This window comes from Sinohyriopsis cumingii, chromosome 12 (assembly GCF_028554795.1).
Source record: "Sinohyriopsis cumingii isolate HCF-2022 chromosome 12, ASM2855479v2, whole genome shotgun sequence".
In the NCBI taxonomy this organism is placed as follows: Eukaryota; Metazoa; Mollusca; class Bivalvia; order Unionida; family Unionidae; genus Sinohyriopsis; species Sinohyriopsis cumingii.
Genome location: NC_142972.1, coordinates 20335408 through 20400291, shown reverse-complemented (window position 1 = coordinate 20400291; position 64884 = coordinate 20335408). Strand labels below are relative to the sequence as shown.

At 35.2% G+C, this 64884-nt stretch overlaps 1 protein-coding gene across 2 annotated transcripts; it reads right to left on the bottom strand.

Moving 5' to 3' along the window:
* Window positions 1-9491: 9491 nt before the first annotated feature.
* Window positions 9492-42149, bottom strand: LOC149786064 (organic cation transporter protein-like). Of its 2 annotated transcripts, none has more exons than XM_089976355.1 (10): window positions 42082-42149; window positions 23367-23607; window positions 20255-20358; window positions 19538-19692; window positions 19158-19326; window positions 16446-16661; window positions 15424-15650; window positions 11130-11311; window positions 10463-10614; window positions 9492-9790 (listed from the first exon to the last, which is right to left on the bottom strand). In XM_089976355.1, the coding sequence occupies exons 2-10, from the start codon at window positions 23544-23546 to the stop codon at window positions 9694-9696; spliced, it is 1482 nt and encodes a 493-aa protein (XP_089832481.1). In that variant the 5' UTR covers window positions 23547-23607; window positions 42082-42149; the 3' UTR covers window positions 9492-9693. The 2 variants fall into 2 exon arrangements, with proteins under 2 accessions (XP_089832481.1, XP_089832480.1); XM_089976354.1 differs by lacking the exon at window positions 42082-42149 and adding an exon at window positions 26074-26727.
* Window positions 42150-64884: the final 22735 nt, after the last annotated feature.

Genomic DNA, 64884 nt, shown 5'->3' with positions numbered 1-64884 from the left:
TGGATTGTGAAGCATTTCCTCGCACAGGATTCTAGCGCTGGTTAGTAGGTTAAGAATATCGTACATTACAATATATACTGAAATCTTGTATATCCGCTGACCAAAGAAGAGTAATTAAATAGTTGTTGTAATGATAATCGTGATTCTGCACTTACTATGGAATTTCATACGGCTAAATAAGCACCACAACGACTAGAGGCAAATAAGATATACCTTCCAGTACGTGATTCTGTCAAATAGGAATTAAAGCAACATCAGGAAGCTCAAATGGAATTTACAGACGGTACAGAACAGTTATTGAAACCAATTGTCGAACCAACCAAAACAATTACTACAAAAACAGAGACAACAAAATAGCTCTTGAAACATTACAAGTTGATATTTTTGGTCATCTTCCCGATCAACTGCCTCAGCCACCACCACCAGTTCAACCACCTCGCAATATCTCTTCAACAACCACCAAAGGTTAGGACCAACATAATATATAAATTTACCGAGGAAGTTATAACCGCTGCAAGGGACAAAGACCAAATAGTTGGTACTGTTGCGTTTGGATATGGTGGTATAGATCAATATGTAAAACCCAGCTATGTTAAAACTTTAAAAGGTGCCAATTAGGTTAAAGATGTATAATGTGCCGCTACAAATACTAAGCAGATCAAACCAGAGCAATTGTAAAACAGAAAAGGGAAGGAATACCATATTTATTTGTGGTGAATTTAGCAGCTCTCCTCTGAATCATCTCTATCTTAGTTATTAGATATTTATCTTGTGGGTCCCACACAGTCGAGCAATACTCAAGACCTGGTCGAGACAGAGTGAAATAAGCTGCACTTTTTACTTCTTCATTGTTGATTTGGAGGTTGCGGCGCAGGAAACCAAGGTTACTGTTCCCTTATTTCACTATCTTGTATATGTGTCTTTTCCAAGAGAGGTCTCTGGACAATTCATTCCTGAGATATTGTTTTTCCTGCTCATTGGCTAACATGTGCCCCTTAAGAGTATATTGGGACAAGATTTGTGATTTCTTCCTGTAAGCTCTACAGATGCTGTATTTTGTTTTGGTTGGAACAACATACTCCACGTCCTTTCCCAGAGGGACAGTTGACTCAAGTTTTCTTGAAGGATCGCATAGTCCTTGAAGGCATATATTTCCCGGTAGACTATACAATCATCTGCAAAAAGTATTGTGTTGGATTTGACACTCGTATGTAGATTATTGATGAACACCAGGAAGAGGATGGGATCCAAAACACTTACTTGAGGTGCCCCACTAATAACTGTTGCTGGGGCTGATGCTGCTTCATCTACTATAACTCTCTGCTATCTGTCTGTCAGGAAATCTCTGATCCATTTATGGGTATTATCCCTGATGCCATAGTGTTCCAGCTTACTAACGAGTCTTTCATGGGGGACACGATCGAAAGCATTAATGGAGTCGAGGAGAGAAAGGTCATACTGCTTCCCTCTGTCTAAGAATTTGGCGAGCTCATTAATTAGGATTATGAGCTGTGTTTCACAGCTTTATTTGGCACGGAAACCATGCTGGCAGTCTGTTAGAATGTTGATGTGATCTAGATATCGCATTATGTTGCTGACTATGACTTGTTCTAACATTTTCAACAGATAAATGTAAGGGAGACAGGCCTATAATTTCCAGCCTTTAAATTACTCCATTTTTGAAGATTGCTGTAACGTTTGCTGTTTTCCATACACCAAGGATATAACCTGTTGAGAGACACTTCTGGTAAATAGAACTCAAATATAGTGCACACTCTTCTGCTAGCTCTGTCAGGATCCTTGCTAGAATGATGTATACATGATGTACACACCTTCTTCAGTAACTTGTATGTCAGGCATTGGTGGGTAACGATCTCCATGTAGGCTTGGTAGATCACTCTTATCCTCTTGTGTGAAGACTGATTGGTATTGACGAATCAGTATGTTAGCCTTGTCGGATGCCTCTGAAAGTGTTCTTTAATATAATGCGGAATCATTATCATAGACCGTACTGATGGTAAACTGTTCAACCTCAGAAGCTTTCAAGAAAAACTAAGGTGACGACCGACATTGTCAGAGACTTACTATTTGATAATGACTGCGCCCTCAACGCTTGCTCTAAAGATAACATGCAACGCAGCTTTGACAAGTTACTTTATACTTCCACAAACGTTGCCTTACTATCATCACAAATAAAACTGAAGAAATGTATCATCCATCCCCAGGGAAACCGTATGTTGAGCCAAACATCACAATCAACGGCCACAAACTCAGCGACATGAGTAGGTTCACCTATGTTGGCAGCACTCTGTATCACAACGTCGTCATCGATGACGAAGTTAATGCCAGGTGTTACGTGTTTAGGTTCAAATAAACAGTAACACAGAAAGAGTGAAAACAAAAAAGTTTTTAAAATTTAACAAATATTTTATTTCCCTGGAAAATTTCTTTAAAAATGAAAAAAGGAGAACTTACGGTTTCAAGAATCAGTCCAAAATTAACCTAAGAATAATCGACGAATCAAATTGTAAAAGTCCTAGTAATAAATGTTCTAATAATTTCAAGCTAGGATCGTGATGGAAAATTGAAAATGGATGACGATGACGTATGATGTAATCAGTACTGTGCTTATCTACAGTTCATTGTGAAAATACAAATAATGGCACTCCGTGTTGGAAATCCAAATTAAATTTGTAAGTAATGTCTTTCCAAAATTTCTGTGAGCACTCCTCAAAATATATCCAGAGAAAAAAAGAATTAATCCTTTTGAAATCCAAATGATCTGAAGAAAATTATAACTCAAAATGTGGCTATACAAAATAACTTGACATCAAAACTGAGAAATCTCTCTCTAAGCATCTCTATTAAAACTAACAGATGCGCAGTAATGGAAAAACCGGAATTGCGAAATCGAAAATGGGGGTCACGTTATCGCATTCATGTCACGTACACCAAAAATGACCCTGACGAAAACCAATTAATCTAAAATAAAATAGAACTTGTGTACGAAGGTTGCTACAAATTCTGAAACAAGGTAAAGATTTAGATCAACACCTGTTGTTTACGAAATAATGATTCTGGTCAGTTAATGTTCTGGAAAAATTTAATCTCCAGTGAATAAATTTACATTATAACATCATATAATAGAATAAAAAAAATTAAAACTGACAATTCAATTAAAATAAATATGAATTAAATCAGATATATGTAACATGATTGCAAAGGTCAATTCAGCCTTCGGCAATGTGTGGAACAGAAGAGGCACTAGTCTACAGACAAAGCTGAAGGTCTACAGAACGATATAAATCTCAAAGCGACCATAAGCTTTCAAAACATGGACATTTTACCAGCGCCACACATAGAAGCTAAACCACGTGCACACAACTTGCCTCAGAGGACACTTCAACATGAAGTTGCAAGACTGGATCCCGGATGCTAGGGTCCTTGCCGAAGTAGGCATGCCCAGTATTCACACCTTCATCGTGGAGTCACAGCTGCGATGAGCAGACCACGTAGCCCACATTTTAGACCGTCAGCTTCCGAGAAGATATTTTGTATGGCGAGCTAGAACAAGGAAAACACTCCAAATGAGGAAAGAGGAAACGCTACAAGGACACCTTGGAGAAGTTGTTGAAGGAATTTGGCATAAGCACTGACACGTGTGAGCCGACTGCTCAGGACAACGGCCTGTGGCGCTCCTCCATCGGAAAAGGCGCTAAAACTTGCGAGGCCAACAGGACAGTCGCAGCAGAACAACGGAGGCAGACCAGGAAAGCCCTAATCAGCGATCCCACGATCTGCATTGTGTCATCTTTTGTCCACGCTGCCATGTAATATTCAGGGCACACATCGACCTCTTACGCTACCTGTGCACCCACAGACGTATCGATCCCCTTCAAACCTTGGCTGACAAAAGTGGTCCTCGTCGTCTCTATTGACGAAGACCATACTTGTCTAGTCCTATGACAAAGGTAGTTCAGTCAACTCAATCTAAGCAACGCTGCTTGTTCTGTAATTATTTCCATGTCAAGGATGCTAATATAAACTTGTTTTTCCACCATTATTGTGATCAGAGATCTACACATCTGAGGATAAAAAGCACGTGCTTGCTAAAACAATTCAGACATTAAATAATAAAAGAAAGAATACATTTATAAGGTTTGCACTAGTAGAATTAAATTCGATGAGAGTGCATGATAAATTATCAGTAGAACCACAGGGATTAAACGTTTTAAGATCAAACGTCTAAGTTGTGATAAAATCTTTCAAAGAAGTGTGCTGTTGTTCTCTGCATTGCTTGTAAAGAATATAAATAATTAACGAGAGAACGAATGAATTAACGAAAATGTCGAGAAAGTAATACTTACGGGCTAAACGGAATTACGAAGAAATAGAAATGAAAAGTAAGAAAGAAAGAAAAATAAAAGAAAGAAAGCGAAATATTCGAGAATTTAACTTAGCAAGAGTTATAAACATTTTATTTTACATTACAAATAATGTGACATGCTTGATCAATGAACAAGGAGACACACTGAACGTATTTACGAAATTTGTGTTGTTTTATTTTGTGAGTGGTACCATGTATACGGTTTAACAGAAAGATGGTATTTTTCAATTAGATAAAGATCAACTTGTAAAATTTGTAAAATGTATATATTAAAGCTGTAACGTGGAGGACGAAATGACCGGTTATCAATATTATTTACTTGATTTGTATGTAAAGGATGCATTGTCAACTTTGGCGTATGTATAACTGGAATTGTATATCATATTTCTCCGGCGACATATTTGAGCTGAAAAATGTATGGTCTCTCAAGACTGTGCAAACTTTGTCCGATATTTGCATTCCATCGTATGAAACTAAACTAATGTAAATATTTTTATATGCAAATAAATTACATGGACCATTCGACTAAAATACTAAAATTCTTATGTGTTAGAATAGTACAAGAAACTGTAAAAGATGTCAAGCATCAATATGTTTGTGATAAAGAATTAGAAACATTTGAAAAATTATATTTATCTAATCTTAAATGGATAATTAATGACCAACCTTTAAAACAAATAATTCTATTTTGAAAATAGAGACACAGCAATTTAATAAACTTATTTTACTAATGAAACGCAATATGCATAATAAAATATATAGCAATGGCAGATACAATTAATTTAGAAGAGAGAAAGTGTCAAAAAGATTTAAGATTGGAAGAAAGAAGAATAAGTTATAAGATATTAGGAATAATATCATGGCTAGAGTAATGGTTAGAGACAGAATTGTGTGGATTGATGAAGGAGGGGTCTTGACCATGAAATTTATTAATTTAGAAAATAGAACTTATATTAAGTAAAATGATGCCGCCTTTTATTGACAGCCAAAGTTGTTTTCTAAAGACAGTCAAAACAATTTGAGATGAAGCAAATTTGTTTTATGTGAATTTAGATAAAAATGCTAAGCTGACCCTATCGGCCTTCAAATGCTACTTACGTACCCTGACGTTCCAATACTGAATGATCTAGATAATGATTCTTAAATTGGCCCTATATTGTATACATAAGATAATAACGTTCTGCATAATTTAAAAAATCCCAGGATCGAATGAATTCATGGTAAAATGTCGAAAGAGAACTTTTGGAAATATATTGGACAGTTCCTAGTAAGGGCTATTCATTTTTGGTATGAACTTAGTGAAGCTGGTAGGATATGTATATAAACCTACGCAGTATATTTCAAACCTTAATAGCCACTTTACTTCTAAATACTTGATACAATCTTGTTCCTGTATGCTTTGCAAGCAGGATTCAAACTGTGCTCCCCACAATTATTCACATAAGGATTAAACAGGGCTTTCTAAACGTATGATATATTGGACAGGACGCAAGAAACATACGTTTCAAATGTTTTACACCCAAATACAATATTCCTGGACTGCTTCTTTTTCACTGTTTTGTGACACAGATTCATTGACATTTGTTAATAAAATTATGCATTGTTAAATATTGAAAATAATATTTTGGTTTACTTTACAAATATAATGATAATTGACAAAATTCGATGTTGATTGTTTCCATTTTTGCTGATCAATGCTAACGATGACGAGACATTAGTTTCACACACACACACACACACACACACACACACACACACACTCTAATAAGTAAACATTCCAGTGTACAGTGTCGAAGTCTGATGTATGCTGATAACCTGTGTTCCGATAATAGACGTTTACTGTATCTTGTTGAGGGTGTATACGTGCATGTAAGTGTGTGTATGTAGATGTATGGATATATCTAATATATTAATGAAATGCTTGTTCGCTCTTGTGACAGATTTGATTTATTGTATGTATCAAAATTACCACCGTCAATTGATATAACAAACATAAATGCAAATGTATATATTTACTGGTGGCCTCTCAGCTGAATATAAATAAAGAACCATAAGATGAATCCAGTTTTGATTTCGAGATTTATTTGCATTTTCCAATGCAAAATTATATAATATTACATATCGTGTTAATCATTTTATAATTGTAACATGACATAAATATAATAGTCATGTCATTTTATTCATTGAGAAAGAACCGTAACCGCTAAATTTGGATAGAAGAATCCCCTTGTTGAAAGCGTTTAACTTGTGTAGCTACCTTAGCCAGTTAACTAATGCTGTACTTCAATGCCGGCCATACTCAGGTAGACATATTGGTGTTACTCCAGTAGACACGAAACATTGAAATAAAACAACATTGTGTATCAAATGTTGTATAGATATTTGGCATTTATCTACGCTTTTCTTGCTAATACCTCTATACCAGATTATTTCTAAATTTCTTTTCCACAATCGACGATATTTTCTATACACATAAGGGTCTAAATATCGCTACCTGTAAAAGCAGCAACCACATGTAACTGTGATGTTTGATTCATTCGGGTAATGCGACAAGACCACAGTTGATTCATGGTAAGTTGACTCTTTGGTAGTAGTTAGAAAATTTAGATTTTAATTGGATATAAATTTGATTTCATATCGAGAGGTGCACGCCCTAGCAGCATCTCGGAGGATCTTGCTACAAAGGTACAAGTGTTGACAGTATCTTGGGTCTTGTTAAAACGCAAACGTTTTAGCAGTAGCACGTAGTATCCTGTTTAAAAGTGCACGTCTCTGCTGAAGCTTGGAATAGCTTAATACAGAGCTAAGTCTTAACAGTATATCGGACACTGTTGATTAGTATACCTGTTCAGAGTATCTCGGAGTATTTTATAAAAAGTCGACGTCTTGGCAGTATCTTGGAGTATATTAATACCCGTACACCTCTTAGCAATGTCTGGGAGTATCTCGATCAATTGTTTAGTTTATATAAATAATTAGTTATCACTATCTTTCCGCTCTGAAAGCGGTAGTTCTTGGAACAGATTACGCAAATCTAACAGCCTTATAAAGTGGTTCCTAGTATGTCTAAATAATATTAATCTTCATTATTTCCTACATATTTTAAGAAAGTTATTCTGAATCTTTTATACATTTTTCAAAATAAACTGAATTGACTAGTTAATTGGTATACCAATGTATCGGCTACAGCCCGAATTCGGACTAGTGATGAGGGTTTCGTAAATCAGACACGCGACCCGAATTTGAAATTAATCGGATATATATTTAAAACTGTAACGTGGAACATAATACAAATTTGGAATATCCTTTGTATTGCGATGTTCATTTAAGGTGTATATGAAAATAAGTTTCTTTTCCAACAACATAAGATTTGCTTGCATTTATAGTTTATACTCTGATTTGATCATTAGATTAGTAAGTATGGTTTGGGGGATATTAATAGATTTCAAAGACTGATCTATAATGGTATTACTAAAATTATGTATTAAATATATTTACCTCTTGGTATGATTAAATTATGTATATTTATCTATATTGTAATGCCTCCTCCCGTATGTCTTCTAAGCTGTTTCCTTGACCTTTCACGTAGTGAGCCTAATGATCTAAGGTGTTAGTGACATACTGAGATTACGTCTCTGTGCCTTTTTAACAGAAATTTCGGAATTATTAATTTTCAGCGCTCTTGAAATATATAACATGATTTTAGCTTCGCCGTCCGGCCATTTTTAATCTTGAGATTCTTCAAGACCCTAGAAGATCAAATTACCCCTCCTTAACTGGTCTTTCTGGGAGTTCTGCTCTACTGTTTGACTTGTTCACATTTTAATCTTTGTCATGTGGGAGTCTGTCACCTTATCGTTCTTTTTAGTCTCTTGTTCTCCCAAACTAATTGTATATTCTGCAATATTAGCTGATTAACAATTTTCGTACAGAGAGAAAATCTAACGTCTAACAATTTAACATGGTTTCTAATGTCAAACATAATCGGAATAATATCAGAGATGGAAGGTTGAGTCGCAAGAACACCCTTTCAGAGATATAACAGTTAGCCAACTGTGTAGTACTTCTCTTGTTGGTTTTAATGTCATCATCATGGTGACCACTACCCTTGTCGAACCGTGATTAAGCTGAATATTTTGCATCAAACACCTGCAGATTGTACATTTGCTTACACTATATTATTCTCTATACCAGTTTTATAAAATGTTTTATCTGCTATGATCAGATAATTTAATTCATGGTGATGTTTAGTATTAGTCATAAAAATACTTGTATTTCAATTTCCCATGTATAATGTACCGAACTGAACTTTTAGTGTATTTGAAAAGACCTTAATAAGTAAAATAAGTAAGCCTATATCCGTGTGGTACAGTAGAATGTTGAACCTCAATACAGCAACAATATATGTTCGAATCTAGGCATAGGGTTATAATCTTGCTTCAAAGACTGTCTCTTAAAACAGAGGTAAAGGTTAAACTAAATGGTTAACGGTTAAACGGGTAAGTCACATTAGTAATCAGCGATGTATAACATTCTTCCATATATCCTAAACATCGATGGTCCTCGGGAAAAGGTAGATAAACAAATCACGTCAAGCTAGGTCAAAGGTTAAACGAAGAATTAAAGATCATTAAAAAGAATCACACAACATAGAATCATCTATATTAGTTAGATGACGTAACTACGTTAAATGAATATTTCATACCTATGTATATTGTGCACACAGTGTAAATTAGTTTTCTGTTTGCTAATTGTAATTGCTGTCATCCACAAAACACGTAATAGAAAATGTACTTCTCCTGAAGAAGTTAAAATAAATGAGAACGTAAAAGGTTTTCACCAAAAATTGTTAATTTGTTACACGAAGCTATACAGCTACAGTGATTGCGATAAACGTTGACTTTTTTAAAATTACTTATTGTTTTAAAACCCTGGATAATAAGAGACTCCTCCTGAACACTTTTAAAAATATTTGCCAAGGTTATCTTCATTTTTGTCTCTTCTTCGATATTTGCTCAGATCTTTGTCTGTAACAACGATTGCGTTGAGCATCACGTGCATTATGTACGAATAATCCGCTGCATTAATTAATAAAGAACGTCAGTTAATTTTGTGACCTGATATTGGCACTTTTATTCACAGTGTTAAGCAGACAATATTTCCTCTGATACATCAAAAACAAAAACACTGTGCTAATTGTTGTAGCGCTCTAGTCATTTACTCCGCATTCCTACTGCTTATAAAACGAGTATTGTTTTTTTTGCAGTATTGCGCAGCGTTAGGAGACGTCTTCTGATTTTTAAACGTTAGAGCTTCGTCATGCTAGCAGAAGCTTCCACCATGTAAGCGTCCTGGTAACCATTGTTGATGTACACTTCTTTGTCGTTATCTCTGCCATTCGATCTAAAGTAAAAAAGAGATGTTTTTCCCTTTTCGACCCACTTCAAAATCAAATATAAAACAACAAAACCATATTTTAAACAAAGTGTATGAATATATAGTTTATATTACATAGCAATGGTATTATATGAAGTTCATTTTCATGTTTGATAAACACGATTAAAGGTAAAATATATACTTTCTGGCCTTAAAGCATGATGAAGAAATATATATCTTGTCACAAGTACTCTCCTTTCGTCAAAACATTAAATAACATTAAATAACTTTAGTATGTAATTATGAAAAATCTATCTCTTTTTTATCACTTAACATTAAAATATATGATTTTTATAAACAAAAATATTAATAAATAAAACATATCTTGTTCATGGCAATAGTCAGATACTTAGAATTAACAATAAATGTAAAGTTTAATTTTAATAAAAGCACAAAATAAAAATTAAAATGCTGTTACAATTTTATGACCCTAATCTAAGAACAGAAAGTAGGAAAACCAGCATGTTTTGTAAAACTTAACAAAGACTTGCATTCTGTAAATTATAAGATTACAAATTAATACGGCCTTATAGTATTATGAAATAAATCAAAATTATAAACATATGATTGTATACGCGTACAAAATGATTGAGTATTCCACGTCGTCAAGACATTACAACTTAACACATCGAATCTTACTTTCCAAAGTGTATAGCGTCCTCTATTGTCTCTGGTAGGTTCCTGTTTAGTGTTTCCGGAAGAAACAGCGAGAGCAGACCCGCTGCTACAGAAGCACCTCCAAAAACCACCAAAGGCAGTCCTCGCCCAAAGTCACCGCCAACAATCCTTCCCTGTAAACAGGAGGATTTGTTTAGAAGCTAAATCACGTTTTTTTTTTCTCAGTCTGCTGTACACATGATGGTTCGTTAGCTCCAATCTCGTTTTGTTATTTACAATCCACATGCGATACACGCGAGAAACATTAAAACTAGCATGTTATTCTCATCAGGAGGCCTAGTTAATCCGGTATACTTGTCCCGGATACCAGGCAACTCATGATTGCAACGGAATAAATTTCAATCGGAACAGTCTCTGTCTTTACCGACAAGTGAAGAAAGAAACATCGGATGTAATTCGTGGTCATCGAGAACTATATTATGAACTACTTCAGTTCTCTTACCTTGTTGCCAAGATTCATTTGCCCTACTTGTATTATGCAAGCGGTGTCATTAAGCATATCACTCTTACAGTAGCCTACGCATAATGAAATGCATCATGGTGGCAAAATACGTTTTTCATGAAATTGTCATGTAGGACAGTTAAAGAGAATTTACTATTTGTTGGTTTGTGACTGATATGGTCTTACCAGATCGGTTATATAAGGAGCCACCATTCCACCTATACGAGCACAGCATGAGCTAGCACCCATGCTTGAGTTTCGTACAACTGTCGGGTAAAGTTCAGCCGAAAATATGTAAATGATCCCAAAAGCTGCAGACGCTCCTACTTTTCCTATCATCGCAAGGGTCACTGTTAAAGGTTGCAATTCTAAAAATAGAAGTGTAAAATACTTCAAAAGCAGTTTGAGTAATAATCTAAAAAGGTTTGATTAAACAAGTAATAATAAAATAAATACTGACCAAATCTTTCGGTGCAAAACGTTCACTTTGCTCAGATTAAGAATAATAGCTGTATACGGATACTTTAATTTGAAGTATTTCTAACTTTTAGTTCAAATGATGTAGCTGCAGTTGGATGTAGTTCACACTGTATTCACAGGAGCTTCTAATTATATATATATATATATATATATATATATATATATATATATATATATATATATATATATATATATATATATATATATATATATATGTGTGTGTGTGTGTGTGTGTGTGTGTGTGTGTGTGTGTGTTTCATATAAAATAGTTCATTCTAAAGTGCGAGCCAACTCTTCCTTTCAGAAGCGTGTGTTTCTGTGCTGACTCATTTCGTGTCATGTAAAGGGGATGTTCCTAGCTCTGCAAAGTAATTCTCACATCGTTATGCGGGGGCCCCGAGTGGCCGAGTGCTCTAAAGCGCTCTTCGTTGCAGATCACTGCCATCTTACCTCTGTCTGCGTGGGTTCGAGTCTCGGATTCAGCCAATGTGGGTATGTGAGAAAGCTTGACAGTAGCTTCTCGTGGGTCGGCGGTTCTTTCCGGTATTTTCCCGGGTTCTTCCTCCACCATTAATACTGGCCGCCATGTATAGCCTATCGTGTGCTGAAAAACGGCGTTAAACCCTACAACAACAACAACAACATCGTTATGCAGAATAATTATTGATAATATCAATGATTTTTCTCTCAAAAGAGCTCAAGTCTTGTGGATGTTGCGAATGATGATAAAATGGCATGACCGATGAAACAGTTTAGAAAAACAACAACGATATGGTCTTAACCTAAGTAACAGGAAAAGAAAACCAACAAGTTTAGTAAAACTCAACAAATAATTTATATCCCTAGAGTACGAATTGAATTAAAAGGAACGTACGGTAGTGTGTATTAAATCTGAATAATCCTAAATATTCTACCACAAGTCCCAATATATAGTGTTCATAATTATGTCCAGTATAGAATGTGCTGACGTGCCAATAGTCTTGGATGAACTGACTTGCCAACAGGCTTGATGTTTCATAATGGCATAGCCCAGGATGTCCTTGAATGAGTGTTACTGTACACTGAGGAATCAAATGAAACAACATAAATCTATTGCTTTATGAAATCATCAACAGTCAGAGTTGTGTAAACAAACGTCATACTTCAACAAGCAAAACTGAAGAGCGAATGGGTGTAAAATGAACATGCTGAGCGAGGTTACTTTGAACATAATGAAAAGATGAATATATGCTTACGACACATTGGTTTAAAACAAAATTATCGATCGAGGGGAGATCTAGATTTTGAACATGGCGGACTTAAACGAATGTTGCTGAAATATTACAAAGTTCATTTTTTTCTAAAAGACATTTGTTCACTAGCTATAATGAGATATAATTAGGCAGAGAGGACCTGGTATAGATCATCCACATGCTTCATTGCAACATATTTCCTTGACGTCAGGCAGTGGCAGTCATTATATACGTGACGCCATAAAATAACGACCGTGATTGCGATACGTTTGGATCTTGGATTATGATCTTGAGTGCGATACGTTGGTCACATACTGACCGTAATTCCTATATGTGTGGTGCTTGGATAATGCCCATGCTTGCGATATGGGTAATGTTTGGATAATCACTGTGATTACGATATATGTCTTGTTTGGACATTGTCCGTGATTGCGATACGTTTGGTGCTTGGATTCATCATACTGTTTTTGAGAACATATATAATCAGATCATTGCCTTACCGCCGACATACTTGCAAGGTTTAAAAGGTTCAACTTAACATGATCAATCACCGTAACGTAAATCTGAATTTAAGTACAGCATAATAACGGTAATGCCTTAAATGTTTTAAAGGTAAAGTCTACATAGAGCACACACTCATGCGTCTTATATAAGACCCTCATATAAGACATGATGATATTCAACACTCCCGGTCTGTAAGTATAAATGAATAAATTCACTGGTTGTATGCACCGTTAATTTAACAATTTCAAGATTTTGGACAGTGTGAATCGACTTCCTGAAATCACTAAAAACATATATTTGAAATTAGGAATCAGCTAAGACCATTCCAGACAGACAAAGATTCACCAAACAGCTGCATTTCACCACATATCACAATTGGATGCACATATTCAAGAGAGTATAAATTATTCGGATGTAAAGAATGAATAAGTCTTGCTAAATTTTATTTTTCAAGACAATTCAAAGCGAGAAATGTAGCATCTATATGTTGTATTGTTAGCAGGTTATATGATCACTAGGTTAGTTAAAGCTGATGACACTGAAATATCAGTGCACATTTTCTATTGGAAATTTTGTTTTAAACACTTGTTAACACGATCTCGCTTATATCACGATGTTATTCTTTGGACCGAACATCGCGTTTTAACGGATTTTACCTATAGATATATATACATGCACACATATATATATAAGTTCAAACCGGTTACAGAAAATAAAGGTGGAACCTTGGTACATACAACAGAATATAATCGTTCATATAAAGAGGCATTCAATAATTACAAGATATCTGTACTTACATTTACATGCACATTGTCATACATATTTATGCATGCATCTATACACATAGATATGCACATCAACACATTTAACATTGAAACCTATTTGGAAAGAACTAGAATTTAATTAATTTAACATATACACACACACATATATATGAACTAAATACCAAATAATCCTAAAAGTTCTATCTCTGGCAAGTACAAAAGTATATAGCTTACTGAATGAGTTGAAATTCTGAATTGCTGATGTGACACCAGTTTTGATTTGGTTAATGTACAGTCTTTGTATATCACAACCATCTGATCTATCTTGTCTTTGAACGAACTCACAATAATTACGTACTCGTGTTTTTGACCAAAAGGTCATTGAGCACTTTGTAATTTCAAAATAATTTTAAATAAATGCTTCCTCTCAAATTATATCTCAATATATTAGTAAATAATTCCACAGATTGAACTTAAAGTAGATATAAATAGTTTTGTTGAGCACAACCTTATTTCAAACATAAGAGATAAAAAATTAACAGGATGTTGATAGAAGTTTACTTCCAGAAAAGTCTAAATTTCTAAATACAAACAGGACCGACCATGAACTCGAAAATCAGTAAAGAACATATTTATAATCTACTAACATGGTAAAAAGCAGATAAACACAAAACTCTATCCTCAATCATAGATAAAGATCCATCACGTAATTAAATTATATATATATATATATATATATATATATATATATATATATATATATATATATATATATATATATATATATATATATATATATATATATATATATATATACATATATACATACATATATATATATATATATATATATATATATATATATATGTATATGTATATATATATATATATATATATATATATATATATATATATATATATATATATATATATATATATATATATATATATATATATATATATATGAGTACGAAAGATAGAACGCACATATATACCTATATACAAAACTTTGTAATCTAATATCTGCAAAAGAAGCAATATGTGTTTATTCAGGCAAGCTTTTTCTGGAAATTGCAAATAAAGTTTGTTCAGCATATTAGCAAAATCCATCGTTTTTTTTCCCTCAGTATCGTTGAATTAGATACGTATTGTCAAACATGAGACATTCCAAAAATATAGAGATAGTGAGTAATTGTTTAAAAGGTACACATATCAATTTAAAGACAGGACCGCTGTCGTGTTTTTAATCAATGTTTATGTCCTACCAAAATTGTTCGTAATCAAAGTTGGATTGATATTTGCATTTGCTTTGAAGCATATGTACATTGGTTGTTGTGTTATATATCTTCGTACTTTTATATCAATTGTCGCATAGCCTTCTAATGTTCATTGTGGCTGAATATCTGAGACTACTGACTATTTAAATATAGAAAATGCACTACTTTGTTAAAAATCGTCCATATTTATATATGTTTTGCTAGTCTATATTACAATACCTACCATCGCCTCCATATAGGACTGTAAAAATTGTGCAGAGACACCCAATACCTCCCAGTAACATTGAGCCACAGTGAAGTTTCTTCCTACCCAGCCTGTTCAGAAGTAAAATACAAAGGGTGTCAGCTGGAAATTCTACCAGGCCGGAAATGATGAAATTCAGGTAGAAGTCTCCGCCTAAGTTTCCGGTATTCAGGGACAGTCCATAGTATACCATGCTAACAACCAGCCTAAAAATAGAAGATAAATTAATTCCTTTGCGTGTCGATTTTTAATAATGTTACTCGTTTTAGGAAATCTTTAGATTTATGTTCAATACTCAATTTCTGACTTCTTGCTTGCATATACAGCTTCGAAAATATGGTATTATGCCTCATGAACGCACGCCGTTTCAGAAAATAAATAATTTAGTACCCATATAAACAGTAGAGAAGTGGCGAGTTCTAGCCGAGCGACTTTTCTTGAAAAGTGATTAGTTTTCAATTTTCCAAGCTGCTAGAAACGCATATTTAACATTAAACGCTCTCTAGTGTTCACTCCACTGGTACACAATAATACATTGTTATAGACTCAGTTAACACTCAAGAGAAATAAAAATCGGACAAAAACAACAGCGAATACCCCAAAAACCCACCAGGCGTATTATTACTATGGTTACATTATAAAATGATATACATTCTTTAGAACACATCCGTTGAAGGCTAACAGAGCAATGTGTAGTCGAAAGAAATGGGTAGGAGGTGGTTGATGAATAAATAAATAAATGAATAAGTAAATAAATAAATAAATGTGCCTGACATTCGATGACGGACATAATAAACTAAACGTTTACCGTGCCAGAAAGTCGTTTGGAGATTGAATAAACATTCATAAAGACTTTCTTTACAAACTGCTCCGTCAGTGTTTCACTTCGTTATGCTTATTGTGCGTTAGGTTTCATTGGCTATCAAAGGTATCGAAGTCGAGACTGCAACATCAGTCTCTAACAAGTGTGTGAAAATTCCTAAGCTAAACATATAGCATACCAGTTGAAAAATATGATAAGAGTCCTCAGCAATAAAATTCTGCTCGAAAATAAATCCCACAGTTTTCCTTCCGTTACTTTGGTGTTGAGAGTATCTTTGTCGAATATTTTCTCGGGTAGCTTGGCCTTGTTCACCTTGGCTGCCTTGTGAAGAATCGCCTCTGCCTCTTCTATACGGCCTTTGCTTAAAAGCCATCGTGGAGACTCGGGAATAATCCTTGTTTAGACAAAAGGAGCTTTGAGAATAGAATTAATCTATCTCTAACCTTCAGTAAATTACAGCTTATAATCGATGCTACGCTAACCAATTAGAATGAGAGATTAAACAATTGCTCCAATCTCTACCGTTTTTTGTGTGTTCGTTTGCATGGGGATGGATGTTTTCTTTTTACAATGGTACGATCCTTTACGTAGAAGATTCGAACACCTGTCTATATTCTAATTTTTCAATATATGATATTTACCAAACTGATAAAGTTATTTTTATATTAATGTAGTATATTGATGTTCCGGTGATTAGTAGTAATCTAATCTGTAGTTTCTTTAAGAACTGTAACTATTTCCATTCCCAAGCAATTTACTGTACTGACATGTATTAAAGAGGATCAAAAAGTTAAAATCATTTCGCAAAATCATTCACTGGATGCATAGTTTTCCCGATCCATGTATGGACGGTATGTTGATCCTAGAGGTTTTTCCTTGAAATGTCTCCAATTGTATATAAAAATAAATTGATGTTCTTGTGCATCTCATCAACATATTATTTTAGTCGCTTCTTTGACATCAACATTATATTTGGAGAATGTCCATCAGTAAATCTTATTTGTGCAAATTCTTCCTATTAAATAAGCTTTCTCTATCGCCTTTACAACATATGTACTGTTATGTACATTTGATTTAAATTATAAATTATATCTGATTTAGTTGTTTCTAAGTTTTTAAAGATATCATTATATGTCAAAATAATGTAATTTCATTTACTAGAAACTCGATAGTTTTCCAGAAAATAGTTTGACCTTCACTGTTCATTTTGTAAACACTTAAAGCTGACCTAGTTCCCGACTTTAAATCAAAATTAGTAACAGTTACGTGAACAAGTTGTTTTTTTATATTTATGTTGTGGGAATAGTAAGTCTGAGATCGAGGCTGTGTTGGCTACGTGACCGTCGACTTGCAAATAGATTTTAGTGAAGTAAATAACTTTTTTTTAAAAATTTTATTCTTGGAGTAAAATGATTTATTTTTTATCATGGACATAGAGGGGCTACGTGATTATTGTATATAGGTAAGAATGATCAAGAGACCATTATCCGGGCATCTGTTTTGCGCGATATTCACGTTTTAAACCATTGTTTAGAGAAATAATCTTAATCGGGCTTCTAAACACTGGGACGTAAAGGTGTTTCTTTTGTTGTGTCATTTTGTTAATAACATTTTAATGTTTGTTCGAATTATTTGGATTCTAAAAGATTAAATCTTTTCTCTGGAAATATTTTGAGCGCTTATGCATAATTCCTTGAACAAGGATATTTCATTAATTCCAACACCGGATTATTTCTTGTGTTTCTACTAGGAACTGTAGACTTCAACACAGTACAGGATACAGCATACCTCATCGCCTTCCATCTTGGATTCTTCGCCGGGATTCAACTTGAATTCATTGGAATAGTTCATTATTAGGGCTTCTAACATTTTATTTGCGTATTATTCTTTGATTAGTTTTCGATTTGATTCTTAAAACCTTAAGTTCTTATTTTTTATTTTTCAGTATTTTTCCAGGGAAATAAATAATTTGTTAAATTTCTCAAAGCTTATTGTTTTCACACTTTCATTAGTTACAGTTTATTCGAGCCTAAACACGTAACATAAGAGGTACATATATATATCAGAGCAGGGTACCATAACAATTTTTTCCGCGGTCAGTAGTACAATTGATAAATACTGAGGTAAACCGGCATACCGGTAATACCGCACACACACACACACACACACACACACACACACACACACACACACACACATATATATATATATATATATATATATATATATATATATATATATATATATATATATATATATATATATATATATATATATATATATATATATATATATATATATATATATATATATATATATAGTGCAGGTCTATTACGCACTAATGTTGATAAAACCAACATCGTAGCAACAGTTTTTAGTGATGTGTACATCGTCGAGATGGTGTAAGAATTGGTGCCTACAGGGAATGCGATAGGTGTAGTGTACCAGTGGACCCAAGTCTCAAACCTCTATTGCAATTTCATGAACATCCCTCAGGGAATAAATAAACTTTTATAGTCCATGGCATCATAGATCAATTGAACCTTAAATTAAAGTCTGGCTTCTCTTACATAAATAACTCTGAAAACAAATAAATCTGATAATATACCTGCCGCAGATATAAAACTTGGTTGTGAAATGTTGTGTTTCTTTGCCTGAATGCGACTTTCACCATCTAAATTTTCGACACAAGTTTGACTATCAGCACGAATGATATTGTATACTTTGTCAGTTGCAAGAAATAGGTGATGTATATCACCATTTCTGTCATGTTCTTATTCCATGATGTAAGATACAAGATATAAACCTGATATTTACATTTTCATATCAGAACCGAATGAATCTATTGACTGAAAGAAGAAAATTTTAGAATATGAAACTCATCACTCACCACCAGTAGGGAAGATAGGCTGCACAAGAGCAGCCGGTTATAAGTTCAATGTATTTCCAGTCTCGCACGGCATAAGCAATGCCACCAACCACCAGCAAACCGATTGCAAAGAAATACATGCTGCCAAAACCAGCCCACAGACGTTTTGATGGTCCCACAAGTTCCATACCTGAAGTGAAATTCATTTAAGGACACTTTACTCTCGTAGAAAGACCACTTCGATTTTTTTTGTCGGTCGATTCCCCTGTTTAAAAAATGCCCAATTATATGCGCTGTAAGGATGCAAGGGACGAAACTGTGACATCCAGTAAATATATATATATATGACTTGTTAAGATCAGAATACAACCGTACTTCATAATGTAAGAGATGAAACTTACCGATAATATAGGCGGTTATGAAAATCCCAGAACTTGATGCACCAACAAAAAATCTCAAACTGACGTACGCTGCATAATTTGGAGCCCATGTTAGGGCCACCGTAGAAACTAGCATCAGGAGGAACGAAACGTAAAGGGTCTTCTTTCGGCCTATTCTAAAAATAAAAGTTCACAAAAGATTGCAAGTAAATGAAGTGAGAACCAAATTTCCCTGACAAATACCGAAAAATAAGAGTCACATTGGTGTTATATTCGGGATTATAGGTCACATGAAATATAGCATTGCTTTTATCTGGTATTGAAGCATTTTATATTCACACTTATCTACTCCATTATCCCAGTTATATTCCTCATTGTTATCATTGCTAGTTTTGCATACAACATGTGAGGTCGATATGTCTTCGCTCAATTTGGCTTAGGGCCTCAATTCACGTTTTTATTTTCATGATCCGTAGTTTTTAAATGATATGAGTTTTACTTAGATTTTTTTAATATCAAGTTCTCATTCGCATTGACATTTAGGATGCATAGATTTCGTTTTGTCTTTGTGTTCTATGCCAATTGTCATTTTGCAAGCGGACTGAAAAAAAATATTTCTGACGCAACATCAATAAATCGTTGATCATATCTAAATTTTTAGATAAAATTTTTCAATGATTAGCAGTACTTTAGTAATCTGAATGGATGATAAAATAAAAGTTGTAGTCATTTTCATACTTATCTGAAAGGAAACCAAAAAAGAAGGCTCCAACTAATACACCTGCGAAAAACAACATACTAGCCAAAGATTGCAGATAAACATCATCGCAGACCAAATTAATCTGCAACGAAAGGAAAGATAAAAAAATATTATTTTCAGAGCAAGACGAAAGGACGTTATACACATGGGTGACCTTATACTCATTTATGATTCTATTTTCACTTTCCATTCATACTTCATTACATTATATATATATATATATATATATATATATATATATATATATATATATATATATATATATATATATATATATATATAACAGACGTGTTTCTTTATTCAGGGTATCATTTACATTTTAGAAAGAATAGTTGTTAAGAGTAGTTTAATTCATTTTGAGCTCAACCAATTCTTTAAAAAATATCAATTTTGTTTTATCCCATGACATTCTCTTGTACATTAATTAATTTCCAAGCGTCATAACAATTTGCTCAATGACCAAGATAGAATGCATATCACGTGTTATTTGATATACCCGTGTTTCGAAATTGTTCCAGAGTTCGGCTCAAAGAATGGATTCACAAACTTACTACTTTTATGGCATAATAGAAAACAATATCTTTGCATCAACACTGCAAGTTCAGAAACGAAGTCTATTAAAGTTCGGGTCTCTGGATGATCGATTTAGGAACCATTCTTACCTGTGTTTACTGTTGATACCTGTGTAATTCAGGACTTTTTGCTGAGGAATTATTGTTTGGCTTAAACTTCGCCATGCTATCATTGTAGATCTCGATTTAAAACTACATTCCAGCTGAAAGACGCGAATCTCCGTCCTTAAAGTGATTTCTCAATCAAGGCCACATTTAAAGGGCAAAGGTGATATAAAATTCGATACTAGTTTTGCAAAAATGAAATAGAATTACAATAGTTTCAACGCCAATATAATCCGAGTAAATATAACTGATGTCCAGTCCTGTTCCTGTGGATTCAAGTATAAAAATGTAAAAATACTTTCTTTGAATACATGAAATTACCAGCAACAAAGAATTAAGTACATTTTATACATATTACTATATATCTTCCTGTCACTTGAATATATTACTATTTACGTTGCCACTAATTCACTTTTTCCGCAACCCCTAGACGAAACCAACTGCGATCGCTAAGATTTATTCCCAATCGGCAAAGGGTTAACATTTCCATCAAAGTCATAAATAAGAATGACGAAATGTATCTTTAAATTGGCAAATCTCAATTATGACAGGGTGTTTGTTTTCTTCATTTAATACATATACTCTAACAGTTTAGATTTACCAAGCCACTTATGTCCACATCATACACATCGAATATTCGTCATTTTCAAACGATACATAGGTATTATAAGACAATTTGGCTTGATATTGAGACGGAATACACTTTCTCTGAACTTATTTGTTACAGTACAAAAAAGCAAATTTGTTCCATATTTACTTAAGAAGAAAATGAGTTATAGTGTATGTTTTCTGTTGACACATTTTCAAACAAAAGCAGATCAGCTATAATGATATTGGCACTTTTTATCTCATATAGCCAGATAAATAACATCAGGCTGTATATTTCCTTTCATCATATAAGGAACACAGGTTTTATCGTGGTACCATAGCTTTCAGAACGTCCAACTCGTAATCCAGTCGCGGGTAGGATGCCACTATGGCCAGACCGGAACGTTTATCGCATTCTGTTTTTCAGTTCACATTTCCTTGGCATAATATGACAAATAAAGTAACGACGATGCTGCTAAAAACAAACCAAACAGCTGGGTTTTATTTTGTCAAGTACATTGATTCACAGAATTAGTTCCAAGACTTTATAGTTTGTTATTTACTATATTACGATATATATTATTCTATTAAATTGTTGTAGTATACGCAAGTCGTATAACCTTTTGCAGAAATAAAGCTTATATTGTCTTTATTACGACGGCAATTCTTAATTCTTCTGTATTGCAATGCATTTGTATAACTTTTGCAGTCAAGAAAATTAAAGCATTAAATAAACGTAACTAATTTTGTCATTATACGTTCACCGATGGAAATAGCTTTGTATGACCAATGGAATACCCGTTAGGGAGCAAACAAAAAAGAAGATAAATTAGGGTATCCTAACCCAATTTCACCATCCTCGCTCGTTCCGATGAAAATCTAATAATTTCAGCTTAGGTAATGTACATTCATATTCTGAGGATAAATTTCATTAAGTGTGGTAATACCTTAACTCAGACTGGCAATATGCTGCCCTGGGGTAACTCATCTTGTTAGGATAGTTTTCAGAACGAGTGTTAATACCGTAACTCTAAAATGTATACCTTTATATATATATATATATATATATATATATATATATATATATATATATATATATATATATATATATATATATATATAAGTAGACCGTCCATTATACCAACATTCAGTATGTTTTTTATTATGATGTACCTCCATGTTGGGTCATAAGCATTCTCCACGTCACACTAGATGGTTCCTATACGTTCTTTCTGTATCAAAGTTTCTCTAATAAAAGACCTTCACTTTTTATTTTAAGTGTACTTCTTGGAACTTTCGAATCAAAATTGAGAAATCATTCAATTTCTATAGCCTCAAACTGCTTTCGTTTGAGAAGTGGGAGCTCAGATAAGAAGACCAGCTACGATTAGTAAGTACTACTTTAGAGTCTTTTTTTGCCATATACCCTTTTCTCAAAAGCTGCATCTAGTAGCATTTGAGGCAAGAACGTACATAGACTTGATAAAACATTTGCTGTTGTCTTCCGTTCCTTTTCTAAACTGGCAGCATCATATTCTAAGCAAAGTTTTACCTGTAACTTTACTATAAGCAGTGGTTCGCAAATAGAATGTAGTATACCAACAACAGGAAGGCGAGTAGTGACTATTTGTCTTGATCTGTTTTCATCTCAAAAGTGGTACTTATTTCTTCAAACACTTCGAAAACAGTGGTATATGGCTGTCGTATACAGCCACTTCCAAAATATTAGAAGTATTCCGCGTATTTATGGCGTAGGATAATGAGATTGTAACCGAAGCCAAAGTGACAGCTAAATATCATGGCCTTTAAATATGCAATACAATACCTCTGAAACAAATGTTGACTTAAATATGGCATCGTCGTATACCCAACGTTCGCAGTTCAAGGTTGGAGTGTCGTTGAGGGGATGATTGAACTCGTCAAAGGTGGTGTTAGCAGCAAATATATGACATTGGTCATACTTAAGTTTCTCATCAGTAGATCTAGGTACCGTTTTATTCACCATCACTTGGTGGTATTCACTCTGTATCCTGTACGTATCATTGTCATAACCGGGGATGGCACACCTGGTAGAAGAAAAAACAAAACAAGTCAAGCAGTGAGTTACATTCATTGCCGTTTGTTTTTTGTTTTTCTTCGTTTTTTTCTCATTTGTATTTCATGAGTTCATTCCATAATTGTATTGCTGTAGCAAGGAGTAAAAGTCATAAACTTAGAACTATCTTATATGAAGCCATTTGTGGCTTTTGATGTTCTGCGTTAAAAACAATCCCATCACAGAACCCTACAATCATGACGGATTTGTGAGACAACATAGTCTTTACGACAACTATTTTATTAAGTACGGTTCACTCGAAATGAGTGCGCTGTTGTTGCTTTGGGTTTAATGCCATTTTAATCGCAAGATAGCATAAATATCGTGGCCAGTATAACTGGTGGAGCAAAAAAAAAAAAAACCGGAAAACTCCAGTGAGAACCAGCTACCCCACGCGAACGTATTGCCAAGCTTTCTCACGTAGCCACATTATCCGAGCACGAGACTCGAAGTCAAGCGGACAGAGGTGGGATGCAAGTGATCGGTAAAAGCGATAATTTTAAACCACACAGACATCCAGGGTCCCTGATCAACTAAGTCACAAGCATTTTAATATTAAAAAATTTGTTTTTATTATGTGCAAACATAGTGAATATCATGAAATTGAATAAATTCGACACTTTAATGGGAATGCGCAATATTGCGATAGTAAACCGTATGTTGTATCTTGTGGTACTACCACAACATCGAACGGATAGAACCCTGTTATTTTTCGAAATGCTAAGAGTTACCGCCCATACTTGACTCTCCTGTCATCAAAGGCAGTTCGATAACTGCATTTTATAAATACTAGAATCCCTGTCCATTAGTTTTTTATATAATGCTTTTGGGTTGTTTGACTCTTCCATATATAAAGAACATGAGTTTATTTCTGAAAGATGTAACATAGTGAAATTTGGCAATAACAGAAAAAATAAATGATCAGTGACGTTGCATAAGGAGTCTGTCCACCCCTACCCCACGAAACTAAAGTTGTTTTATCCAAATTGGGTCCTGTCCCCACCCCCTCCAGCAAGTTACGTGAGTTCCTTAGCTGGTTGCTACGCCACAACAAATAATGAATAGAGTATAAATACAGTCAAGAAAGTTTCTTTATATACACGATTATTTGTCAATGCTGTATTACCAATGTGATTTGTGCATTAAAGAAAGTATATACCTACACTGGGCGGGTTTAATAACTAGTTGTAGTAATTTTGTAACAACGTGTCATATACAGACGGAATTAACTAGTATGAAACCATGAACCACTCTATAAAAAAACTCCAAACATTCAATTTACCATGTCTCTTGTTTCAAGCATTCAAATACAGATGAAACTAAATATGTATAATCTTTGCCATGGTCCACTTTGCTCAGCTTTTTTCGACATACTCTGCAGACGAGTTAGATTATTAAATATTAAAAGCCAATGAACCAAGCCAAAAACCAAAACCAAACTTTTTCAGAAGAAATTAAAATAGGAACCATGGGACAGACGAAGATCATAGATGGATTTTTTTCTAAGGTGATCCATGTATGGGAAATGATCATTCTTGTTGCTTACAATTGGCACTGTAGCATTTTAACAGACGATGTGGTCTCATGAAAGAAACAGAAGAATCTACAAATGGCATCTACAGATGGTTTTCTCTCATGGAAATGAATTGGCTCAATGGTTAGTATGTAAGACTTGCGACCAGAATGGTGAAGGTTCGAAACCTAATCAGACCAGCCAAAGTCAGCTGCCGTGGTGTGTTCCTTAGTTAGGTAATTGTCTTTAGTTGTCCCCGAACGATATAACCATGTACTGACGTGCCATAAAATGCCAAGCAAAACACCAGTTCTTAGTTAAAGACGCACATTTTCATATTCCACCCAAATATTTTATACCCAACCCAAGAGAGTTGACGACAACCGTTTTCAGATCACTGAGCACGTTTACAACTACCCTGGATCAGGTCATGAAGCTCGGAGTCTGTTCTTAAATCAAACTTATAGGAGTTACACACCATTTAACATACTCGTTCGGGCAGTACACTGTTAATCCCTGCGGTTTCCGCAATAAACCCATTGGATATGAAAGAAAACAGTAGTTTAAATAATATGCATCGCATTATCGTTACTATAAAATCCGCAGGCTTTGTTGTTTTATTTCTATTCTTTTTGTGTCTTTTCAAATTTGTTTTAGTTCGTAATTAACAAAGGTCGCGGTTAAGAGAATAGTTTGTACTGGAACTGGATGCATCAGTGGAAATATCTGAGGTGAGTTTACGTAATGATTCACAATTAGGATGCGATTGCATTTGCCAACCTTCGATAGGAATTTCTGTTGATACAATATTAGATATGAAAACTACCACTTATTTCTGAGGCCAATTAACGGACGTTGATATTCGTAAAACTAGCATGAAATGTTTTTTTCCCTGCTATTTTAAGCGTCAATGCAAACACTTACCTGTGATCAGGGACACCAAGGAGAAAAACGGAAATGGTCATGGCTATTCCACAGTTTATCGCAGGAAGACAAAGAAGGAAATACAGACGTTTTTGGTATGATCCAAACTCCCCGATCTCAATCAAAACTTCGTCAAACTGCATTTTTTACGTGTAACTGGCTTTGCCTTGCTTGTAGATGTGATATTTATTTGGTTGAAATATAGCCAGCCAACGCTAACTATGGGTAATTAGATAATCAATGGCGTCAGCTATTTATGTCAGTATCTGAAGTTGTCAGACGTTAAAAGTATTGGCAAATGTAATCAAACTCTCTCACATGTCGTAAGCGTCGCGTTAAACTTATAAGGGAACGTCTTCAAATTCTCCAAATTCTGGGGTCTAGAACGGTTTAAGATGCATTAAAAGATTTTAAAAAGGCCCGGTAATATTCGTATCCAGAAGAGGTAAAGAATCAAAGGACACTGTCGAACATCCCATCTATACGGGTGAATGAAATCCGTGAACGAGCACACTATTAAACAACAACTGGGTTTAGAAGGAAATGGGTAGTGAAATCAAAGAACAAATCACATGTCATATCTGACGCCAGCGAGCACCACGACAGTACTTATCCTAACTCATTACAAATCATTCATTACTACTGCCAAACAAAATCAAACGTCCTATAGAGATTCCCAAGCAGAATAAATACAGCGTACTGTCTTATGTGTATGAAAGGAGGGCATTCACTGTTATGAAGATATCAAATCAGCAAGGTTGACGATGACACCCCTTAATTTGAATAACACACCCTGGCTGATTCTTATCTATATACATTAGCACACCCAATGATATATGTACGATATATAGCTACACATTTCGGTATAAAAGTAACTTTGACAGATGTTGTATAGCAGCTTGCATAAGTTTCGATCTACCAGTAAGCAGCATCCCCAGGACCCATCACTTTTTTAAACTGTACTATCAATATAAACAAGACAGAATGTTTTTATACGATTGAATAACATAAGTAAGAAAGTATAAACCATCTGGCTTATGGTAATGTCGTCGTAATGGCTTATGGTAATGTCGTCGTAATGGCTTATGGTAATGTCGTCGTAATGGCTTATGGTAATGTCGTCGTAATGGCTTATGGTAATGTCGTCGTAATGGCTTATGGTAATGTCGTCGTAATGGCTTATGGTAATGTCGTCGTAATGGCTTATGGTAATGTCGTCGTAATCTCGTTATTTTGATTAGTGAACATAGGAGATAAAAAGTGGTTATTAATGGTCTTGTCTTATCAGAGCATGTATTCTAAGGTAACTTTGTGTCCGACCACCCACCACCCCGAAATATAGTTTTCAAAGCATTTACTTTTTTCCTTTGTAGTGCAAATAATTATTTAAAACGGCTCCAAATCATGATGAGGACGGTGGAATAGGGTGCAGGGTGAATCTGAGACAAACTTCCCGATACACAGAATTTTGGTAAACACCTGTGACAATAGATTATGCTATTATTACATACATACATACATACATACATGCATACATGCATACATACATACATACATACAGACATGTCTTCTTCCATGCCTTCCGACCGCTCCAGTGGCCTAATGGTACTAACTGCTGCCTCGCTTGGCGCTCAGCATTAAGAGGTTAGTGATAGGACCGGTCGGCCTGGTGTCAGGACAATGTGAATGGGTGGGACATCATGCTACATGTCTGCGGCATTATGCCCCAGTGCTAGACATCACTATAAACTGCCACACTGCAGACATCGTAGCGATATGTCTGAAAAATTGTCAAATCTACGTTAAAAAAACCAAATCACACACACACACTCTCTTCCATGCCTTCCTTTTGAATTTTTCAAGCATTTTGCTTTTAACTTATTGCCATTTTGAAATCTCTTGGTACATGGTAGGTTTTCGTCCTCGTTTGATAAATTATTTTAGGAGCGCTCCCTGCTTATAAACCTAATTATCTGATAATTGTTACACTACTACTACTGCTACTACTACTACTACTACTACTGCTACTAGTACTACTACTACTACTACAACAACAACTACTACTACTACTACTACTACTAATAATAATAATAAGAAGAAGAAGAAGTGGATTTAAATGAAGACAGTAGGTGATAAATGACAGTTCTGGTTCATATTGAGAATTGCAATTCGGTTATTTGCTTGTGGTGATTTGCTAACATCGGCATGTAAGTTCTATATCCTTTATGATATTATTCATTCTATTTAGCTTTGATGTATCCTGCACTTTGCTGTTGGCATTTTTTTTCTAATTCTGCTTTAGCATGTTAGTGGAAACACTTTGTTTTAGGGTCCTGCCACTTAAACAATTAAACGTGAAATCTATACATTTTTGTAGCATTGTTATTTGTTTTGTAATGACGCACTGAATTTTCGGTTATGCAGGATTAAGGCATATGGTAAGCCCTATTAAAATTATGAATAGCCATTATCGATTTTAACTACAATAGTTTTGAAGTCACATAGCAGTTTTCGGTGATTCTCAAGCTTATATTCCAATCTGACTGGCCTAGTTCCGACAACAATCCACCTAAAAGGATGAACCAGTGTTGAAATTTACAAATGTCGAGCAGATTGTGGTTTTTACAGTTCAGTTGATGGCTACTTTACTTATGACACTTTATCCCACAAGCAGCAGATTTATTTCTGGCCCTAAAACTTTCTAAGAATATTAATGAAGATATATGCAGTGTACAATTTGTTATTACATGGATACGACTTGTATTTTTAAGTAACAAGTATCCCGTTACCTTTTACACGGACTCCCACGTATCCTTCTCGCTACAGTACAATACATCTATCAAACATTTAGCGGACATGTGTTGAATTGAGGATATTTCATTAGAACACGTTTTCTTTTTCGGCTGTAGCAAACAAAACCAATATTTTGACCACTTTTCCTTTTCGTCCCAAAAGCAACCCACCAGTGAAATTTTAAAATATATGATGAATTCATTAAGCATAATTTATAACCTACAGTGTTGTGCATAATACGATAACTCTAATGTCGACAACGGCTTTCACCTTAATGATTTCTTCTGGAAAGAGTGATATTCCACGAAACGAAATTAAAAGAAACGACAAAAAAAAAAATGTTGTTCTGTTAAAAGCAGTATATTTATACATCTGTTAAGAACAATTTCCTTGCATTTATGAATTGCGATTTCTTTTTGCACGATGAATAACACTACAGCTGCATATTTAGAATCCTTCTCTTTCGCACGTGGAATAAATTTCAGCCCTGCCTTAATAAATTCTTAAGTAATCTTGGCTGTTTTATACACAACAATCCAAATTAAGTTTCAATAGAAATCTTGTTAACTGTAGTGTTTTTTTTTATTATCTGTACCAATATGTTTTGCAGGTAGGTCAGTAAGTTTTCAGATTATGTTGAACATGTAAACATGTATATTTTCTGTTCCAACCCACAGGGGTAACCCCCTCCTTCACGGAATCTGGATTCATTCCTAAATTATGAATAAATTAAAACAGTGTTACTATAAAGATACAGAACAGAACTTGTTTTCATACGTTTTTGTGCTTTGAGCGCAATAAGGGTCGACACCAAAATCAAAGGCGAACTTTCTGCATTATTGTGTAAAATAACTGGTCTGTGCAAAGAGATTAAGCAATTTCACAAAGTAGTTCTGATAAAAATGAAAAGTCACAGGACAATAATATCAGTAAAATGAAATAAATTTTAATAATTTATTTAAATATATTTAAGTACCACGATGTGATATTGCCCTCCAAACTCAGTATTTACCGGGTCTTAAGATTCATGCAGACAAGCTATTGAAACCAATTTACCGGGTCTTAAGGTTTATACGGACAAGCTATTGAAACCTATTTACTGGATCTTATGATTTATACGGTCAAGCTATTCAAACATATTTATCAGGTCTTAAGATGTTTGCGGACAAGCTATTGAAACATATTTCCCGGGTATTAAGATTTATACGGAAAAGCTATACATATACCAATTTAAGATTCATAAACGTTTCTAGACCAAGACTAGGAGTCGATTTTAAATTCAAATCTATTAAAAACTATTGATGATAATTGCGTAAAATTTTAAAACTTTCATTATGGTGAAAGTATGATTTCTATCTGCTCTATTCAACACAGCTGTTCAAACACTATAGTGTACATCCAATAGTGAACGTAACCTCACACATTCTTGCATATATACATGTATCAAAGTGTGGTTAATAATTATTTAAATTTCTTTTTTAATTTAATAATAGAAAACGATAAACTCTGCCAGGCCCACGCTGTTCGAACGAATTCATATCTCCATCTATAATAATTACCCCCTGCTAATCCTGTTCGATAAATAAAGTTGTGTAAGTCCCAGCCTCGTCCTCTAGCAAAAACGTAATGACTGGCTTTGTTTCGACCAAACTAGGTAACTAAGTATGCATAAATGCTGACATCAAACTGTCAAATGAATATATAATGTTTAGTAAAGATTTTAAAAACTGTGAATAAACTCAGCTTTTTAGTTCATTGTTTGTTAAAGTGAAATTATAACTCAACTTTTTCTTTGTCAAAAATGCATAACATCAAAAAGGTATAGTCAATTTTTTATAAAAATATCATCATCAACGATCATCTATACTGAACAAAATTGTATTGCTTCCCATAAAACTTCACCAAATCATGATGTAAATAACAATGAGGATGTGTTATAAAGCTGTGGTACCCATTACGTCTAATTTATGTAAATGCCTGGACCATTTAAAACTGAACCAGCACACCCGAAGAATAAAATGTTAGAGACACCTGTACCTTACGCGTATTATTCAAAAACGTCACTGCTGGTCAGATCATATCCAGTAACTAAGATACTCTATTGACATCGTTTAAAAAGCAGGCATATTTTCATATCTGCTGTCATGTCTGCATTTATTGTAAAACCGCGACGAGACTATAGAATCTATGTTTGGGTTTGGACCGAGACAAGGAAATCCCAGTCAAGGGTTTATATTATTTGTCTCCCCACAATGCTTGCCCGAGAGAGGAGACATTTAATATAAACCCGCGACTGGGATTTCCTTGCCTCGGTTCAAACCCCAACATAGATTATTTTTCTCACCCAATATGTTCCTTTAAAGTAAAAAGAATTCTTCACTAGTGTTCACGTCCAATGTTTATATGCGGCGCATGAATATAAATATGTTAATGAGGGCTGTGGTGTGACCGTTGCGTCCGAAGTAGACAGTTTATATGCGTGAGCAAAGAAAAATAACATAAAACGTCTCATAATAATGAGGTATTATCACATTTAATATATGGATGTTATATGAAATTGACAATAAATAATAAATATTTATTACAAGAAACTTTTATTTTCATCAGTTCCAATTTTGAAAAGTTATATTGTAAATAATAAAATGATATTGGCTACTGTAGTTATACTTAGTACAAGCTGTAGCGAAGAGTAACATCTTTCTTTAGATTATTCATGGGTAATTAGAGATCTGTGTCAGTATCGTACATAACTATTCTTTTCTTTGGAGGAGGTGAAACTGTGTGAATTACTTGTGTTGTCCTTAATATTAATTGTAAAATTACCCCCGTGTATAATAGACCATTCAAACACTTACTCTAGCGGATAGCCACGTGTTAAACTTTCAAGTTCACGGATTCTTTGAACATTTACTTTTCTGTCCTGGAAATATGACAAGTGCTACAGTGAAAGTTGCTTATGGATTAATGTGTTGACGGATAAATGATTCCTTCTGGCTGGTAAGTGCATTATTTGTCATTATATATTGTAGGTATATTTTTGATTCAACCGGGGCACAATGGTGATGCTTAACAAAATTAGAATAAAGCACGTTTTATATAACAATTTTATGGCTGTTACTAAGTTTCCCGTAGTTGTTAAGAGATTTGGGAGGCTATGGAGTGTATAGGTCTAAAGTACATGTGCATGGATCAGTGTTTTGTGTTATAGTTCATTTCACACAGCATTGAGAATTGCAGTGGCGTCACTCGGGTTGGTGTCACCCAGTGCGGTAGTTCATGGTGTCACCCCCATGGTCCTCCTTCCGTAACAGACCATACAGAATCCTTAGTAATGTCATTTTGGTGTCACCCCCTCTGATGGTGTCACCCAGTGCAGTCCGCACCCCCGCATCCCCCTAGCGACGCCATTGCTGTGCCTGCTAGTCATGTATTTAACTATGATTGGTTATCCGCTTATGAAATCCGACTAGACCGAGCAGTGTGTGCTCTGTAAAATTTGCAATTTTTCATTTTGGTGTCACCCCTCTGAGATGGTGTCACCCGGTGCGGTCCGCACCCTCCGCACCCCCACCCCCTAGCGACGCCACTGGAGAATTGTATCCTATCTGTAGCACAGTTATTTTTCAAGTCAACGTCATTAAATGTAACAGTATATAATTTGTTTCACACAAAGTATTTAAAACTAGTCAGGTAGCTTTAGCTACATTTAATGACGCTGACCTGAAAAATGTACTGAGCTAGGCCTGTATATATATAAAATTGACCATGCTGTGTGGAACGAAATAGTATAATACCAAAAAGTTCCACATCGTATGCGTTTGTGTCTTTGTCTCTCTCGAAATGTTTTATATGGTGTGTTCTCAAAGATGGATTTAGGTTAAGTTATTATGTTTTTGTCACAGATTTGTTGCTGTTGTTGTTGTCGTTTGATTTTAATACAACTACGTCAGGCAGAGCAGAAGACAGCAAGGGTTTCTTTTTTTAAAAGTAGTTCTGAGCGTGTGGACACCTTTACTGAGACGACTGGTCTGAGATGACTAGACTGAGATAAGAAAAGTAAGGTTAGCAAAACAGATTCCTCTGTCGCATGGGTGAGAATGCATAATGCATGTGTAAGAATAACAAGTGACGTTGCGACATTTGTCAATCATCACATTAATAATTATCGCTTAACACTTTAGTGACTTTCATGTTTCGGACCTATTTGTCAGTAAGGTTTATATTGGGTTAGAATTGTATGGAAATGTTTTTAAAAAGTGTGCATTCTGGAATCGATTGCAGATGATTGTGCTAAAATGTAACATTCAATAAATGACTATATTTACTAAACTAAATGTTCATGGAGATATGAAATTGATTATTTTAAAATTAATTTAATAGTCACATGGTATGTCGAAATCGTTTTCACTCTTTTTTTAGTGGTTTTCGTGTTAAAATCTAGATAAATTCATAGGACAACCAGTGTTTTTTTTTGCAAAAAATCTAACATATCCATGAAACATTCACCTTTAAGATATGCGTTGTTAATAAGTACAATAACAGACTGTTTACAGTCCTCAAGTATCATTAAAACGTTTGGAGACGTGAGCGCCATTTATAAGATAACATTATTATATCACGAAGAACAATGTAAACTTGACGAGTGGAACACAAGAGTCATCCCGTATAAATGTCGAATCCAAAAGTATACAACAAAATTACACAAAAGAACGGGCCGTGTTTTATTGAAACCATAAATAACAATATATAACACAGATCGGCACACCAGGGAAGAAAGTGTTTCACTGTTATTGGACAGCAATGATCATATCAGTTTTACATTGACCCTGGAATCTAAAATAAATAATGAGGGCATCCCCATATAAACATAAGTGAAAACTCTATCAAAATCCGTTTCAAAAAATGAAAACATAAAAACCTTTTGAGATTTTTAAGTAAGTTTTAAAATATTCAGGGGTGATAATTATGTGCTACTATTTATTGGTTGAGTTTTCATCTTGTAAGGGAACAGATTGTGTTTGGTTCTTATGGCTTGATACTCTCTTATACTACAGAATAGTGGTAAGTTTATTCCAGTCTTATGGTAAACGACATGGCCAATCTTTCATCACATCTGAATGTTTTGTTTAAATCGATTTTTAAAAACCCCAGGAATAATCAAGTGTCCTTTGTTCTGTTTATATATTCAGATTGTTTTACATTGTTTCTAGAGCATGTGATGTTATCAAAGTCACGAAATTGATAATAAAATGACATGCGTTTCTTTCATTGAAAACTACCTAAAATCATCATAATGTCTAAAGGCTGATATTGGTGGTGTCTTAATGTTTACGTTAAGATTTTCTCCTTTTTTCATAATTTTCTATCAATACTATAGCGTGAATCTATTAGATATAAATGTAGTTACATACTGATCGGAATATGTTTGTGTCCCTGCCATGGCTACAATTTTCAGCTAAAAAAACACAGGTGTGTATTTATTAAACAAAAACACAGAATATTGTTGTTATGAAATGAATCTGTGAAGTTCATGGATACCAAATACATTCAAATCCATAGGAAGGGTACAGACTATGAAACTTAAACTTGATTCGGTCACCATTATTTAAAAGAATATACCACGTGACTATCATTATGCGAGAAAGAGACCATTTACTAACACATTACAAGATATAATAATTTACTAATAAAAAGAAATATATAGGTACATGCATAACGGTTACATGATACCTAAATCCATCGAGCAAGTGGCAATACACTCGATAATTCCCCATTGTAGTTAATTAGTATTACCTTAGCACAGAATGTATACGATCTTGAGATGTTTTTGAATATTTAAAGATACATATCTAAAAAATCAGCCTGTAGCCGTTAATATATGAAGAACAGATTATATATTATAAATAGTAACATTTGGAATACTCAGTCCTAAATATTCTAAACACAAGTACTTTAATTTGGCTATAAATTAAAAAAAGAGTAAGTCTTCAATCAAATGAGAGAGAAAAACGATTTTGAAACTAAAACAACAAGATCACCAATATAGTTTGTTTCAACATTTTTACTTTAAATTATTATCTAAAACACTTAAATACCAGTCAGAATTTGATTCAAGTGCTTTAATGTTATGCTACAGATGTAATTATTTAGTACATACAAATATGCGATTGCTGTACAGATGACACCCATTGTCCTTCCATCTGAATTGAATCATTTCACGCCATTACTTCAACAACACCTGTCTCAGTCTATGTAGCCGCTGAATTTTAATTATAAGACAAGCTGAAATTTGTTATAACAGACCAGAGAACGGGTAAGTGGCCAAGGCTCACTGGCATAATGACAAAACAAAGGGCTTGCAAAGACATGTCTCTCTTCACAAAGGGTTCTTCATTTTTAACTGCGCGTAGACTACTGGAAGCATGAACTCAACCAAAGGCTTACTAGATGCGAGAGATAATAGTTGCAATTGACAGAGCAGAAAAAGACACCAGCTTCATGTGCGACAGGTGCAACAGAGACTGTCACTCCCGGGCAGGTCTCTTTAGCCACAACAGACGTTGCTTGCCAACTAACTGACTGACCACCTCAGCGCACTACTCCGTAGCCTTCAGCGACCAAAGGATGCCGATTGAGACTCATTAAGCAGACAATTGATTATTGTATTCCTGAGCCAGTCTGATACGATTTCCAGCACTTAATGATCACAACTATCTGATATTCGTCCTCGTCTATTATTATATTCGTTTTGGAAATAATGGAGTGACGGATACCTTTCTTAAACTTACGATTTGATAAGCACTGAAAAGAACAATATATTTCATAGTCAACAATACACATTTTGGCATTAGGGCCATAAACGGGCATTACTCTTAGACGTATCCCTGTTATTAAAAGCTCAGTATTTCAGAGCCTTTAAATACGCAAGCCGCATGGACCCATTTAGTATGGAAAAAATATGATTCCAAAAAATATCGTCTCGTTGACATTGAACGTCAGGACAGCTATTATTTGCTTCTTGTCATTCTTTTTAATATCATTCTTGAACATACTCTTGTATGATTTTTTTTATTCAAATCTTTAACAAAATTCTTAATAGTTACAAGTTTGGGACTGTCTTATGTTACGTGTTTAGGCTCGAATAAACAGTAACACAAGAAAGAGTGAAAGCTACAAGGTTTGAAAAATATAACAATTTATTTCCCTGGAAAAATTCTGTACAAATGGAAAGATATGACAATACGGGTTTTAAGAATCAAATCCAAAAATAGTCCAAGATTAATCGACGAATAAAATTTTAGAAGTTCTAATAACAAAATGTTCTAATGATTTCAAGTTCGAATCCCGACGAAGAATCCAAGATGGAAGACGATAACGTATGCTGTGCCCTGTAGTGTTGAAGTCTACAGTTCCTTGTAGAAACAAGAATTATCACTCCGGTATTGAAAATCCAAATAATTTTTTTTTTTATAAAAGCTGTCTTGGCTCAGGAATTTCATATGAGCACACGCATTTTCCAGGAAAAAAGAAATAATCGTTTTGAATCAAAGTAATTTGAAATAACTCCAAACAGCACAACAAACAACTTCCAGTGTAAGAGCCCAACTACTGAGAATCTGTCTCCAAAACAAAGGTTATATCGTATTCTAAAACGCAAAAACAGGTCACGTGATCTAGTTCCAGAACCACGTCGAAATTATTTACTTGTTAAAGATCACGTACACCAGTGTAGCCCTGACGAAAACAAATAATTTTACTCTAAGAAATTTAAAAAAAAAAATTTACATCTTAAAAACGTAGTCCAATCATGACCTCGACAACAAAAAAAAATCATTTTAAAATAAAAATAGAACTTATTTACGAGGCTGCTACTAATTTTGAGTCAAGGTAAGAATGTAGGTTAACATACGGTGTTTACTAAAACTAACAGTCAAGGTGAAACTATTTTCTGGAAAAAGTATTATCTCTAGTGAATAAATTTATATTACAATAGCATGTAATGAAAAATAACAAATTATTAAAAATTACAAACAAACAATTAAATTGAAATGTTTATATATTAGATCAGATATTAGTAAATAAATCAAATATACATAACAGAATATAAGCACTATTCATCATATTTTGGTGGCATTACTACGCAGACGCAGATGTTGCTCAGACGTATTCATAGCGCAAGGACACTATACTACTTGCTGCCACTCGCTGTTAACTTGTCACGACGTGCACTGGCACAGAGCTGCCCGAGCCAAAACAACCAATACACACGCATACAGCACATGGTTGCTCACATAATACTATGTGATCCCTATTATTTGCATTTTTTTTACTGTACGAGCAACCCGATGTAAAAGCAATTTACAATCACACGCCACAGCAAATTTAAAATGGAAGTAGAATTATTTTAAATCTAAACATTCGTACTTAAAAATCGGGTCAAGTAAGATTTAAACAATTTGTATAATAGCACCAGTAACATCAAAATTACTTCAAAAAGTCCCGACAACTACACCAGACTACAAATTTTCACTATGTTACCAAAAATAAATGCCCACGACTTGTAGGAAATCAATCGAAACTAAAACAAGAACAACCCCCCAAAAAATAGAAACCACTAATACAAACCAAGTAAATAAAACAACCCCGTAGGAAAGGAAAGTCCATGGCATACTGCCGCAAAATACATCTTTGGAAGTAGTGTCTATCAGATTTAAAGCAGTTGGAACCAGAGTAATTCTGACGGCATGTCACACATCCAAACATCGACTGTCCCGGTTCCAACCATTATCCCACAAAATCTTCCTTCGGGCAATAAACCAAGGACCAGAATACAACAGCCACCACGTATACGTCATGCGTTCCTGATATAACTACATTTGCAGTACTTACCAAAAAAGCACAATAAATGTCACTCTCTTTAGCATCTAAAAGCAGCACTGCAACGGATTCCTTAAATTTGTCACCACCCTTCGAAAATATCAAAATTAAAATTCATTTTTTACTATGGTACATTAAAATGACAAGATGACATTTTGGTAATGTCCTATGTTTTGAAATTTTTGTTATCATATCCCATCGCCTCTGCCTACACATTCATCTTAATCCAATAAAAAAATATACTGCATAAATGATATGTCTGCAGTTATTTTACAACTGTAATAAAAGGAAATTGAACACTTAGATGATGAGAAAGGAGATGAAATCATTTTGACTTTAAAATACTAACTGGAATGTTAGGAGATGGGCAATAGCAACAGCCGGGGTGGGAAGAGATATTGGACATGTACTCAGATTTGAAAATCGCAGTGCCAATCTACGCTGAATAAAAATATCTTTTGCTGAGTTTTAGAGCTGTCATACACATCAAAAAGACAGTGTGCTTACTATGATCTCGGAGACCTTGAAGTCACGAGGTTATCAACAGTCTACATTTTAACCTATCGACCCATGCACTGGGTCTCCATGGGGCAAAGGACAGGATTAAAATTCATTCCAGGTGTATGTAGTGTGAATGAAAATTCTTTGATGCCACACAGGATAATATGTCTTGGTTATGACCTATTTTCTGACGCCACTGAGCTCAGTATCAGGGCTCCCGGTGACAGTCGTAAATAACATACACCAGGGCATATTTCCAACTTTGTTGATCAGCCTATCGGTGATACAAAATTATTAAGTTTACAAAATGTGATTTATTATCGAAGTAAATTTCAATCTTGTAACAAGTAGAATATTTATAATGCAAGCATGCCGTCATAAAAGAGGCCGTAAGTTGAAAATAATCCATCAACGAAGAGCTTATATTCTTAAATATATCATAATGGGGCTTAATGAGGTCGCCAGGTTATGCGGTTTAATAAGGTCGCCAGTGATGAATACCTGGTTTGTTCTAATGTTATATATGCTTATATCACTTAAGAAGCACGACGTATCTGCGATTTAGTTTTAATTTAACATTGAGCAAGCGTCATTTAAATCGTTTAAAGTCATTATTAAGATCAACTATTATCATATTATTTTCACAGATATTACAACCTCGATCAGTGGATATATTCAATGAATTAAAGATGTTCTTTTACAAGGGCTGTGATAATTTCAAATAATAAACATCATACGCCTTGGATAGATATTAAATCCATCCACTTCATCATTAGGTGTCAGATGATAAGCACGTTTTATGAAATTCAATTTATTTGAGTAATGTACCAAAATGGCTCTCCTCCACCACTACAACTACTACAACCGTCGCCACAATTGGTTCGATCATTCCTAAGTCTTTTATGATCTCCTTATTGACATTGTCATTATTAATTTCCTGTAGAAACAATATCAAAATCGTTACTATTAAATAAATATAATCAATAACGAATATGTCTAATATCAAAATGTACAAATGATAGCTTACTATCTTGCTATATCTGTGTTGACATAAATAAAACTAACAACTACCACACCAATTTTGATATGCATATCATATCTAGATTTATGTAGTGAACACTTTGCAACAGGTTAAGCTTTCTCTTTGTTGGCTTGAACGGAAACGTAACACATTATCATGCCGATAAAACGGGAGCAAAGTATTCTTTTCCCAAGGACATTATGAGGCAGCCGATCTGGCTTGACCTGGACGAATTTCTAGCCCAAGACCCTCGACACTACTTCAGATCTCTTCCAGCGGAGCTGAAGGAGATAAAAGTTAAAGATGTAGTACGGATTACTTCAACTACACGGTTACCCTTTATAATAAGATAAACAAACCAGGCATCACAATTCAACATTTCTTTCTCGATGTATTTCTTGCTCTAGAGAGAAAATACCCAATACTTGTTACATATAAGGGTTATATATATATATATATATATATATATATATATATATATATATATATATATATATATATATATATATATATATATATATATATATATCATAAGGAGATAAGGGCGATATCGCGTTAGGAACTGTATTGCAAAATTCTCGCTCTCGCTCTCTCTCTCTCTCTCTCACACACACACAGAGACACATACACTCACATATCGTCCGTCTCTCCTCTCTCTCTCTCTCTCTCTCCAACTGAATGAATAGATCTTAAAATGTGTAACGTGTGTAAAGACTGTTGACCATCTAGCATATACATTTATGCAGTCAATAAAAAGGCATCGGCAAAATTGGATTAGAATGAACACCAAATGAAAAGCAGGTTTCCACATGAATCATGCCAGATTGTCAATCAATATACATGACCTGTTGGTATTCGATACTATTCAGTGAATGAATATACATGACCTGTTGGTATTCGATACTATTTAGTGAATGAATATACATGACCTGTTGGTATTCAATATTAATTAGTGAATGAATATAGATGACCTGTTGGTATTCGATACTCTTCAGTGAATGAATATACATGACCTATTGGTATTCAGTACTATTTAGTGAATGAATATACGTGACATGTTGGTATTCGATACTATTTAGTGAATGAATGTACATGACCTGTTGGTATTCGATACTATTCAGTGAATGAATATACATGACCTGTTGGTATTCAGTATTATTTAGTGAATGAATATACATGACCTGTTGGTATTCGATACTATTTAGTGAATGAATATACATGACCTGTTTGGTATTCAATACTATTCAGTGAATGAATATACATGACCTGTTGGTATTCGATACTATTCAGTGAATGAATATACATGACATGTTGGTATTCTATACTATTTAGGTATACCTGTTACAGACAACGACATAAATGGTATATATTTTGTGAAACACTCTTGATTACGTACAGTAAATAAATTGTTTAAGTAGCCATTTTAACTATCAAAATCATAATCATGTCTCAAAACCATGGATGAATCATGTCGACTGCAAACATCTCAAAAGTATAGATTCTCTTTTTGTCTTTTTTAAAATAGTTATTTTGTTTATTTATATTGGAAATATATCTTTTTTTAATTGGAGAGAGGCACTGTTTTTGTTGTCGTTTTTCTTTCTTTGTTTTGTTGCTATTTTGGGTTAAACGTTATTTTTCAGCACAAGAAAGGCTATACATAGCGGCCAGGAAAACTGGTAAAGGAAAGTAACAAGATAACTTGGTTGGATTTCGGATTTATAACAGAACACATTTGATTGTGATACAGATACAATGTTTATTGATGAATGACTCAAATGCAAAGAGAATTATGATTAATACATGCGTGTATAAGATCCAGATATTGGACAAATTAACAGTCCGCACGAACCTAATAATATAACTTAAATGTGAATACAAGTAAATGGCCTTAACTGTACAAGGACAAGGTTAATTGCACACGACGAAAATAATGATGTGTTTTACTTAAATAGCAAAAATAATTTACTTTACTCATATAGTAAAACCATGTATTCACTCAAATAGTGAGAATTGAGTTACGTTACTCAAATAGAAAAATGATGAAACGATGGAAAACGATGGGACATATATCATACAAAATATCTTGACAGTCCCAAAACACTTGGTATAACAAACCCCAAAATTAGTCCACGGCTAAACGATTACATGTATGGAGTTACACAGAACATTCCGCCACTAGCATACTTGGCTACCAGTCACACTGGTCAGTCAAGCAGCCAGCATTACTAGTAGTCACCGACCACCATTCAATTCCTTGGTCAATCAAGCAATCAGCGCCCACCAATCGGTCAGCAATGCTCGATTACGTGTTACTCAACCAGCAACACACTGTCCAATCAGCTGAACGGCCGCCGTTCAACCAGCTCCATCGTCAGCTCCATCGTCAGCTCCATCGTCAGCTCCACAGCCGCTATGGCCAGAACCACAGCCGTCATGGTCAGCTTCTATGGTTAGCTCTACAGCTGGTACCCGTCAACCCTGACCACCATAGTAAGCTCCACAGCTGACACGGTCAGCTCTGGTCACCATGGATCAGCTCCACAGCTGACACGGTCAGATCTGTTCACTATGGTCAGCTCTGATCAGCTGAAAATAAATCTCACACCGTGTCCTAAGCATGACACGGGGATAAACGATAACACGTAATGACGTTATATACGGTAAGCTATACAAATTACAGTATCGGCACAACATTACAAAGCAATAGACAGGTTCAGAAGTTAACCTACCTGTGTCCGATAAGAATCCTATGGTACTAAACGTTCCTTAATAAAATGCAACATTATTAGGAAATTAATAAATAACTCACATACCTCTATAGCTGAAGAATTGCAAATCCTTAAGTAGACTGCTCACTGACAAGGCTTTCCGTAATGTAAAGATTTCGTCCTACGGTGAGGCATTTATGCGCAGACAATGTAGTTCTACATCCTCTGTGCGCTTGATGATTAACGGTTTTTCCCATCAAAAGCATTTCGCACGTGCGTCATAGGATGAACCGAACTCATTGTTTGGAATTATTGTACAATATACATAAATCACAATCCGGTACCGTCTTACACAGAAAATTAAACCCGAGTACATATATTAAAAAAAATAAGGGGATTTATACAATTCCGTGACAAGGAAGAACACCGGAAAACCATTAGAAGAACCACTGACCGATATGAAGCAACCGGCAAGCTTTTTCGTGTACCCATATTGGCCTGGCCTAAGAGGTGAGATGTCAATGATCAGTAACGGTGACCCCTTTAGACCAATCGGCCCTCGGGGCCACTGGCTACTTTGTAACTGTCACATGGATAGACCTAGTCGTGACTGGATTGATGAACTGGATGAAAGCCGGTAACTAAAACTTCACATTCGTTTGTGAGAGAAAAGAAAGAGAAAAGGGAAAAATTCGAATCTATAATATCATGAACACAAAACAAGAAAGAAGTCGTCATGTCAACATAACAGGTGTTAAATTACATTGTCCACATAACGAATTGACGTTATCCTGTCTACATAATAGGTTTGAAGTTGCCATGTTTGCATAACAAGTACAAGCAAATGCCCTATACCATTTGAATATGGTGCGTCAACAAAGAATGAACCCAAATACGACATTCCTTACAGTATGCAGAATAACCTTCAACAGACACCCACGCTAACCAGACGAAGACAACGGTATAAAAAATATCATTGAAGAGGCGACCCATCGATATACTCAGCGTTAAACTGAGTAAAAATGGTTTCAAAACAGCGGAACCCATCGTCTTTTGATTACGCACGCATCACTCGCTGGTCAACGTTCCCCTCCCCCAACCGAGTCGGATAAATCAACCCAATAAATCTGCGTTGATATTGATGGACGATATTTAGGTCTGATGCCACCTGTTCATTAAATGTTGCAATTGTGCTGCATGCAGATCTTTCTGGAACACACCTGCGTAAACTTTAGTCACTTACCGGTATTTAGGAACAGCCATATCTGGTGCGAAATACAAACTGGCCATATGACAGAGGGTTATGTTCTTTCACGCGGATTTGCAAGTCGCCCAGCATAGGATTTCCTACGGAAATGTGTGTGTGTGTGTGTGTGTGTGTGATCTGAATTTTTCAGTTATATATCTACGATGTCTGCAGTGTGGCAGTTCATAGTGACGTATAGCACTGGGGCATCATGCCGCAGACATCAGCATGATGTCCCATCCAGTCGCATTATCCTGACACCAGGCCGACCAGTCCTATCACTAACCTCTTAATGCTGAGCGCCAAGCAAGGAAGCTGTTAGTATCAGCTTGGTAAGTTTTTGGTATGGCTCGGCCGGGGATCGAACCCACGACCTACCGCATTCAAGGCGGACGTTCTAACCGCTAGGCCACCGGAGCGGTCCTTCCTCCGGAAATGTAATGAACATGTCAGCAAAAGTAACTCTTTGCTGACGGTAGCTCCACAGTCGTGAGAAATACCGGTAAGTGTATACAATTTACAACCATGTATGCAGACAAGATTGGCTACCAAGTTTTGCTTTTATAATGAATATTCGATATCAGTCCCTAAACCGCCGGTCAATATCATCACTGATGAGGGTCTGATGTATCGGTCTACCCCCAACCCGTCCCACACACGAATCAACTGAACTACACTTGAAATTACGCCTATGTCATGCACCCATACGTATCGCACACATACAACCTAGGACATGACACATATCGATGCAAGTAAAGAATTTACAGCCAAATAACTAATAATTAATAATAGCCAGAGATGATTAAAAGTAAATTGTATAAGGTAGGTATCATTTCGTATCGACTCTCCGATTTTGTATAGATGGCTGTGTATTGAAATGGCAGAATTATTTTTCATTGGTGATTCGTTTCAAACCTAAACTGAACGGCGCAGGCTATGGTATACACTCTGCAGGGTTTAATGGCTAAACTATAAATACACAAGCATGCGTGCAATGAAATGACTTTTATACAATAAAATCGTTAACGATCACTGTAGGATTACGGGATCGCCAAGCTCATGCATGGAATATTTCTACGAAGGCTAGTTCTATATATGAATACATGAAATTAAAGAAAATGAAGCGATATTGAAGTTGAAAATTGTAAGGTTCGCAATTAAATAGAAATGGTTTATAAACAGCCCTGACCTATTTTTTTTCTGTAAAATAATTTGTTTAATTACCCAACATAACGGCAGTCAACTTTGAGGATGACTTGATGACTTAGGATGTATATGAGATACAGATGCTGAGTTGGACAGCTTAGTGGTTCAGGTATCAGTTATACAAATAAAGACAACTGGTTTCTTAGTCAATGATGCACCAAGTATGCATTTCATGCTAGTGACAGTTATTCTTGTTTGAAATAATGTTAGAAAATATGGCACTCAGCAGCTAACAAAAAAAGTCCACTGTGAGGCAATCAGCTACATCTGACTGAATCGAACTTGCTTTGAATATTGTAGGATGATCATTATAAAATGACTTGATCCGCAGCCGAGGACAAACGTTTAGCCATGAAGAAAGATTCGTATATTTATGAAGAAGAAAGCAAAATGGAAGATTAAATAGTGTTACAGAATATTTCACTAGAAGATATATAATCTTAAATTTTTGAAAAATAAGCTTAAAAAAACCACAACTGTAAATACAACAGGTAAAACAGAATGATATCAAACCATTTTATACAAAATTGTTTATTTTTTTACCGAAGAAAACGATATGGTCCTTTTAGCTTTGATTTAATGGGTTCAAAAGGTAAATGTAGGCTCTCATCTAAGATGTAATAGCGATGAAGAAAATTGAAAATTATTTTTAAAATTGCCTTACTTATGCAAGTTTTCGAGACTATGCTTTTTAAAGTTTGGGGTTATAAATTCTTTGAAGTACCTCAACATTCCCGTCTTTGCTTCGTTTCTAAAGTCAAATATTCATTGCAGTTACCTTTGGTTTTTCCAAAATATATTATTAATTAACATCTTGTGATATATTTTCATCATGTTGGAGAATATTTTATGTACAATCTACTTCCAATGGAAGATATTTTTAAAATCCCATCTAATTATTGATCCCTTAATTTGGAAAACGGGATGTTGCTAGCGATACGAAGAACTGGTATAAAGCTGCCGAAAAGCTTGTTTATTGAGTACACAAATTCTATTTCTCACGAAGAGCCTTGCAAAAATACAAACTCTTGCCATCTTAAGGGTGCCAGAATAGCTGCCAGTATGTAAAAGTGAAATGTTAAATACAATTTAGTTACCTAGTCATCCGCTCTTACAACTCTATTTTGAAGTTGAATTCCTTACTTACACATAAACAGTCAAAACCATAATCATGGCTGTCAGTTAAATGAAATGAACAGAAGGCTTGAAATGAAAAGACGTGGATTCCGGCAATACTAGCAAATAAATGGCAGGTGACAAGGTGACAAAGGTTTAAGATATACACAGTAAAATTGCTCTCGAAGATACTTAAAAATAGCTGTTACTTGCACAAATGTGACCGTACTTTAAATTCCCAAGTTTCCAGTATATTTTTCATCGTTATTATTCCTCAAGAAATGAAAACAACATACCTAAATCACCTTAACAGTACACTCCATTTATTGAAGCGCGTAAAATCAGTTGGTAATATACCCGTTATTGAAATCATGGCTGTCTTTCTTAATTAGCAAACAGAAGATAGTATTTAGTGCGCAGACTCTATTAAGTCACATGACAGTACTTTGTACTTGTAGAAATAAAATATTTTCCATGAAAATGTATTTATTTTCTGAATGCCCTGTACACTGTAGTTGACATTTGAGTGTTAGACTGTCCGGATTTGTATTTAAACAATGGAAAAAAACAGGATGATGTCTTTAGCAATTGCGTCATCTATTTTTACACCAAATCATAAATATAGCTGAGGAAGAGAACTTGTCAGTGAAGACAAAAGTCAAGGCAAAAAACTAGATAACACTGTTGTTGAGTTCCCTGTTAATGTTATAAAGAGTACTATTATAATTGGGCTTTGAGACTGTCTAACCAGTTCCGGTATATCACAGCTCTCCTATTAATATTGTCACGGTGAAATATGAAACCTCAACAGGCAAACTCTGTCCAGATTCATCACATCACAAGATGCACATTCAGTTGCTAACCAATTACCCTTTTTACTGACAAGCAGTCACAGAAAATATCGTTCTAGAGAATCATACTGGTTTCGCCTGTATTTCCTGTCGAAAACGATTTTTCTCGTTTGCGCTCAAGAACTGTAAAACGGACAAGAGCATCCTTGTTGAATAACAGTGGTGGTATTTCTCTTCTTATTTTAGTCAATGCTGGTGCAATATATTCGATGTGAAATTCAGCCGGGATGGTTTGCGGTAAATTTCGCACTTTTGTTGTAGAAACAATCCCTGGGTTTGAACACGTCTGAATTCCAGGATGAATTCAAGTTGATATTGGCACACCAGGGTGGTGGTCCAAACAGTCGATTTCGATTTGCCCATTGACAAGATTATACTTCAGTGTATACGAGACTGTCATTTCAGATGTCACGTAGATATTAGCTGAGAAGCGGCACGAAATCATCGATGTTCGCATCCCCTGTCTGTTGGAAAGCTAACACGTCGGAAATATCTGCTAAAATGTCATAGCGTAGCCGTTAAGAATTGTATTATATATGTAATGATAAATCTTAAGCACAAAGACCAAATGCAATGATAAATCTTAAGCACAGAGACCAAAGACGGTTAAATAGCCTTTTGGACAGATGTCGAGTCTACCGATCTTAATTTCATATCATACAACTAATGATGTTGATACTGTATATGTGAAAATTTCGTAAACAATAGTGCCCGGTTTGTCAGTAAACCATACTGGGGACAAAAATTAGCATGCCAGGGGTCATTATATACACTGACATTCTATCCCACTAACCTTAAGTTCCGGTTAAGATAATCAAGTATGATCCAGAATTGTAAACTTTCAAAATGTGACATCAAAGTCATTTTCAAGAGACTGAAAACCAAATAGGACATAAACTTACGAGGTCAGTTTTTCATCTGTACCGTTGGTTGATGATCCTTGAAACTGGCTCCACGACTTTACGAAGAGTATTGACTAGGGAAGTTCTGATCGCACCTGGGCGGACTCTAAAATCCACGTAGTCGTTGATAACGGCAACCAACACACCATAATCAAAGGAGTCTGTGATTCCCTTGTTGTAAGTGATTTAGGCCAGGTTTAAGTAATGGCTCATTGCTGCTTAGAAACAATATCGCCGATGATCACGTTGGATGTTTGCAGTTTGCCAGTGTGATTTTGAAAACTCACGAGCTCGCCAGGACGACGCTAACATCAAACCCAGTTGCTCAATTGGGTTAAATTGGCGTTGGTAGCAAACCTGATCAGCTGCATATCAGCGACGCATTGGATTGCTAAGCTTGTGTGTCCATAAATATTAACATATAGTTCGTGAATGTTTCAAGTGTATCTTCTAAGTAATAATGTTAAATCAACAAGTGCTTCACATGACGGGCTTCTCGCAAGTGCATGCAGGGCAACAACACCAAGATGAAAAAATATTGGATCGTCCTTCCGAGTTTACAGCGTCAGCGTTGAATAAAACAGCGGCCGTCGTCGCGGGAAGCAATGGCCCCGATCAATGCTACAATGTTAATTATTAGCAGATACAAAAATGCTGCTGAAAGCCCCTGCGAGTCAAAATTAAAAGATGTCGAGGCGTTACTACGTATGCAGCCTATTATGTTCCAGATCCTGTTGATGAATCCAAGTTGACGATACAGGTTTCCCATGTGAGGGGAGTCTAATTCATTTTTGCATAAAGACACCTCTGAAATGCTTGACTGACTGTGTGAGTAGATACAACTTAGTCGACGAACGTGCTGTCATTATCGTCAGTGGTGAAACCACTACGCAAGACCTTTTGTTGTCGTCTCGGGTTGTTGATGACCTTTGTCTGTGGGTGTTTTGGGAGTAGACAAGAGTAACTGAATACGTTTATATTCTCTACGAGACGCAATACGTCCATTAACCGCCTTATTCAGAGCCCGAGTAACTAATCGTCGCAGTCAAACTCTAATTGATTGGACTGCTTATAATTCCTGAGTTCTCAACCGAACTGCCGTAGCGCTTTTGATATTATCAACGACTTGAATTGCAACATATTTAACGATATGTGCAGCGCGCGAATACAGGACAGCTAACACCATTACTACGCATGTGAATAATCTCTGGGGAATATAACCTACATATGTCCATAATGTGGCGCGTAAACTGTTAACTATCGTCGATAACAAGCACGGGTATCACACGTCTATCCATGACTGACATTGTATTCAATATCAGATGGATCTCTAATGTACATTTGTATTATCAAGGAAGATACAATAGTTCTAGTCCTGGTCGATAAGGGTGAAACGAAGGTACGTTAACCGTGGACCGTGGCATGGAAGATACATGGGCTCGGGGGAAGTAAGAAACATCAGATAACTCAGCGAAGCCTTCGGTAGAACCCAAACAATACGAAACCCTGCGATGCAGTGCTTGGAGAACATGTACTGTAACTGCTAGCAAAAGCATCACATGTAAGATTGACCTAAATCGTTGAGGTAATCCGGACAAGGTTGAGGAAATCCGGACATTGTCTGGCGCGATATGATATTGGGATCTCAAGGTCCTGCAATTGAGATTTGTTTATTCGCAGGAATTTCATTAATATTTTCCGGTCAACCTGCGACGAATGTGCGATGTCAACCACATCCGGTACAGATTTAGGAGAGATTACACAACTGACTGAGACTCCTATTCACAAATGAAAATCTGTAGGATCTCTTCATTGATTGATTCAACTTTGGAAGCTGCACCATCAACCGACTAAAACCCGAACGCGGTTTTCGAAATGAACCCACTGAACTTCCACGGTTTGATATTAGGCGAACTCTAATACACGAAACAATGTTAGTTCGATCTCGATTGTGTGTGATTTCCCGGCGGAAAAAGCAAGAAGAATTCTGACTTTTTAAAAAAAACATGATCATCATTGTCACCTTTGGGTTGCATTTATAGCAAAATGCTGCATCGAATCATTGATTTAACAGAATAGTAACCGTCTGAGAACTCATTATCAATGCACGCGAGTTTTTCATATGCATCCTTTGATGTCTTTATTGAGGCCATGCACGAACAAGCAAAGCTTTCCCAGGTTCAAGATGTCGTCGATGAGTAACCACTGGCAAATCAATGCTGTCTGATTGATGACTTCTCGTGCGTTGTTACCGGTGCGAATTGACTCCAGACGTATGTTCGTATGGACGTGTGGTACAGCTCTTTATTGTATGCGTGTTCTTCTTCCCTTTTCGGCATTTACCATAAATTATTCATACACTTTTATGCCTTGATCAACGTCTTCCTTATTAAATGTATGATTCATGCGTGGATACGGTGTCCATACGGGGCTGGAGGCTTATGGTCCTAGAGTAATGTCCCTGAATAACCACTTGTGCCATATTTTGTTCATGATGAGCAGCCGCTGACAAATCGACGTGGCCTCATAGATGGCTTCTGGTCAGTTGTTACCGGCGCGAACTGACCCCATGCTTATGTTCCTTGCCTTCTCTGCTTTTGGCAAAATTTCTTCACGTGCCTTTATGCATTGATCAACGTCTCCCTTGTTTAGTCATGAACATGCGTTGATAGGGTGCCTACATGAGACTTGGGGTTTGTAGTCATGCAGTATTATCATTATATATCCACTTTTGCGTTATTCTATTCATGTTGCAATCGTTTCAGTACTTCAGTGGTTTCAACATCATCTTGTCCCAGATATGTCGTTTGTAATACTTGGGATTTTCAAACATCTACTGACGACTTTCTGCGGTAAATAATTGCTGTGGTATTGCGACTCTGTATATTTATTCCACGTTTTCATGCTGATTGATTTGATTTACAGTTACGGTTGCAACCAGTCGTGATTCATATTAGGAAATTATCTCCAAACCGGTCGTGGTTCATCTGTGAGACCTAATATTATAAGTATATCTGCCTTTCTTATACCGCATGGATTCCTAATTCCACGATTCATACTCGACATGCCTGTATATTAGGGAAACATCTGCCTAATTGCTTATTTACTAATAAACATTTTTTTTATAAACAACAATTGTTTTGATACTTGGCGAATTGTATCTCCCCAAAGAATGAAAAGAAAAAAAAAACAGAGATCGGCTTCAGTTGAATACAAATACATAAGGAGAAGACTGGACTGAAAGACTTTAAAATGTAAGTAAAAAATAAAATTGTTTGGTACATTATGACATAATTTATTGCAAGATTATCTCCTCTATGTCCCGTTGCGTTTTCAAAGTGCACATTAATGCAACTGCTCCTTCTAATGAAGACACATCTTTACATAGTTGTTTTATACTGTTCACATTGAAACTAAATATTGCTTAAAGTGTTGAACATTCAATGAGTGGTTATAAATGTGAACACTTGATTTTCGTTTCATAATATGTCTTTACTCTTAAGGCTGCCTGCGAGTTACTGGTATGTGTGATTGATAATGGCACATATTAGGACACACCACAGAGAATGTCTACAATGTTATGTATATATAAAGACTGTTTACAATCAATAAAGAAGAGGTTTTTCTTTTCGTTAGCAGATATGTGGGCAGATTGATACAGTCAACGTTGCCTGGACTCGGTGTAACTGTAGAAACATGACATAACGGTTCAACAAACTGCAGATGGTAACATCATTAAACAACATATTTTAAAGAATATGGGTTTACTTGTAAGGGTTTTTATTTCAATTGTGTTTTAGTTTCTGTATTCAAGGGTGAATTTTATAGCGCTGACAAGCATGCATCTATTTCAATAAAAGACGCTGCATCTCAATTTCTGTGGTCACTTAATTTCTGTTTGCAATTTATACTAATCTATACCTGATATATCCAACGTTATCATATATGATTATGATGACAGTTAAATCGCCACTAAAACAAATGTAGCACCTTTCGTAATCAAAGTGTCTTGATACATATGTGTACAGATTGTCATTAAGTTTAACAGGTATATACCATACATGATGGCTGATATAGAATTTCAAATAACACCAGGTCATGTAAGTACAGACTTTTTCTCCAATTTCCTGAATTCAGAAGACAGAGGTAGTCATCCGAGAGCCTGAAGGGGCCTTCTTCAAGTTGACCTTTACATCCAGTGACATGTAAAATGCCACGTGTGAAAAGACAAAATAAAGATTTGTTTTATTTTGATGCACTTGTCTTAAGTTGCGTGCATTATTAACACCATATCCATTGTTTACTAATTTTACTGGTAATGGCTTTGCACAAACTACACGTATATAGAATCAGAGAGAGAGAGAGCGACAGACATGCAAAGAGCAGACAAAAGTTATACCGTTAGATAGGTTTATTACCTTTCATACAATCGATGTGCAGCATCATATTAACACAAATAAAAATAATTCACGAATCAGTCAGCCGATGTTGCTGATAACTGTTTCACATAGATTCATTAAACTTACCTTTAGATTCCAATCCACAGTTTCGTATTTTTCTCATAGCGAAATGTCTAATTATTTGCTGAAATTTAACAGTTTTGCGGATCAGATTTTCTTCAACATGCATCAGCATAAAGAAAACTATTGTACTTCATTCTCCATATGAGCATAGGTTTAAAATAATAATCTTTTATGAGAACATGGACAGGGCAAAAACACATGTCTACTCTTTTTCAAATGTTATCGCAAGTTCACAAACAGGATTAAAACAATTGCAATATGAGACTGGCTTAGAAATACGACACAATCGCCAGCTATACTAAAAGCAAATTTGAGATCGTTTCAGTTGAAACAACATACAGCATTTGCCACTTTTCACCGTAAAAATTGTACTACAAGCAGACGACATACGCGACAGAAAGTTCAGTTTTAGGAAACTGGAGCATAACCTCAAATTGATACTGAGGAAACAACGCATGTGCAGATGTTGATCCCCCTAAATTTTTGTGTGAAAGAGTTATGAAGCGACGTTTTCACCATACAATTCCTACTCTTCGCATCGTAATTTCTTCTCGCTGTATTGTAGCTTCGCATCGTAACTTCAGACCATCTTAAATTTCTCTTTGTATCTTCGGATCTTCTTACCATCGAACCGCATCGCATCTTTGTATCGTAACACAGTAACTTCGTCTTTTGGTCTCGTGGCTATGAACCCTTGCGCCAAAGTTGTAAACATGGTCCTAACGGTGCAGCATATATAGTAGATTAGCGGTTACACCGACCCTATTAAGCATTGTTAGTTCAAAGTTTCATCGCACAACGGTGTGTTTGTATCGAGTCAACGAGCTGGCACATGCGTTACCGATATTTCACCAGATACACGGTTTATGACTAATCATTGTTTGACCTCTTTAGTGACCTTTGCTAACGCATCATGAGGTCTTTATTCTGACCAAAGTGCAACCGAGCCTTACCGTCAAGTTAGTGATAGAGACAGAGTGCAAGACACGTGTGACGAGGATGCTTCCACTAAGAACACAAGATCCAAGAGTAACTCACCAATCAACAACACAAATACTGTTAACAATTTGGCCAAATGCTAATACATGGAGATCAATTAGATTTGACTAACGTTACCAATGACCATACCTCTGAAAATTCTGCTTCAGCAAATAGTTTACGGACTAAAAATTCAGATGAGACATCACTTATTTTGTCTTAAAAGACGCGCCGTTTATCCCGATTTTACTGAACTGGTTGAAAATGACTTATTTTGTGCAACTGAAATTAATTATCTTGTACTTATAATTTCTATTGCAATCTACTATATTTGTCAGTTACCCAAGAAAGCATACGTGTATTAGAACATCTGGCAATAATGAGTGCTTGATGCATGAAAATCAGGTAAAATATGTAGCTGATACTAAAACTCGGACTACCTGATGAAGTTGAAAATGTCCGAGCATTACACCAACACGAAATATGATAGAATAATTGGAATACCTTTTGATTATTCCAAATTATTCAATGAAATGGATGTATCTTTACTTGAAATAGACTTTGCATGTATGTACATTAAATATGACATCGTTTTTGTAGCAAGTGACTTCAATGCACGAATTAGAGGGATGAATTTTTCTTGGTTCTAACATCATTTCACAGACATTAATGGCTATATCGTACCGAGTAATTGGGATATAAATACCATTCCCAAGAAAAATGAATGCCTTTCCCAAGAAAACACTGACACCAGGGCAGTCGATCCTAGCTGACCATTGTGTCGTTGAACCTACGACCTTAAGACGTACTACCAACTGAGGTACCGCAGCTACCACGGAGAGAAGAAAGTGTGTACTAGATGTGATGCATTTCTGAGTAACAACTTTAACTTTGACCGTAGGACAGTTGAATATTTTGATCGAAACATTAACCTTCTTCGCCACAATGTATTTCATTTGATGAGAAGAAAATAACAATAGATACAAACGTAGAAAAACAAAGAAAAAGGAATCGAAACAATTGCCTTCCATCAACAATCCATAATAGTTTATACCATATAAATTTGGCCTTTTGGATGACTTTGTTTTAGTTGACTTGGATAGTACTAACAGTTTGTATGGTGGTATCTCATTGTTGCCACTTACATTATATTTTAATAGATGCATATAAGTCTAATTTCAATATCTGAGCCGAAACATGAACAAAATACTTGCACAATATAAATAAATGGGATCCGCAATATGTCTGTGTGTCTGTGTGTGGTTCACAGGTTCTCATTTTGGCGGTTCTTCGAGACTAACTGGTAATACAAGCTGTAGCTCTTGGCATTAGAGTGCCACACGAAAACGAAGGTAGCGCAAATACATATCAGGTGAAAATTTGCTGAGTAGATGCAGAATACACACGAGGTACCTCAAATGTTTACACATATCTTTTAATTACCAGCTTCATCAGTTGTCCTAGCTCCTGGCATTAGAGTGCCACTTTAAAACGAAGGTAGCCCAAATATCTTACAGGTGAAAGTTTGCGGAGTAGATGCAGCATGTACATGATGTTCCTCAACTGTTTACACATATCTCTTAATTACCTGCTTCATCAGTTGTCTTTATAGTTACAGAGGTGAAGATGGCTCCCCTGGTTAAATCGACTCAAACGAGCATTTCAGTAACCATCCTATCCCCATCCCTCCAAAGGAAAAGCACATTGACATCAAAGTATGACCCAACTGAGTGCCAAAGTCTGTTGTAGACCCCAAGACACAACCACCTACCAGTTTCGTACTCCATGAAGCTGCTTGTGCAATAGAAAATCTCTCTCTCTCTCTCTCACACACACACACACACACACACACACACACACAAACACACAAACACACAATAATGAAGAAAAAAAGTACAAAAACATAATGAAGAAAATATATTAGTACACAAAACAAAGAACAGCAACCAAGCCGCCCCCCCCCCCGCATAAAAGACTGAAACAAGCATTTTGTGAAATAACATTCTGTATATTCTGTTTTTACAACACAAAAATGGATTAGACGAGGCATCGAATACTCTATGAAGCCCATTTGCATCTAATTGTTACATTGCAGCTATTAAGAGAAGGACGGAGCACCACAAGCATTTTTAACATTTTGAGTATAGGCGGCATCAGCACGAAAACAAAAATGCCATTTTGTAGAGGACAGGAATCCGCCATTGCTGCGATATTTCAGCTCGCTTACATAGAAGCTTACAAGGATATCTAGAGATAATATTGGTTAGAATAGAGACGATTCATAATTTGATACTCATACACAGGGAAACGATTCTATTGGTTTAGATTTTTTTATGTTTTCTAATTTAATGGTGTTTGTTTTCTGTAATAATATCATTATATATGTTTTTATATTATAGGTGTTGTCTAATGTTGTAAAGCGCTTAGAGCTTCTAAAGATTAGGCGCTTTACAAAGTCCTCACTATTATTTGATAGAAAGTGTCATAAGTGCCATCACATTTGATGTCCTAGGCTGTCTCTTATGTCCACACAGAATTTGGTTATAATACGTTATTAGAACGTATAAGTAATTTATAATAAAATAGTCAGGCCCCTTTTAATGATACAAAATTCTGCTACAGTAAGTTATGACAGCAAAGTTTGTAATGAAAAAAGGCAATAAATTCGTCAATATGATCAAATGTAGCAGGTTATAATTAGGGTAAGTTACACTGAATTCTGAAAAAGCGGAAACACTTCACGCCTGGTTTGCAAATTTTCCAAGTCTTATTGGAGACTAGGTTCTGAAAGAGTCTGGAAGCTAGATGACATACATGGCTTAATATCTCTCTAGGATTTTTTGCCGCATTTGTTGTCAGATCTTTGTATATGTACCATTGCAAGCTTTTGCATTTGCACACCTAGAATATACTCCTCTTTTAACAATATGTTAAATTTCATGTCGGATGTAACAAATCACGTACTACTTTCGTCGGATTTCTTACGACTAACTTGTTTTCTTATTAATAGTGTGTACGCCTGATTCGCTTATCAATGCAAAAAGTACCTTCTTTATTCGAAATTTTCACATTAAATAGCAAGAGTTACAAGCACTGAGAATAGTTCGAAACAAGATTATATCATGTGATTTCCTGACAGAACGGTCCCTGGACAACAAATCCATGGACCCTGCTCCCTTGAAAACATGCTTCTAAGGTCACACCTGCACTATCTGTACCGAGTTATAACATTTCATTTTAGTGCCACAAGACAATTGCACTAAAATTTACAATATTGGAATTGTATTAGAAATCTAGAGAAACTTTTAAATCTTCCATGCTATTGGATACCCTTTAATGTGGTGTAGCCTTTTAATACGATGTAGCCCTTTAATGCGGTGTAGCCCTTTAATGCGGTGCAGCCCTTTAGCTACAACAGCTGTATCTCTCAGCGTTCCACAGAAAGAATTTTTGTTTGCATGGTGACTTTCCCATAAGCGAAATTAACGCATCTAATTAAAGACTAACGGCCTAGTGTGATTTTGATTTTCCTATTAAAATATCTTCTATTTTGATTTTGAGATTTTAAAGTCGTTTTTGCCATAGAAGTCGTTTGACCTTTCTGACTGATATTTTTCTAGATAAAATACTACAATGGAGAAATGGCCTGTTAACTGTATCACGAGCCACGTGGACAACAAGTTCTTCACAGGTGTTTTGAAAAGTATTTATAGTTTCTAATATTGAACAAAAGATTCCTCTCCCCTAAACAGCATTTCATGAAAATATCACATCCCTTACAATCCTTTGCTAAACGTTTACCAATCTGAATGGTGCAAGGTTGAGAGATACTCCTTTATGTATATATTTTTCAGAGTAGTATTCACCATTCAGCTAAAAGCATAGCATACAGAAAATCGGAAAAAGTTATGGGGAGAATTTAAAGGGCGGATTTTGTATCAGATTTTGCTAATCAGGCAGCAGGTGCCAGGGCCGTTTTCACAGTCTCGTTTTCACTTCAGTATCTGATTGAGCTTATATCACTATTAATTAAATTGTATGCAGGGTATGAAGGACACGCGGTACTAATTGTATAGAAAAATGGGAACCAGCCTGGAAATAGAGTATATATTGGGTGTGGTTTGCCAGGTTTGGTTAATAATGTACGTTATTTCTTTTAGGAAAATGAATCCTTTGAGAGCTTATCCTAGTTGTAACTGAAAAAATAGAGACATTGTTCTATTGATGGAATTTCAGTCCTTTAACAGTCTTGAGTTTGGAATATTCATTACTGAAATTAGCACCTGACTCTTTGGTGCGGAATTGAAAGCATGTGTTTCAAACACACGTAGGTCCAGAAAATGCCGCGGCTCATATCATTTTGTCTAACAGAAGCTGACATCCAGGTTTCAACTATACTAATAAATATAAGTTTGAACATGAGCACTCATACATTTTATGTTATTGAGTTTTTAATATCATGGTGTCTTCTATGGAACTGAATAAGTACCGTGAGTCATGAAGCTGGATAACACAACGGCCAATAACTCTAAATTCCTCGTTGTGTAAAGTACAGCTTGAAGGGGTGAACATCTAAGGGTTGGCATTGGTCGAAAATCAAAACGGCTAACCATGCGACCTGATCTCACTTCTTATCTATACCCTCCTAAAACCCTACCCCCAATAAATATATAAACAAATTTTAAATAGCACTGGCTCGTCGAGAGAATTGATCAGGTTATTAGATTATGAGAGGCACGTGAAAGACACGATCCTGGAAATTGGAGAGAAAAACCTTTATTAAGTCCAGAAAGAAGAGTTTAATTCTGACTGACCCACATCCATTAGGTTTATTTGCTTCTTGGGAGCCGAGCGGATCCCTTCCTCTTCATTGTTTATAAATTTACTGATAACTTCACTTTATATAACAAGAAAGTGAACAGGTTGTTTTTTTTTCTTCAATATTAAAATTATTGTTTGTTCCTTTCGCCTGTAATTTTAAAAAGGAAAATAAAGCTGGCTGAAACAATATTACCCAGATGCTAGTAAAAGATCTAACTCATTCAAGCCTGGTGGAGTTATCTCCTTTACAGTAGTGACACTTATGGACAGTACTATTCACGGTTTCAGTGACATCAGCAATGTGAATTGTCTGTTAAAACCAGATGCACTTGTATGGAATCAAAATATGAAATTCAGTAGAGTTCATAATTTATATTCAGTAGAGTTCATAATTTATATTAAATACACAAAAATCAAATCTTTCCCATACGTTTCATTTTAGATAATGATATCAATGATCAGAATATACCATTAATCCAGTATATGAGTTACTATCCCCCAACTGACCCTGAAAAATACTAATTATATATTATCAACTTATGAGTCAGTTCAAACATTGAAATCGGGTACAATACAAAAATATCAATAATATGCAAAAAAATTATGTTATAGATTCGTATCATTTCCTGTAAGTTTCAACCGTACCCTTAAATTCCCTCCCTCCTATTTTCCTTATTTTCCATTCTATATTTTGATCAATTGTTTTTTGTATATGAGCATTCACAACTTTGAATTCGACCCTACGGATCATACCCCGGATGTGTGGACTATAATTCACAGTTAGCAGGTTCTCCATAAATGTTTATTTCCTCGCCACCTCAGACAAACATAGTCTGGACTAGATTAGGCAGCTTCAGCAAAGCAGGACGCCTAAAATATAACTATTGATCGATGTAAGATTGCATATACAGTAATTTGTCTTAAAAACAAACTCACCTGTGAATATGCAAACTTACCAACTTCTTAACATACATAATGGTACATTTTCGACCAACTTTTGAAAGGAATAGAAACCACGAAAATGAGAGAAAGTGTAAGTTACTTTCCTGCATTTGATACAAATCGTTTGCAATAATTTTAATTCAAGACACGTAAGTATGAAGTAAATTAATATGTAGTTAACATTAAATAATATCCAGCATCCGTCTATTTGACCATTATGCTACAGGAAGCATGCATAAGCGAAATCACCTGTATTGCCAGTTACAGAAATACAAGGAGAAAATACAGCCAACAATATCAACAATGATGTAAACGCTTTTGGTTTAAGGTAAGTAGATTCTTTAACTCTGTATGTATGGACAAAGCCATTGGTTGGTTGGTCAATGACTTGCGCCGGTCAAAATGAAATTATGTACATTTTACTTTACATTCCTGTTTGTACGTTGTTTCCATACCAAACCACTATGTTCGTACACAGTGCCATAGATGATCTTAAAATGAACTCCTGATTAGCACAATAACCTGTAACACTGTCTTTAATTGGGAAAACAGGGTGTCGGGGAATATTATTATTTAAAACGGGAAACAGAGTTGGCAGTCTCTAGGACTGTGCCCAGATTATGTTTCGCAGCATTGTTTTCACTATCTCCTGTTCTGGCCCTTTAATTCGTACTGATCTCCTATTTGATGCTGGACCACGGCCCTTCTTTTCACACAATGGCACGAATTTATTTGGGGACTCTGTTATCCGCATAAATACATAGTTTGGTCCTTGACTAGTTGGAATATAGTGCATGATACCGGTAACTTCTGATGGGTAGTAGGTCGCGATGGAAACTTCAAGCCAGTAGTATTTCTGTTACCATTTTATTAAGCGTCTAAAAAGCAAGCTATCCTTTCTAAATCCTTTTTCGCAAAGTCTTAATAATTATTCATACAAGTTTCATCTGCTGCAAGCAATCTACTGACAGAAGCATTCATACGTATTACTGAGCCATTCACTTCAGATTCAGCGTTTCCACCCGTCGTATTGGTATACATGTATTTCAGTGTATATCCATTCATCATCAAAGACAAATAAGTTCTTTGAAAAAGTCTGATCCCGGTCATGTTGCATTTTAACTTTCTAGAAAGGAGATGTGGCTTTGCATACAGAGAAAGTATAGAAGTCCATTTGTCCCGTTCTCTGAGGTTCCACAGGTGTGTGCCGACTTAATCAGATTTATAGTTTTTGATGAACTTCGTAAGCATATGGTTCCTCCTATTCTCATTCAATGCCTTATGGAACCTCACAAAATCATCGTCTACACTAGATACTGCACTTTGTGCACTAGCTATTTGAGACAATTACGGAGTAAAATCAACCATGATCTGAAAGTCACTAAACAATTCCCTAATCTGATGTTGCTCTCTCTACAAATTCCGAGTAAGAGCAAACGTTTGTGTGTTCACATTATCTGCTGGATTGATTACGTCCTATAATATTTCTTGGATACCACATATATCTGGGACCAGTATAGTAACTTAACAACCAAACAGGACAAGATGTTAAGAGCAACAGTCAGTTGCGTGGACTTGACAGATTAGCAAAATTAGTGATGGTAAGATAAGGATTAATCCTCTGAAAGAAAATAAACAGATCTAACATGTTCACAGAAAAGTACGAGAGGATAAAACAAGTATCATAAGTAGTATATACAAAAATGACCCCAATAAGTGACCTCACCCTAGTCATAAATCAGATGATATTCAAGGTTGCAATGTTATCTACAATGACATCATCATCCATAATTAATAAACTCTGATGAACAGGGTGAGAAAACTTTATGTGGTTAACACTATCTATTGTACGTACTACCAGAAAATGCTGACCTTGCATTTTAAGAAAACAATCATTAATCAACGCGGAGAGATTATTACTGAGATAACGACACGAGTATAATTTGTCTTGTTATGTATATTTAAGTTTTGTTATTATTTTTGTTTTTGTTTCATTATGTGCTGTGATCCTATGGATAATAGTATTTTGTACTTGACCTTGTCCAAACTCATTTTCATTTTCTACCTGACCCGAATCATTGATTAGCTTATATTTTCTATATCATTATAGGTTTAAGACCAGGTTCATTCTTAATAGAAGTAAACATATTTATCTTGGTCTGAGTCAAGGGAATAATGTTCACCACTGTTCTTTATTTTGGTTTTAGCAACAGACATCCGATTATAACTAAATTTTATCTTGTAAACTAATGGAATATTGTAGAATAAAATTTTCCATTAGGTAATAGTCTTTTGAAGAAAATGTTAAGTGTGACTTAGTTCATGTAGAGGAGTAAAAACTCTTGCTCACTGGAGAAAGAAAAAAAGAAAAAAAAGATTTTTTTTTGTGATGTAAGATCTGAGCAGAATCAGTTGTATTACTTTTATGCCCAGTATTCGACTTGGGCTTTAATTTATTCATTCAAATTATTTAATTCAAGTTAGTATTCTCTGGAAATGCAAAGTTCTTAAAAATTACATTCTTCCAGATACAGATTTCGATTTATAGTGAAATTTCAGATAAGGATATAATCTTTTATTGTAATACGATGATTCAGCAAAAGACTGCTGGCACATAACTATGACGTAGGCCACAACACACATATGAACACCACCGGAGTTGGATTTATTTTAGTAAGATTTGTTCATAAATTAAATCATTACGACGTATTCGAAATTTTATAATTATTATTGATTTATTTTGTAATACCATAACTTCCTATTACATTTTTTTCACTTTTATTCTACGGAAATAAAATGTGTTAAATTTTGCAACACGTTTTGGTTTCCACTCTTTTCTATTGCTTATTTTATGATCATAGAGTCGTAGAAGAAAATTTGGTGCTCGTCCTTGGGATGCAAATTTCTTTAAAATATTGAAGACAATTTTGGTACTTGAAATTTAAATTCACCTTTTGGAATTTTCTAAATGCCAGGTTTTTTCACAATTTAGTAATCTTTGGTGAAACCAACCAGCTTTCACAATGTAATCTAAAGTGGAAAACTTTATATTAAATCCTACCCAGGAATGGCTACACGCCTTGAAAAAGGATGAATTGCTCCACCTTGCCAGATTTTATAATCTTTCTGAGGCAAAGGCTTCTTTAACGAAGCAAGAAAAAAATATTCGGTTCAGTACTTGGTAGAAATGATATTAGGTAGAAAAGAATCTTTTGGAGAAATATGATGTGGATTTGATTAGCGAGTTTCTGGCTCTAAAGTAAAACGTTATGGCATTGAAATTACAATACAAGAATGAAATAGAGTTAAGAAAGCTTGAGCTTTGGAAAGAAAAGAAAAACAATGCAGTTACATAAAAACGAAAGACAAATGCAGTTAGGAAGAAAGAAAGACGAATGCAATCAGATAAAGCGGAGAGATATTTCTCAGTGTCATTAACGCAATGCGGTAACGGAGAGAGAGACAAACACAATTGCAATTGCAGAAAGAGGAAAGAGAAAGAAATGATAGGCTAATACAAATAAAGATGCAAAGAGAAAAAGAAGGAAAAATGCAGATGCAAAGAGAAAGGGAATTTCAACTGAGATTAAGGGAATTATAGCAGGCAAGCGAAATGCATATATCCACTTTACATACAAATTCAGGTTTTGATATGACTAAAAACATTAGGTTAGAGCCCCTTTTAAAGAAATAGAAGTAGATAAAGATTCTCATTTTGAAAAACAAATTGGTGAAAATTTGAATCGCCAAAAGGAATTAAACTTTGTTATTACAACGTGCTCTTTTCGATAAAGCTCACGTCATATACACTTCCCTGTCAGTACAGCAAAGTACTGATTATGATCTTATTAAAGAATTTAGGTTGAATGGTTATAAGTTGGTACCTGAGACTTATCGACAAAAGATTAGGACCTATAAAAAAGAAACTGGACAGATCCATGTCGAATTCGTAGGAGCAAAAGGGCAATTGTTTGATTGGCGGTACTTAGCCAAGAAAGTTGGTCAAGATTATGAAAATCTCAGACAACTCATATTTGTTAAAGGGATCAAAACTTGCGTCCATACTGACGATAAGACCTACCTTGATGAACACAAGGTTGAAACTTTAGAAAATGATGTCCATACATCTGACACGTATTTCTTAGGTCATGAAATGTCTTTTCTCCGTACGTTTTCCACTCAGCAGTCTTCTGGTCAAAACATTTCAGCCTAATTCGAACACTTGCAAAATCTCAATCTTGCACAACTGTTAGCAATCATGTTTGTGATAAGATTGATAAAAAAATTATAAACTCTCCTATATGCCTCTACTGCAAGGAGAAATGGCGTTTTATTTCTGATTCCTACACATTGACAAATAAGTAACAAATTCAAGCCTGACCTATTCCAAATGCTCTTATTTCTGAGAGGCCATGGTCATGTACTGAAAGCAATATATTTGTCGGGTCCAACAAACCGCAGTCTGCTTTTATTATGGAGAATTATGAACCATTCATTTCGAATGGTATCACTCATGAGTGATTTTGTCAGGATCTGTGTCCGTTCACCGAAATGGTGGCTATGATGCGGTTAAGGAATGAACCTTAAGGGGTTATGAGTTAGTCCCTGAAACTTATCGGCAAAATTTCAGAAGCTAGAAAAAAGAAGTAGGACAAACTCATGTCGAATTTGCTAGAAAAAGAGTAGTTATTTGATAGATGGTGCTTAGCCAAGAAAGTTGAACAAGATTATGAAAGTCTCAAACAACCTGTCTTACTTGAACAGTTCAAGAGCTGTGTCAATTTTGACATTAAAATTTATCTTGACGAGCATAAAATTGAAACCTTGGAAAATGCTGCTCGTGCTGCTGATGAGTATTCTTTAATTCATAAAGTTTCTTTTGTAAATAGGACTTTCACTCAAAAGTCTTCTGGCAGAAAAGTATTTCAGCCTAATACAAGCCCTTCTAAATCTTAAACTGTCACAACTTCTAAAATTCAAGGATCAGATATGCTTCATCAAAGCTCATTGTCTCTTCCTACGTATGCGTATTGTAAGAAGAAAGGACACGTTATTTCTCATTGCTACAAATTGAACAATGCATCAGAATCAAAGACAGACCTATTCCAAATGTTCTTATTTCTAAGAAGTCAAGGTCACCGTCATATATTGAAAGAAATACATTTATTGGTTCTACTAAACCGCAGTCTGAATTTATTACGGAGAATTATAAATCATTCATATCGAAGGGTTCTATATCCCTCGTGGTTGATTCGGCCAATACCATCCCTATTAAATTGTACTATCAAATTGTAATTCCAAAATCTTGCAGACAGGAAATACTTAGTCTGGCCCATGAAACTCCTTTGGCTGGTCATTTAAGGATTAATAAGACTTATCACAAGATCTTAACTTATCTTTATTGGCTAAAAATCAAAAGTGATGTTTGTAAATACTGTAGATCTTGTAATACTCGTCAAATGGTAGGAAAATCCAATCAGAAGATACCTAAGACTCATCTTCAACCTATTCCTGCATTTGACGAACCATTTAGTAGAATTATGGTAGATTGTGATGGTCCCTTGCCTAAGACCAAATCAGGTAACCAATACCTGTTGATCATTATGTATGCATCAACAAGGTTTCCAGATGCAATTCCTTTGAAGAATATCAAATCTAAAACAATAGTAAAAGCTTTGATAAAGGCTGTTTATATATACTCAATTTGGCCTTCCCAAATCTGTCCATTCTGATCCAGGCTCAGATTTTCTGTCTGGAATTTTCCATCATGTTATGCACGAATTGGGCATCCAACAATTCAAGTCTTCTGCCTATCCCTTGAGAGCCATTGGGTATTAGAAAGATTTCATCAGACGTTGAAAAATATGATTCGATCATATTGTTTTGATACGGGTAAAGATTGGGATGAAGGCATTCATTTACTATTGTTTGCTTTTAGGGAATCAGTTCAAGAATCTCTAGGCTTCAGTCCCTTTGAACTGGTTTTTGGACACACTGTGTGTGGACCATTTAAGTTTTGGAAAGAGAAACTTCTTTCTAATGAAGATACTGAACGTAATCTTCTTGATTATGTTTCCAATCTTAAGTATAATTTGTCAAAGGTTTGTGAGGTCGCAAGAGCAAATCTGATGCCGTTTGGGATGAAAGGGTCGCCAAGTATTTTTCAGTGTCTCATGAATATGATTACCTCTGGTCTAGATAATTGTGTTGCTTACATAGATAATGTCATCATCTACAACGACACCTGGAAAGAACATTTTGCAAGAATTCGTAAATTGTTTGACAGACTCACTGATGCAAGTTTGACAATTTATCCTAAATTG

Coding starts and splice junctions, on each gene's coding strand:
- LOC149786064 (XM_089976354.1), bottom strand. CDS start 26,216: ATGCAGTTTGACGAAGTTTTGATTGAGATCGGGGAGTTTGGATCATAC. Junction 20,359..23,366: donor AGTCAACATTTGTTTCAGAG/GTATTGTATTGC, acceptor CTTTCGTTGCAG/ATTAATTTGGTCTGCGATGA. Junction 10,615..11,129: donor CTCCTTATATAACCGATCTG/GTAAGACCATAT, acceptor TCCTGTTTACAG/GGAAGGATTGTTGGCGGTGA.